Source organism: Gossypium raimondii, chromosome 4 (assembly GCF_025698545.1).
Source record: "Gossypium raimondii isolate GPD5lz chromosome 4, ASM2569854v1, whole genome shotgun sequence".
Classification (NCBI taxonomy): domain Eukaryota; kingdom Viridiplantae; phylum Streptophyta; class Magnoliopsida; order Malvales; family Malvaceae; genus Gossypium; species Gossypium raimondii.
The window spans coordinates 1,719,030-1,791,118 of NC_068568.1; the positions used below are offsets into that span (position 1 = coordinate 1,719,030).

Consider the following 72,089-nt stretch of genomic DNA (forward strand, 5'->3'; position numbering starts at 1 on the left):
TATTGGGGGTGTTGTGTTTCTGAAGTCCTCGTGTCGTGATTGGGGTAACGGTAAGTGCCTAAAAGATCCGAAAATGTGAAGCATACCCCACACCTATTATCTTATTCAACTCCTTTTTGTATTGATATTTTTATTAAATAAAAAATTAAAAACACAAACCATGTGATCCAATCCCTGTAATGCAAGACCTTTCAAGTATATTCACAGCACAAAAACTATTTTAGAATAAAGATAATTTTTATAATTTAATTAATACATTATGCACTAAATTATTCCTCATGACAAATATAGTGACAAAGAAACAATTTATTTTACAATATAGTATTACTTTTCACCCAAATATTATTTCATTAAAAAAAAAAACTCTAAAATCTTTAACCCTGACTACCTTTCTTCTTTTATAGAGATCAAAGAGGAGGGATACTTTGCTCGTTTCTAAAGAAATCCATTGGATCGACCTTGGTCTTTATTTGCACCAATCTTTTGAAGTTATTCTTGAAATATTTAAGACCCCAAACGCTAGCTTGCTCGTAACTTGTGTAACCAATAATGTTGTTAGTTCCAAGATCTAGATCCTTGTAATTGTAATATGCTTCTCTCGGAGATTTCGAAGCATAACTGGCCATATAACTGTAGAGTCTTCGGATCCAGTTTATGTACGTTCCCGCAGCTGCTTCATTTGTCCATTGGACAAAGTAACTGGATTCGAACAAGATGCCTGCTCTATGTGGGTAAGGTAATTCATTTCCCCGGATTTCATCCATTCTGCCTCCGAAAGCCTCTATCATCGTTATAGCAAAGTCAGCTTCCTCCTCAAGAAACATGTTCATGAACCCTTCGATTCCAGTTTCAGACATCGGTTCCCTGACGAAGTCCGTTTTGGCTTTGAGGCTTGATACTGGAAGAGCATTTCTATTAAGCAAAATATCCACGGGTTGAATTGGAAGTCCTCCAAAGTAAAGAATAGATTGAACCCAACTCATTTGGGTACAATTCTCTTTGGCAAGTCCTAGCTCTGGAAACTCGTGTTGGATCAATGGAATCAACTCATCAACCCCACCAAGAAACATTCCCCTAAAACTAGCTTGAACTGTTTTCTTCCCTACTTGACTGGAATTCACCTTCATTACCCAACAGTCGTAAATAAATCCTTGGGTAACTTGTGAGCAATGTATTGCCATCGATGGAAGATTTTGGTTGCATTTTGTTCCAGGTTCTTGTTAACTGTAAACACAGTTACAACCGGTGGAACAGGGACTAACTTTACTTTCCAAGCAAGAACAACCCCAAAGGTATTCCCTCCGCCTCCTCGGATAGCCCAAAACAAATCTTCACCCATGGATTTTCGACGAAGAACCCTTCCATTAGCATCAACCAATTTAGCATCAATTACATGATCAATAGCAAGACCATATTTACGGCCCAAGACGCCAAATCCACCCCCACTTAAATGCCCACCAATGCCTATAGTGTGGCAAATTCCAGCAGGAAAGCCGAGCGTCTGTGTCTTCGAAGCAATCCCATAATATAATTCACCTGTAGTTGCACCAGATTGAACCCAGGCAACTTCATTTTTTGCGTCAACATTAACATCTCGAAAGTTGACCAAATCAAGGATGACAAATGGAACTTGAGAAACATAAGAAACACCCTCAACATCATGACCACCACTTCGAATCCTAAGTTGGAAGCCATGGTTTTTGGAACAATAAATTGTTGATTGGACATGGGATGTTTTGCGTGGTGTAATAATGGCATAGGGTTTAGGGGTGGTTGGTGTAGAGAACCTAGAATTATGAATAGAAGCATTCAAAACCGATGAATAGGAGGGATTATTTTGGGTGTAAATAACTTTAGAAATAGTAGAAGAGTTTGATATACGAGAGAAAGGCAATGAAGGAAATCTCCATAAGGATGAGCTAAAGTTGCCCCATTCAATGACAATATCACAATAAGAAATGGAAGCACAGAAAGTTGAAGGAATTTCATGTTCTTAAGTTGGCTGTGAGTATGGAAATGTGTTACACTTATTTATAACTATGTTGGAGAAGTTTTATATTCATTATTCCATTTACTTTGTCAAAGTCTACTCCTAGCGAAAACAAAATGCTCTAAACAATACCAATTTACTTAATACCGTGTTTAGTGCATCGAAGTTTAATTTAAAAAGGCAGATACCAATTTTATACACAATTTTCGAATTTTTTTGGTGAATTATGATAATATGGTAAAACTCGAACAATCAACGCGACTAACATGACTTAAACCCAACTCACATCTAAGGCGGTGAACACCCTTAACAGTCAAACCATTTAAAAATATATATTAAATAAAATAAAATTATTACGATTTGCGATGAAATTCTTAAATTTTCTAATGAATTTTGAAGTTATTTATTATTTGTATTCAACTCTAATATATATTTTTAAATTCCACTAACCTAATTTTGATTAGAATATTTATCTTTAAAATTTTCTTTCTTGGTTTTAATATTACCCTTATTTTTAGGGTCATTGGATATTATTATCATTATTTTCGTCAAAATTGGGGGCCGCCACAGCTACTTAATTAGGTTTTAATAATAATAGACGTACGGAGAGGGGCGCACCCGAAGAGACCAGGGCCATTGTTATTTGAGTTTTATTTTAGTATTCTTTAATTATGAGTAGTTAAATTTTAATTTTCGTCTAAAATCCATAAAAGTATTGAATTATGAGATTTGGTAGATAGATAGGATCATCTCTTAATATCATATTTGGTATCGTTTCAAAGATAATCATTGTAATATATATTTTTTATAGTGCTAGTAGCCACATATTGATGATGTACTTTACCTTATTGAACTCAGGACTTGACGTTATACCAAGCGTTGAGTTGAGTTTCCATCATTGGCGACTCAAATATTATAGGCTTGAACCTCATCTCTCAATTTCCAAAATTTCAACATAGTTATGTTAACTATCTATATCACATGGTGAAACTTTATAATATTTATTTATGTCTTAAAAATTTAGAAGACCAACATCCTCACTATGTTCAATTACTCATTCTTTTAGCAAAAAAATGCTATCAAGAATATCATTTTACTATTGTCAAATTATAGTGATCACTTTATCTTTTCTTATCATATTTGACTAGTTTATTTATTTCTTAATGTTCAAGAAATTAATTTCACAATAACCAAATATATGAAACCATAAATCATGTATTCTTCACAAAGTAAGTTGCTGTTAATGTGCCATAAATCTCTTGGTGAAATCGGACAACATATTTGTTATTTGTCATAGTTTATTTTCAAAATCAGTAGATGACTTTAATTTTTTCATTCATAGTCAAATAACATTATTTTTCTCAACACACCTTATATATACAAGGGTGTAACATATATAGTCACACTAATATACCATCAATTGTCCAGTCAACTATAAAATCATACATTTATTCACCATGGGTATTATCAATTATTTTCTGACTATGATCAAAATCAGGTCCATCACCTAAAAATGGGTCAAATAGCAGTCATATTGTAATTTCATACTCATGATATTTTTTTATTCGTGACTTTGAAAGTGAATTTTGAAATTTACTACATCTCAAATTTTATAGAATCGTGAGACCATGGATTATATCCAAGCCATGTACAAAAACCATATGCACCATTATAAATATGCACAATATGATCTCGATTTTAAATATATGATTATCACGTTATATATTCTCACTAGAAAATTTCATATCGAATAATGATATTATTATATAAGCCAAATTTTCCACTATTCTACATTGATTAGAAAAATTAACCATACATATGCATATAACTTAATTCTTTTCTAGTCAAAATCACTTCTAGTCCAAACTTTATGATATAGAATAAAAATGTGCAATCATTTATAAAACTCGTTTAGCTTAAGGTTATTTAATAAAAACAACAACTAAAATCATTTATATTATATGATCATCTACAAACTTTCATTTTAACAATGAAAATGATGTCTCATCTATATTATCCAAATGTTGGTTACTAATATCATTATTTAAATAAATAAATAATATCATATCTCAAATTGAATATCATTAAAAAGAAAGAATATTTTTGTACTAAAAATTTCACTCAGAAATTGGATTGAATGAATTAAATTAATTCAACTCCAACCAAACAACTCTATATAATGTACCAATAAGTACACAAGTGCCTTTTGACAAGTCATAACTTTTCATGTATGGAAGTTTACAAAATAGACATGGTTATTTGGATTTCAAATCATCGAACAAACATGTGTTTTTGGCTTGAGGCACCAACTGAAACATTATTTCCTTGCATTGCTTAAAATTTCATTAACTTCTTTCTTTCTCTTTTTCATGATTGTAAAAATATATGCATGTCATGTATATTATATATTTATGTACCAATCAGAATCATACATCTAAAAAAGTCATGCATACAATGAACTAGCATTTGATTTTTTGCAAACACTTTGTCTTAATGTGACCTAACTTCTTGCAGTAGCCACATGTTTTGTCTCGATTCCTTGACTTTGATTCTTTCTTGCTTCTTGCAACCAAAACCGAGGCTTGCTCATTTGACTTGCTATCCGAATCAAACTCATTGTCAAGTCTGTCTTTGCTCAACAAGTTTCCTTTTGCTTCCTCGAACGAGAGTTTATCTCTACTATAAATCAATGTCTCCTTGAAAGACTTATACGAGGGGCAAATAGCACAATAATAGCATAGTCTGATCTTCATCATCTATATTAACCTCGACATTTTTAAGATCATTCAAGAGAGTAACAAATTGACTAATGTGACCATTAAGGTACTCACCTTCGGCTATACGAAACGTGTAAAGGTGTTGTTTCAACACCAATCGATCTGCTAGAAACTTGGTTATGTATAGGGTTTCTAACTTACTCCATTTATAAGGCTGCTATCGTTTTCTCTGTAAACATCTCCTGCAACATATTGTTTGTGAGGCACAACTGAATTGCTGACAAAGTCTTCTTATCAAGCTTATCCCATTCTAACTGATTCATATATGCGGGCTTTTTCCCTGTAATGACCTTTTTCAGGCCATACTGAACCAAAATAACTATCATCCATACTTGCCATAAACTGAAATTTGTGATGCCATCGAACTTCTCGATATTATATCTCATTGTCATCCCTGAACGAATTGATTGTGAAAAATGAACTAAGCTCTAATGCCAGTTTATTGTGGATCAATACGCAACAAAAAAGAGAAAAATAAAATTGGATACACAAATATTTACATGGAAAAATCCCTTTGGAGATGATAAAAAAATCACAGGCAAAATAGGCTTTACTTAATGAGCAAATAAACGAAGAGTACAAGATGGAGATAACCAAAACAGAAAACCCTGAATCCTAAAAAATAAAGTTCTCTGGCTAAAATAAGAAATTCCCTTAAACTCTTTCAAAAACTCTCTTAATCTTCTCTTAATCTTAATATGATGAAGATGTCGATTGTAGGGTTACTAAAGTCCTTATATAGGTTGAAATTAGTGTGAATATCTGACTAAAATATCTCTAAAATAATCTAAGTTTGACTGGAAAAGGTAGCAGAGTTTAACTGGGAAATGAAACCTGATTTATGTGGGAACACGTCGCCATGTCACAATGTCCTAAATCATCTCACCATGATGTCGTCCGTTGTCGTGACACTGTGTCATTGTGACGTCGGAAACCTCCTCGTTATGATGTCATCGTCTGTTGGGCATGTTGCGTTTTTGAAGTCCTCGTGTCGCGATAGGGGTAACAGTAAGTGCCTAAAAGGTCCGAAAATGCCAGGCATACCCCACACCTATTATCTTATTCAACTCCTTTTTCTTATTGAAATTTTTATTGAATAAAAAATTAAAATGACAAACCATGTGATCCAATCCCTGTAATGCAGGGACCTTTCAAGTATAATCACCGCACAAAAACTATTTTAGAATAAAGATAAATTTATAATTTAATTAATACATTATGCACTAAATTATTCATCATGACATATATAATGACAAAGAAACAATTTATTTTACAATATAGTATTACTTTTCACCCAAATATTATTTCATTAAAAAAAAAACTCTAAAATCTTCAACCCTGACGACCTTTCTTCTTTCATAGAGATCAAAGCGGAGGGATACTTTGCTCGTTTCTAAAGAAATTCATTGGATCAACCTTGGTCTTTACTTGCACCAATCTTTTGAAGTTATTCTTGAAATATTTAAGACCCCAAACGCTAGCTTGTTCGTAACTTGTGTAACCAATAATGTTGTTAGTTCCAAGATCTAGATCCTTGTAATTATAATATGCTTCTCTCGGAGACTTGGAAGCATAACTGGCCATATAACTGTAGAGTCTTCGGATCCAGTTTATGTACGTTCCCGCATCTGCTTCATTTGTCCATTGGACAATGTAAGTGGATTCGAACAAGATGCCTGCTCTATGTGGGTAAGGTAATTCATTTTCCCGGATTTCATCCATTCTGCCTCCGAAAGCCTCTATCATCGTTATAGCAAAGTCAGCTTCTTCCTCAAGAAACATGTTCATGAACCCTTCGATTCCAGTTTCAGACATCGGTTCCCTGACGAAGTCCGTTTTTTCTTTGACGCTAGATACTGGAAGAGCATGTCTATTAAGCAAAATATCCACGGGTTGAATTGGAAGTCCTCCAAAGTAAAGAATAGATTGAACCCAACTCATTTGGGTACAATTCTCTTTGGCAAGTCCTAGCTCTGGAAACTCGTTTTGGATCAATGGAATCAACTCATCAACCCCACCAAGTAACATGCCCCTAAAACTAGCTTGAACTGTTTTCTTCCCTACTTGACTGGAATTCACCTTCATTACCCAAACAGTCGTAAATAAATCCTTGGGTAACTTGTGAGCAATGTATTGCCATCGATGGAAGATTTTGGTTGCATTTTGTTCCAGGTTCTTGTTAACTGTAAACACAGTTACAACCGGTGGAACAGGGACTAACTTTACTTTCCAAGCAAGAACAACCCCAAAGGTATTCCCTCCACCTCCTCGGATAGCCCAAAACAAATCTTCACCCATGGATTTTCGACGAAGAACCCTTCCATTAGCATCAACCAATTTAGCATCAATTACATGATCAACAGCAAGACCATATTTACGGCCCAATACGCCAAATCCACCCCCACTTAAATGCCCACCAATGCCTATAGTGTGGCAAATTCCAGCAGGAAAGCCGAGCGTCTGTGTCTTCGAAGCAATCCCATAATATAATTCACCTGTAGTTGCACCAGATTGAACCCAGGCAACTTCATTTTTTGTGTCAACATTAACATCTCGAAAGTTGACCAAATCAAGGATGACAAATGGAACTTGAGCAACATAAGAAACACCCTCAACATCATGACCACCACTTCGAATCCTAAGTTGGAAGCCATGGTTTTTGGAACAATAAATTGTTGATTGGACATGGGATGTTTTGCGTGGTGTAATAATGGCATAGGGTTTAGGGGTGGTTGGTGTAGAGAACCTAGCATTATGAATAGAAGCATTCAAAACCGATGAATAGGAGGGATTATTTTGGGTGTAAATAACTTTAGAAATGGTAGAAGAGTTTGATATACGAAGAGAAAGGCAATGAAGGAAATCTCCATAAGAATGAGCTAAAGTTGCCCCATTCAATGACAATGTGACAATAAGAAATGGAAGCACAGAAAGTTGAAGGAACTTCATGTTCTTAAGTTGGTTGTGAGTATGGAAATGTGTTACACTTATTTATAACTATGTTGGAGAAGTTTTATATTCATTATTCCATTTACTTTGTCAAAGTCCACTCCTAGGGAAAACAAAATGCTCTAAACAATACCAATTTTCTTAACACCGTGTTTAGCATGGAAGTTTAATTTAAAAAAGCAGATAATTGAATTTCAAGTTTGACCTTTTGTATAAACAAATTAAGTTTGACCTCTTTTCTAGAAGGGCATTAGGAAAATCGAGAGTTTTTATGGACTTATTTAAACAAATTGTAATAATTTAAGGGTTTGTCCAAGTATATTCGGGTAGTTGGAATGTATAGCATGCAAGTATATAAAATCTATTAAAATTTCATAATTGCATGTTTCTTTATTTTGGATTTCACCAAATCGTTTCGAGTTTTATTATAAATAATGAGGAAACCTTTGGTTAGATGGAAGGTCGCACTCCACCAATTTTATATGATGATAATTAAAGATATGATAATAACGTAACATATAATAATTATTATTTTTCATAACTTAGGTTGAATTTCTTTTTTGATACACTATATTTTAATATGCATATGCTTCAACAAAGAATTTAAAGTTTTAGACATTATTTTTGTAAAACTCGAATAAGCAACACGACTAGCATGACTTAAACCCAAGCCACATCTGGGGTATTAATAATATTTATCTTTAAAATTTTCTTTCTTGGTTTTAATATTACCCTTATTTTTAGGGTTATTGGATATTATTATCATTATTTTCGTCAAAATTGGGGGCCGCCACAGCTACTTTATTAGGTTTTAATAATAATAGACGTTAAGGAGAGGGCCGCACCCGAAGAGACCATGGCCATTGTTATTTGAGTTTTATTTTATGGTTCGACTAAAATCGATAAAAAAAGATAGATAGGATCATCTCTTAATATCGTTTTTGGTATCGTTTCAAAGAGAGTCATTGTTTGATGTTTGAAATAATATATAGTTGGTAAAAACATTTTAATCCGTAATCGGGATGGTTTGATTGGTCCGCACTGGAGTCGGATTTTTATAGATCACAAAGTTGTTAAAAAATTAAATCGTACCAAGTTATGTAATCCAATAAAATTTACACATTAATAAACCATAAAATTCTATTAAAAGAACCTATATAAACCATATTAAAATAATCTTGTACATCTTTTTATTTTATTTTATTAAAGGGTTTGTTGAGTTTGAGAATTATCTTTGTGTTTAGGTATCTTTAGGATTAATATATATTTGTATATATTTAATAAAATAATAAATTGTAATATTAAGCAATTACCTTTAATGAAAAAAATATTATTAAGCAACTTGTATAGACTGAAGGTCTGCCCAAAATGTAGGAGGATTTATGTAAAAATATTGGCTCAAAAAATGAGTTTGGGAAAAAAAATAATACCCGTTTAGAAAATAGGTCGGGTCTCAAGTAATACTTTTTTTGCGTGAGCCCAACCCTGCCCGAATATGCAAAAAAAAAAAACAAAGAAAACGGTTGCTTTTTTTACTATTTTATTGTTGTTTTTTTTTTACTATTTTGTTGCTATTTTATTGCTTTTTCTTACTGTTCTTTTGCTATTTTCTTATTATTTTTTTCACAATTTTACTACTATTTCACTATTATATTGTTACTATTTTGTTGTTATTGTATAACTCTTGTTTTATTGTTAATTTTGTTACTATTTTAGAGTCATTTGCTTGTTAAATTGCAACTATATTAGTGTTATTTAAGTATACATATTCTTTTTAAATTTATTTTCAATGTGTTGGGAAACATTTATCTTAATTTTTTTTGTATTTTGGATGTATTATATATATTTTTAAAAATTTAATATGAGCAAGTCGGGTCGGGCTTAGATAAAATTTTAGGCCTATTTTTTGAACCCGTGCCTAACAAACGGGCCTAAAATTTTGATTGGACCCGACCCGACCCATGAACACCTCTATACGTATAATATTAAAATAAATAAAAAAATGTTTCTTCATCAAATAAAAAAGTATAACGCATATAATGTAACTCATGTACTCTTTTAGTTTAATGCATCTTTTTTGAGTAAACTACATCATTAGTCACTAAATTATGGTTAAGTTTTCGTTTTGGTCGTTTAATTAAAAAAGTTATAATTTGGTCACTAAATTATTTGAAAGTTTTCATTTAAGTCACTAAACTATTCAAAAGTTTTTATTTAAGTCACTATTTTTTTAAAAAGTTTTGCTAGTGAGCTTTAAACGACAATTTGACAATTAGTACAGTAGATCAGTACACATCAATGAGTAGAAGAACATACTTTAGATCTAAGTTGATCTGACAATCAGTGTCGGAGATCGAAGACAAAAGTTGTTTGAATTTTGGTTCGTAGATTTGTGATATCCAAAATTGTTTCATGAAAAAAAATGCACTGTAGAAGAGAAGGGGAATGAGAGCTTTCAATTGGTATAGGTAGTGCAAACGGAGAAAGCCATATAATATTGATTTAAACAATTTAGAGACATAAATGAAAACTTTTGAATAATTTAGTGACCAAAATAAAAATTTACCTATAGTTTAGTGACTAATGGTGTAATTTACCCTTATTTTTATTAAATATGATGAAATGTTATTAGTATAATGTTTAAAGTGTAAAATAATTATAATTATTTTATTTAAAGACATAGGGGTTAGGTAAGAGAATTAATACCCTTTTTTTCAATTGGTTAAATTGATATGTTAGTCCTTCCTCAAAATTATAATTTAATTTAAGTTTTTTAATATAAAATTTATGCTTTAGCCCTCTCAATTTTCTTAGTTTTATTTTGTGCCACTAACACAAAAGTTTGGCTTCGCAATTTAACATTTGTATTTTTAATATGATTATTTAAAATGGGTAAATTACACCATTAGTCACCAAATTATGAATAAGTCTTCGTTTTGGTCACTTGACTAAAAAAAGTTACAATTTGGTAGCTAAAGTTTTCGAAATTGTTTTTTGGTCATCCAATTGTTAAGAGTCACTTTTTAGTTGGTAATAACAATTTTAGTTCTTAGCTTTCATATTTTCTTTCAATTTGGCCCTATTTTTATATATAAATTATAAAAAAGCTCAAAATTATTAAAATAAAACAAAACCAAAAAAGTTAGATCATTAAAAGTTTCTTCAATGTTTCTCAAAACCAAATTAGTAATATCTTCAAGTCAAGTTCTATACCCTTGTAGAACACCTAGAACGATATTATAGAAGGTTGGGAAATTGGCTTTGATGCCATTTTTTAGCAAAAATATACAAAATATACCACAAAATTCCTTTTCCAGACTCAATTCAAATTTTAATCTTTTAAATTATTTTTAAAACCCAAATTGTAAAAAAAACTTATATTCTGATTTTTTTCTTTTCTTATAGCGAAAAAGCTATGTCAAAAAACAGAAGAGTTAAAATAGAGAACCAATAATTCCGGGTAATGTTTTTGTTTTTATAATATTTTTAAAGAATAGGCATTGGATATTCCTATACAAATAATACATAGAGAAAATTTGGAGGATTTAAAATAATTTTCCTTATTTTATCTATTTTAAATTTTTATCTACAGAATTTTTACTATATCAATTAGAAAAAGTGCTACATAAGAAAGAAAACAATTTAAAAAATTTAGTGATAAAATTGTAATAATTTTAATTAAATGACCAAAATGAAAACTTACACATAATTTAATGACTAATTATGTAATTTACCAAAATGAATTGAAGTTGCAGTCAATATACTCTACTTAATAATTTAGTGAGTGGTTGTGAACTTAACCATTGGAATATATGACTTGTATTAATTATTAATTAATTAATTAATTAGTCCTTTCTATTTGATAGAAACGTGAAACAAACCCCCTTTAGATAGTAAGTACGACAAAGACAATTACATAAAATTCAGATAAAAATAGTCAAAGGAAAATTACGATGGAGTCAACGGTTTTATTTATTTTTGAAAGAATTTAAATTGATATTTGCAGGTAAATTGAGCCGTGACGATTATTCTAGGCACTGGTGAAGAACAATGAATAACACATGATATATTTGCATAGTTCCTTTTTTTTGTTTGTTTGTCTGCGAGGTATTGTCTAGAAAAATAATTTATTATCTTAACACCTCATACAATAAATGATTATCAGCTCTAACACTCGCTAGATTATAATCTCGTTTTTGTACTTAATATCTATATCACTCTCGTCTAAGTAGGACAGAAAACAAGTAGCACACTTGATTTTTCACTTAATGCACTCATAGAACACGTTCTTCAATGATCAATTCATTAAATCATCTATACAAGTCTCCTCAATATGTAAGGAATTGAGATTAGTTGACTTAATAGATCAAATTACAACCAGTCTTCTCATTAAAACAACAAGATAATTAGCTTTAAGAGTATCTTCAATAAGTGCAGGATAAGTCTTGAACCTTTAGGATATAAGCTCGATGAGTCCAAACAGTGCAAAAAAAAAAAAAAAACCAAAAGGCTTTCTGATGAACATCAACGTCCACAACTTCTTTTGGGTAAGAAAACTAATCCCTTCTTTTTCGATTCCTTTAAAATTGTTTCTGGATTAATTGCCTTTGTTGGCACATTTGAAGGCAAGAATCCTATCTTTACTCATGGCTTGACTTCTAATTGTACTTAAATTGTGCTTGTCAAAAGTATGGTATCTTTATATGCTAGTGCAAACTTTCCATCAACCTTGCTCTTGTTGTTTAAAATAGTGGTCCATTTTTTAGCTCTATTAAGAAGTCTTGCTCCAAATATCTATCTCCTTCAAGAATACCAATATCAATCTTAAAATTGTAATCCCACTCTGAAGCTTCAATTGCATTTTAAGATTGCAAACAATTATCGAGTTCCTCCTTGAATCTCTGCTCCAAAGTTGTTATCCCCTTGCCCTTTAATAATACAAAAACACCACTTTCCAATTACTAGCTCCACTTCCTCTAGATTGAGATGTAAGCTTCAACTTCCTTGTTCTTTCTTCATTCCAACTTGAGGTTAATGGCTCTGTGAATATATTGTAGCATCCGCTTGATTTGTTCTAACGTACAAATTGAGTTTGAACATTCCTTCAGAAAAAATACCACCATATTCCTTGCCTTCCATGTTCCACATAGAATGCACATGAAAATTGAGGAAAAATCTATTGCTTCCTTGTACTCCATATCTTTCTCATTGAAAAATCCATTCCCTAATTGAGTTCAACAAGACATGTTGGATTCAATCAAAGAGATAAATTCCAAACTAGATAGCCCGCACAAAGTCACAATGGACAAAGAGGTGTAATTTTCTCTAATTTGTGAACATGATATTTAAGATGTTTCTTTCTGTTGTGACTATATGAATGTAGGTTATATTTGATGAGGTGCACTATGTGAATGATGTTGAAAGATGAGGTGCACATTTGTTTTCTTATTGTAAGAATATTTTTAACATTGTAACTTTTAACATTATTGTAAGAATATTTTGAATTATACTTCAGTTATCAATTTATATCATATATATTTCGTTGAATTTGAATTATCATTTAGATTTACTATTTTTTGTTGGATTTCATTTTACAGGAAGGGTTGTATATGGATGAAAATTTAATGTTACAACTAAAAAACGGTACTTATAGCAGCGTTTGTGATAAAAGCGTCGCTAAAGGTCATGTCTTTAGCGGCGTTTGTGATAAAAGTGCCGCTAAAGGTCATGTTCTTTAGCGGAGTTTGTGATAAAAGCAACGCTAAAGATCATGACCTTTAGCGGCGTTTGAGGGTAAAGCGCCGCTAAATGTCATGTTCTATAGCGGTACTTTTTTCACATAAACGCCGCTAAAAGCCTATTTTGCTACAGTGCCACCATGTTGACATATGAATTATTCAAGTTCATTATGTCTATTATTATGTATGATTTATCAATTTATTATGTCTCTCTTGCACTTCCTAAGCCTATCTCTCTTAGATACCTCGAAAGCCATTAATCATCCTCTAAGGAGTCTGTAGGCCCCCTCAAAGTCTTTTATCAGTTCCATTGGCATCCAAAACATTGGTCTCTAAAGTCTTTTCCACTTATTCATCAACTCACTTTGAAGTTTCCTCCATACAAGGAGTTCATAACCTCTTTTAGGCCTTCCGTTGCCCTTTCTAAGCTCCTAGGTCACACCCCAAACCTATGTAACTTTTATCCTTAAACTCTAAACCTTAAAACCCTAAAACCTAAACACGCCCCAAACCTTAAATAAAAAGTGGCTTAAGCTTGTTTGGCCACGAAATTTCCCCTGTATTTTTTCACCCGTCAAGCTTCAGTGTCACGACACCCTCATCAGTTGACTTCAGAGGTTGTTTGGGAGCTTCAATGTCGCGACCATGATCTTCTGGTGTCGTGACTTGGCACTCAAGCGACCTAGTTTACTCACTTTGGTGTATGAACTCGAGGTTGCAACATTGGTGACTTAGCATCGCTACCATGAAAATGGGTGTCACGACATCACTCCCTTAATGTCGTGACTTCGAAGATAGGCCACTTAATTGCACATTGCTAAAGTCCAACTCGTTGAGTGGTGATGGAGGCATTGGTGTCACGACCTTGGCCACAGTGGATGCTTTTTTTCATATTTTCTCCTCAACCATATTCCTGCACAAGCTCAATTTAACCATTTAACTGTTGGACTCTGGTGCCTTAAGTATAGTATTTTCGTCTATATACACTTGTAATTTTCTCAAACGGGGCACTTTTTGTTGCACTTTTGAAATGAATAATGCAAGAAATCACTCAGGAGAAGAAAAAACCATAAAAAATATTTCCAAGATACATCCTGCACACTATATATATCAACCTTACTATATTAATACATCATTCCAGTTATAAAATAAACTTAGTACAATTCTAGCCTAGCATTTAAAACAAACTCTAGAACAAATTTAGTACAACTCTAACCTAACAGTTGCAGCCTAACATTTAAAACAAACTTAGCTTTGTAATAGAATCACCACTATTGGAGTCACTAGGTTCCAAATTATCTCCAAACTAATACTCATTTCTTTTTAACATTATTGTTTTTCTCTTTCACATCACATATATATCATACTATATATATATCTTTCAACTATAAGCCTTCTCTCGTGAATTTCTTCCTATGAAGAAATTCTAAAGAGATATAAAAATATCAAGTAAATTGATACTTATTTATAATATAAGTGTGAGCAGTGAGAGTATTCTTGAGTTAATGTGAAATTTAGGATACTTTTATTTCTCTAAAAAATAAAATGATTTTTGAAATTTATTATTAACATATAAATACAGATAATGAAAAGTTTGAAAACTCTAATTTAATTAATAATGAACAATTAAATACAAAAAAAAGACTTAAAATTACATACAAGAAAAGAGAGATCACCACTTGTATATTGTTATATTAAATATATATGAGATTAGATATCCAAGATAATGGCAAGAAAGATCCCTATACTTTGTGGTTTGTTTTAATATGGTACCTACAATTTTAAAATGCCCAACACGTGCTTTATTCTTGTTAACCAACAAAAGTAAAGTTAAGTTAAGGAGTTGACAAGTATCTTGTAAAAGTATAGGAAATATTTAAAAAGGATAAATCCCAAAATTATACATGAACTATGGTTTAATGTACAATTTTATACCTAAAATCTTGATTTGGTCCAATTTTGTAAATTATTAATACAATTATTGATATAACATCATTTTATATTTATATATTGCATACATAAATAATTATATTTATCCAATATAAAAATAAATTGATGTATTTATTTTTAAAATTTGTATGATTAAATCAAAATTATGATTTCAAGTATACATTTGAATCGCAATTAGAGTTTCGTATGCGTATAATTGCATAAAATTAAAGTTCATATATACAATTACACATTAAATCAAAGTTAATGTATAATTTTGAGATTTATCCCAAAAAAACACATGACATTTTTTAAAACTACTTGCGAAACAAAAACAAATTGTAGTGCCAGTATACCAAATAATAACTCTTATTTTAATACCCTCCATTTTTATAACCGAGATAAACTAAACCCAAATTAAGAGAGTTACCTAATACACTCAAACCTAATCACTTCCACAATCACTAGTTGAAGACATACAATCAAACTGAAGAACATCAAGCAAAAAAAAGATGAAAGAGAACCCCAAATATCATCATGAGACAATGAGCAAACCTATTTTCAGCACCACAAATAGAAATACAAGACTAGTTTTGATTGGAGAAATTAAAAACTTTCATAACTTTTGTCTTAACTTGAATAACTTTTAATTGATTAATTTTTATAATGTCCATTGAGAATGATGATATTCCTAACCCACCAATAGCCCATTGAAACATAAGCAAGCTTTGCCCTTCTTGTTAGCAAATTGAAGAAGCCCAAACCAGAGTGGACCATCCCTTTGTGTCTTTTCTTGCAATGTTCATTTTCATTAGTTTGAACTCTAGTTTTAATGTTATGAGTGAAACATTGTCGTATGACTTCATCTAGATCATATATATATATATATATATATATATATATATATATATATATATACAACATTTAAAACAAATTTTATATGTATTTTATGTACTAAATCGTTTGTTGAAAATTTAACTAAATATTTTCAAAGTATTTTTAAAGACTTACAAAATATTCAAAAAAAAATATGTTTAAAATGTTTTTTTAATTTATCTAAATGTTTTTGGGTTAATATAAAAACATTCTACGATGTTTAAAATGTTTTAAAGGGATTTTGGCATGCAAGTCTTGAGACATACAATTACGTGTCTTGAGACATGAAAACTTCAAAACAACACTCTGCTTCAAGATCTATTTGTCTTGAGACATTGTATGGTATGTCTATAGACAACTGCATATTGTCTCGAGACAACGCCTGCCAATGGCTATATAACGAATATTTTTCAACCTTGTCCCAAGAAATCTTGCTAGGTCTCGAGACATGATGTGCAAGGATAGTTTTTAAGCTCGATATTAATGCTTCCAATGGCTAGATTTCATCTTTAACGATTATAAACGTCCACAAACTTGTTCATTGGTATAACACTTCAAGACTCGAGAGAGATATTCAAGTATCAAGATCAAGAGAAAAGTATTCAAATATTTATTTATTTTCATTTCTTTTGTAAATATTCTCTAGCAACTTATTGTTAGATCTTTTATCACTTTCATTCCATTTCTTGGAGAGCTTAATTTTGTAAATAAATACTTTGTAGAAGTCTCTTTGTTTTCTTTCATTCAAATCACCAATTGTAAATTGGGATGGTTTTAGTTGAGCCATAAAAACTAAGAAAGGTTCTAGTTTAGCCACAAAAGCTAGGGGGAAAGATTTTATCTAAGCCTTGTGAAAAAGTTGATGATTGTGAAGGTTATACTTTTTTCCTTGAAAGGTAACAATTCAAGTATAGTGAATTGAAAATTTTTCGGTTAAGATATACAAAAATAGTGAAAGTAGGTAATTGGGTTCGAACAGTTATAAATTGAATTGTCCAAACTTTTCTTCTCTTTTCTTATCATTTAGAAAAGTGTGCAAAGAATTTAAAAATACCAATTCACCCCCTTTTAGTATTTTCTTGAAATTTTCAAGACTAACAAATATATTTCAAACAAACACAATAATAATAATAATATGGATGATACATGTTGGGACCTTAGCTGTCCTTATATCTGAAGTTTCTCATGTTTGAACAGTTTATTGCATGGCATGTTTTGCATCCCTAGTTCAAACGGGACAGACCTTTAGACAACTCTCTGAACATGCGTTTAGGATAATTAAGTGCAGTATGAAGTTGTCGTTTTATACTTTGATCTTCATGGTGTGTTACACTGTTAGCAAATGATCCTCAAACCATGTTTTATTATATCTTGATTGTTGTTGGTCGAAAAATGGTAGAAGGAGGATGGATCAATAATTCCATGTCAAAGTGTTATCCTTATCCTTTTACTTGGAGACTAAGTTGGTTGTTTTACATAAATATGAATGAATTTTATGAGATAATTATTGAAGATAATTCAATAGATAACTTTAGCTTTTAACTAAGAGTTTTATCGTACCGAAAGTTACTTTGACAAGTTGTATTTCTTGGCCTATAAATAGGTTGCATTGCCGCACATGTTAGTGTGCTAGTGGGAGTGCTTTAGGCTGGCTATTTGTGTATCTTATACTTGGTATTTTTGCACTATTGTGTTAGGCTTTTGTTGGAGAGTAAACCTTGTTGTAAACGAGGTTGTTTTGGTGAGTGATTTGTAGCAATTGGGATTGCAATTACTTCTTTGTTTAAAAGTAGATTGAGCTTTAGCTAATAGATGATTCGGACGATTGCTAAATAAAATTATTCACTGAGAAAGCCTTTGCAAAATAGGATTGGTGAATCCAAAATGCATTAACAAATATTGTGTGTTGATTTCTCTCACTGTCTTACTCTCCGTTTATAAATTGTTGTTAAACTGCCTTATTTATACGTATGTTCGAACATCTATCCAGAGAGCAAACCGACTTATGCTCTTTCAATAACTATTTAAATTTACATTTTGTTCACTGAACTTCAAAAAATTACAAAATGGTATTTGAATTGTTAAAATCGACATTGTATGACATTTTTTATTCACAATTAACTTTGATTTAAAATTTTCATTTAAACTAGACTATTCGGTACTTAAATTTAAGTTGTCCAAATGTTATTTTCATAATTAATTAAATAAAACAGTCCTTATAATTATATATCTAACATGTGAATTAAACACGTTAGATTAATTATGTATTTTCTAAATCTGGGTAGCTGATTTTGAGCTTAGATAGATTCATGCTTAAATAATTTGGATTAGAGGTTTAAAATCTTCCAATAAAGTATTATCTGAAATTGGATTATTTTGAACTCGAATTATTTCGAATTTAGATCAATTTTTTGGTTAGATTCAAATTGGGTTTCGATCTATTTAAATTTAATAAATCAAATTCAAAGTATTAAAAAACGGATTGAGTCAGGCGATTAGATTAATTGGATTGGGAATAAGTCGATATATTGATCCAAAGCAAGGTAAAGTATCAATTGATCATCAAACTAGCTAAACCAAGCTAAGAATCTAGTCGAATCGGATTTTATAATTTATAATTTTTATAAATTTATAATAATTTAATTAATTAATATGTATGAATTGATCCAACCAAAAATCGATAGCTTAATTGGTTCGACTACCAATCCAACTTAAAAATTATTGATAAAATCATGATTGTTTGAATTGAATCAGGCCAAAAACCGACTAAGGTACCGGTTCGAAAAAAGGTATTGAACATGTTAACTTAAAAACCAGTCGAATTGAGAAAAAAAAACTCAATTAAACAGTGCGATTGAACCGGTTGAATATAAATCTTTAAAATATTTTTGTAAACTTTTTTAATTATTTATTTAATAAACTTAACAGACCAATCAAATAAATAAATCGATGATCTAACTAATTTAATTTAACCATAATTATGGTGAAAAATATAATCCGATCCCTAATCATCATTAATTCATCATAACCAAACCAAAGCCGTAGCATAAAAACCCCGCGCAATCTCCACCACGCGCTTTTCTTTTTCTTGTCTCTCACTTCCTTTCCAAGAAAACCTCTTTACAATAATTAAAAGCTGTTTCTCTTCTCACCAACTCACCAAACTCGGGCAAACTCAGTCGTTCTCAATTCTCGTTGACAGACAGCCAACTCTTCTTCATCTGCTTCTTCTTTTTTTGGTCTCAAAACACGTGAGATCTACTCCTTCCGCTTCAACTCACTCCCCGTCAACCCAGTCAACTTTCTCTTCTTCACTCACATTGTAAATATTTGTTGTTCCCCCCCCCCTTTTTCTTCCTCAAAATTTCCGTCTCATATTTCAACTCATTCGACTAAGGACTCACTGCTATTTGTGCAAGTAATTTCTTTAAGGAGTCGAGATCGGTTAGCTTGTGGTCTTCCAACTCTGTTCCGATCTCTCGTTTCAACCTACTCCAAGATCGGTTGAAATCGCGATCCATGAACTCGGTTTTTAGACTCAGTCCGAGTTCTGGGTAGATTGAGGATCGAGTCGAGTTGTGGTTGACTCTATGTAGAGCTATCCCTTCAGAATTAGGGTTTTTGGAAGATTTTTTTTTCGAAGTATGGCAGCTGTGCGAAGGTGGAGTGAGGGCATGGCCTCAGATAATGTTAAGGGTTTGGTTTTAGCGCTTTCTTCCAGTTTATTTATTGGAGCAAGTTTCATTGTTAAGAAAAAAGGCTTGAAGAAAGCTGGTGCTTCTGGTATCAGGGCAGGTACTTCAATTTATCAAAGTTTTACTAATATTTTCTCTTATTTTTGTTATCATTAGAATTGGGGGATTTTGTTTTATTGTAAAATATAATTTTCAGTCTTTCTGGATTACTGCAGGGTGTTGTGACGCATTGAATAGTAGTCTACTCAATTTAGGAAAGTCAATTTGAGTGAACTGTAACTGTTGGAAATCAATTTGCCTTGGGAATTTAATTAACAAGCACGGTCATTAAATCGATTTGAGCCTTTGGAAATCTAGTATGAGAACTGTTTGGGGAAAATGATCTGCTTGTTCAGATGATTGTTTGTTTTGTTGCTATGAAATAAAAAAAAAAAAATTCTGTTCATGTTATGACTGTTATCGCCCAAATTGTTATGTTGCATTGCTGTTAGCACCTTGTTTTTTTCGTTACCTCAGTTACCTAAAGAACTCTTTGAAATGCACTGCTATCATTTAGTGTTTTATCAAAATTTGACACTGGTATTGCTCTAGTGCGTAACACGGTGCCAATGATTGTTTTATTGGTTTTACTTTTTGCACAGGCAGTGGAGGTTATTCTTACTTGTTGGAGCCACTTTGGTGGGTAGGCATGATAACAAGTAAGTTTTATGGATTTTGCATTGATCATTAACTCAATATTTTATGGTTATATGATTCTGTAGAAACAACATTGCACTTATTGAAAAGATCATCTTTTTGTGTTTTGTTGGAATCTACATAGTTCTTTTAGTTTTGTTGCATGCATACATGTTAATGTTTAGGGGATAATCAAATTGTGCAATCTTGTTAAATTTACTGAATTGTCTGAGTTGCTTATGGTTCATGATTTTGGAAGTAAAAGTGGTTAAATTCTAATTCAAACTTGGCTATGCAACAGTGGTTGTTGGGGAAATTGCTAATTTTGCAGCTTATGCATTTGCACCTGCTATACTGGTTACTCCTCTTGGTGCCCTCAGTATAATTATCAGGTATGGAAATATATCACTCAAATTTCTGGTTTGGCCTTTTAGTGTTAATTGTTAGTTGTCATTTCTCTTGCAGTGCGGCCCTAGCACATATAATTTTACGGGAAAAATTACATACTTTTGGGATTCTTGGTTGTGTTTTATGTGTCGTGGGATCTACAGCAATCGTTTTGCATGCTCCCCCAGAACGTCAGATTGAATCTGTAACGGAAGTTTGGGATCTTGCTACAGAGCCAGGTTCCATTATGTTTGCTTTCAGCTCTGAACATTGTTTTATGCTCAAAATTGTTGAACTGCTAAGAAAGAAAATGATTGTAGTTTTCCTTGGATCTTCTTGCAGGGTTCCTATTTTACGCATTATTGGTCTTAACAGCTGTCTTTATACTTATATTCCACTTTGTTCCACAATATGGACAGTCACACATTATGGTTTACATTGGAGTTTGCTCTCTTGTGGGTTCCATTTCGGTATGCATCCCTGTCAGGCTGTTGGTTGCTTAGTTTTGTTTACCTTCTTATGTTTTTGCAGATTGTAATTTATCTAAGTGTTCTTTGACAGGTCATGAGTGTTAAAGCAGTTGGTATAGCCTTGAAGTTAACTTTTTCAGGAATGAATCAGCTTGTATATCCACAAACATGGGCCTTTACTTTAGTTGTGGTTACTTGTGTGGTTACTCAAATGAATTATTTAAACAAGGTAATGTTTACTTGTTGTCCCCCCTTTTGTTTCCCTCTTTATCTTGATGTCTTTCAAGTGACGCTTTAAAGAAAGGGAACTAGAAGGCAATGTGGGGAATGTGAAGAGAAATTACATTGAGATTTATCTTTTTACTTCAAATTCTATTTCCTCTCTAGTTTTGAACAATTTATAGAAACTATGCTTTTCATACTCTTATACTAGATTTTGTGTTGATCATGTGTGCTGAATTAAAACTTCTGTTTCACACTCATACTTTCTTTTTTGCCTTCAAAATTGCAGGCACTTGATACTTTCAACACAGCTGTTGTTTCTCCCATATACTATGTTATGTTCACGACACTGACCATTTTGGCGAGTGTAATCATGTTTAAGGTAATTTTCAGTCGTTTATGGTATCAGAATGGTTGAAAACTCCATTTATGCATATTCTAAAACATATCTTCCTTGATACCTCTCTATTGTCTTTCAACCCAAGCCCTTTTCCAACTTTATCATCTTATTGATCTGTCTACAACATGCAATGAATTACTTAATCCTATTTATACTCGTACATGTAGAAGCATGAATAGTTTATCATTCAAGAATTTATAACTGACAATCCCATGTTTCAATTCTCTTGTTCAATTGAGTATAGTTTTAATCCATGGTTGTCTGCCATAACCTGAAATTGAGCTTCTAGCTTGCTACTTCCACCATGTGGTGCTTCCCCTAACTTCTCTATTTCAAAAGTGAAGTTTTGACTGACTTAACAAAATGCTTACTAGTTAGCATTTTTATTATTGAAAGTAACTAATTCAAATTTAAATATATGTTATTATCAGGATTGGGACAGGCAAAACCCTACGCAGATTATAACAGAGATGTGTGGATTTGTGACTATCCTTTCAGGAACTTTTCTTCTTCACAAAACCAAGGACATGGTTGATGGTATGTTCTCATGAACCTTCTCAATCATGCATTGCGATTAATGACCTATTAGCATGTGGAGCATATTCTTTCAATTTGTTGTTGGCATTTTAAACATTTGATGAATCATCTTAAATCAGGTACAAGTTTGACATCTATGTCAATGCGACAATTAAAGCACGAAGAAGAGGATGACTTTGACGAAAGCATCCCTCTTAAGCGGCAGGATTCTTTGAGAATACCTTGATTGAAACAAAACTTTAGGTCATCCTACAAATCTCAGTAGAGCTTATGGGGAGAAGCCTTATTGATGTCAATGTGTATTTTACGACCAAACTTATTCAATCACACTCATATTTTGGAGGGAGTTATCCGAGGTGAGATTATCTATGGCTCTTTTTCCCTTTAGCTTCAAGATACAGACTATAGACTTCAGCTTTTGCCTCGTATAAACTATCCATAGTTCATACAGGAAAAATATATAGCCCAAAGTATCTTTTGCCTTGTATAAACTATATCCATAGTTCTCTCAACGTGTGAAGTGTGAAAAAGAGAAAAAAACAAAGAGGAATCAAATACATGCATATCTTTTGCAATTTTGATTTGGTAGATCCACTACGGTGCTTTCATTTATATACAATGAATCAGTGAAGTTATATGCCCCCTTAAAAACTCAAATCTATATATATTATAGAATATGGTCAGTACCAAACAACATCAAATCTAATACAAGGTTACATTGAGTGATATATAAATGTGTATTTCAAAGGGAATGGCATGAATTGAGCATGGAAAGTCATGTTGTCTTTCATTTGGCTATTTGCTTTAGGAGAGCAGACACTGAAGCACAATGAGTGGATTCATAGTTGCATTTCTCACAGCAAGATTGGAGCAGCTCAATTACTTTTTGGCACCTACAATGCACAAACATGGATCCTTTCATAACAAGTGGAAACATGTAATGGAAAACAAATATGTAGTAGTCCAACATCAAGCATAAACAAAATCTCTGACCCGAACTTGAAACTTTGAATCCGAATTTGATTCAATTCGATTTGATCTTAAAACACTAATTGAACTCGGAAATGATCGTGAACTCAAGTATAAAACTCGAAATGACACAATGGCCAGTATATAAATTTGAACTGAACTCAAAATCACTCGAACTTGAAATGAAAATTGACTTGAATTCGAAATTACCCGGAAAAAATTAAAACTAGAAATTACCGGTACAGTTTTCTTATTCACAGATAGGACCCAAGTTAAGCATCCATTTTTGAAAACAATTGCAGCATCAAAGGATGGATCAAATGGTACATGAATTCAATTTCTAAGCTAATCCGTAGTCTGTAAAAATAAATAATATCCATGATCCATCCATTTTTCAATGGAATTAATCAAAGATGATTTCAAGGTTCCTTTGACCAAAGTTCTAATTTAGAAAATTGTGAAGATACTGCAAATCCAATCATACCCATAAATCAATCAATTTACTGAATCACTTGGGAAAATCACAGAATAAAAATGTTACCTTTTAGGGAGGAAGTTGTTCTTCGAAAGACAAGTTTGAATATCGCAAGCTTCTTTCTTGCAAGGCTCTTTGCTTGGCTGTGCCATCTCTTTTGTTTTTAAGAAAAAATAAAGTCTCAGCTTTTTTGCTCTTTGTTTCTGGTTTTTCACCTAAGCTCGAGAATCTTGTAACGAAGAAGCGGCAGCTAAACCGGTTTCGAGTTTAACCCTTAAAAAAAAACCCATTTTCATGGATGTCGTTTAAAGCCCACACGTGGCCCAATCAAGTTCAAGACTTTTGCCCTGTCAAGGCAAAAGCTTTATAAGTCTATCAAAGCTAAAGCCTTTTTCTCGTCTTTCAAACGTCGTCACACTGGAAGCCCTTCCTTCTCTCTTTGATTATAGATTAAAAAGAAAACACAGATGGAAGATATTAAACCATTAATTGAAGCTTTGAAGACTAAATTAAAGCAAGCTTTGATTCTATGGGCAGAGGGTTTCAGAGAAGCTTGTTGTCTTCACAGAGTTATCGTTCTTTGTCGCAGGTTTCTAATTCTTTCTTTTTTGGTTAATTAATCACTTTATTTTGCTTTTTTGATGTAAACAAAATCTGGGTTTTTTTTTTTTTTGCAGGTCGAAGAAGCTTATGATTAGAACGGGACAGTGTTTTCTTTTAAATGGCTTCATATTCTTAGGAAGGTGAAGCTGAGAATTTTATTTTTTAATTTTCATAATTGATGATTAGCTAATGATTTATGTGTAATTTGGGTTAATTTTGTTGTATTTTTCAGTTTGTTTGTCCTAAATTCAGTAGTTATCCCAACACTACAATGGATATTGCCTGATCATTACTCACAAACCAGTTGTGAAGCAATGTCTGAATTCCACGGTGTCTTCAAATTTTATTCCTTCTTACGTGGCTTCCTCATACAACTATTCTATGTAAGTGTTTACCATATATACAATCCTAGAAACAGTTCCAATTTGATGGCAGTCATATATATATAGCATTCATATGAATTTGAGATGCTAATGTTTGGTTTAGTGGAATTGTGTTGATTTGTGCATATGATGCAAATCCTGCAAATTTCCCCTATCGATGCGGCTTAAGAAGTAGTTTATAATCATTATGTGCTTTTAGTAAAGTTTGATTGTCATACCGTAGCTATTCGAGTACTTAGCCGAGGAAGTTGATCGAAAGAAACGAATCCCAAAACGTCCTATAATCGTGACCGTACCCTGCAACAATACCATAAAACTAGTCATTGCTGCTTTCTCCCAGATCAACTTCGTGACTGCTGTTATCATCTCATTATCCCCGCCATTTGGCCGGGAACTGCGTGCTCTATGTTATTGATATAACTAACAGTACTCTTTATCACAAACCGTATCATGTCTTGCAGTTTTTGTCTTGTTATGAACACTTACTTGAACTGATTATTATTACATATTTGATTTTTTATCTGCAGGTATTTTGGTTCTATCCCTTATATGTATTCAGCTTTATTCTGAGCAATCTATGGTGCGTTCTTGTCCGTTCTGCTTTTATATTCTCCGATGCAACATTTTGTACCGGATTAGTACTACTTGTTGAACATAAACCTATTTTGTAAAAACATCCAGGTACAATGACATTGCTACACATGGTTTTGCTGCAATGGGGAGATCCGGGCCTTCTACAGTGAAATCCTTGAAACAAAACGATACGTTGACCTCAGACAGCAAAGTGCATGCAGCTAGGCCTGCTGGCCTCGGAGGGTACTGATGACCGTGGGCGCTTTTTCTTAAACAAACAATTAAACTTCGTATAGGTGTGTTAAGTCCGGTTTTCATTGTATGTTTTCCTACAGGATCATGATTGGAATAGGGGAGCAGGTGTATTCGTTGCTTCTTTTGACTTTCTTTTTCTTTGAGGTAAAATTATTGCCTATCTCGTATGGTTTTTTTTTTTTTTTTTAAACTTGTTTTTCCATGTATGAAGTCATCTATATATATTTTGAGATGATGACTTGCATCTTTTACGATATATGTAGGTTTATGCCACAGGATTTATACCTTACATTGGGAAGGCACTCAATTTTGTACTTCTTTCTTGGATGTACGCGTATTACTGTTTCGAGTACGTGGTAAAACAAGTATTTTCCGTCTCAAATCTTTTTGCTCTTAGTCTAAGCTAAGATAATGGTGAAATAACTTCTAATCTTTGTAGGTACAAATGGAACTTTACTGAATGGGGCCTGGAGAAAAGATTGGATTTTTTTGAAACTAATTGGGCGTTTTTTGCTGGTTTCGGTAATTGATTTCTCTTTGAGTTTGCTTGTTATGGAAGTGAAAAGAACCCGAGAAACTTTGTGTTTTTAATATCACGTTCGAGATCACTGATGTTCTAATGGGATTTTCAGGAAGTCCTTGTGTTCTAGCGATTTTCTTTTTCCCACCTCTCGTGGGATATGGGTTTATGGCTGTACTCTTCCCTCTGGTTCATCTCGGCCCCTTCTCTTGTTCTTTTGGTGATTATTGAATTTCGCTTTCCCGATCATTGGATTGTCTTTAACGTGCATGTCTTTCAGTTTGTTCTTACCGCAACAGGCACAGAAGCCGAGCAGGTTATTTCCACACAAAGAAGAAGATTTACCGGTGCACAATTGGGGAAGGTTCCAGTATTTTACGCAGCTGACACTTTATTGTAAGCTAACCATATTATTCATTTCCACTTCCTCCTCAACATGGTTGGTCTTAAAATCGATGACTTTTGTGTTTATTTCTTCTCTAGGATGCGGGTCTTGTCCCTCTTCCCATCGGAATCCCGAGAACGAACACAAGACAACAAAACACTATAACAGATTCTGGCCATGCTCTCCTACCTTCTTGACCTGTAAGTCCATTTCCACAAGCTCGACCGAAAAAAAAGACGTTTCCGAACTTTTTTATCTCATTTCTTTTGTATCTTTGTGTTGTGTACATAAAAATTTGCAGAAATGAAGTGTAAAAACATTATACTTAATTGATTTCTGCCCCTTTTATGAGATTACCAAAAATGTGGGTTTTATATAAACTTTTAAAGTTATCTTACTTGGAATCGGGTGTGAGACGGTTGTCGTATCTCTATATTCATATGTAGGACACAGAATGTTGGACACGATTACTTCAAGAAAATTTGAAGAGTCTGAGCTACATGATTTACCTGACATTATTTGAATGAAAGGAATGAAATTGTGTATGTTGATTTGAAGCAATTAGCTTGCATTTCAGATTATTATTAAATTATTTGAAAGTTTTCCTTATATCATCAGGATGTTAAAACCATTGTTGTATGATCTTTTCTGATCATACCGTCTACATCAATTGAAAGGTCTCGTTCCATTTGTCTTCTTTAAGGAGCACATTTAAGCGTCATGAATCTGCAAAGTAAACTCCAAACAATTTTTTTCCTTTTAATCTTCGACATTAATCGTCTAATTGACCTGCATGTAAGGTATGCTCTTCTAATCATAGATGGGTATGAATCTATAATATCGATCATCAAATTATCGCTTGGAGCTTGTCAGTCAGATTTAAAAATATATATAATAACTTAGTGACTTAAATAAAATATTTCGAATATTTTTTAAAATCAAATTATCGAAACGTAAATTTATTAAAAATATAATTATGTTGAGGTGTACATAATTTTAATTTGGATTATTTTATTCCAATATGGTACATTCCATACCTGAAAAAAGAAAGAGGCAGACACAGCCCCCCGCCACCAAAAGGAAAATAATGACATTTTAATTTCCTCATTTAGAAGGTTATGATCGTACTAATATAATGTTTAATTATTACCGATTTTTCTTTTTAATTATTTTGACATGTATATTTAAATTTTAGTTAAATTGTTTTCTAACGGAAAAGTCTATTTAATTTTAAAATCTGAATGTCGTACTTCATCTAAAAAATAAATTTATTACAAAAGTTTGAAGGTTAAAAATGAAAACGATCCAAAAAGAAATTAAAACTAAAATGACAAAAGAGATAAATGTTGAGGACTCGTTCAATTTTCTTTAAACCCAAAGCTAATCTAAAACTAGATGCATTGAACAAATAACGGAAGTTGAAATGATTTGGGCTTGTAATGATCCGATCTAAAAACCCTAAACCTCAAACTTGTACGAGTAAATCGAACCCAAATTCATTCAAACTTCAGGGTCCATTTACGAAATTTCCCGAACTGAGAGAGAAAGATTTACAACAAATTAAAAATACGTACAAACAAAGGATGTAATAACATTGTTTAAACACAAATAAATAAAAATATCTTACTATACAATACATACAACTCTGTCATTTTCCCAATTAAGTCCCTTTGGACTACACCTGAAATTGCTTACTACCAAACTCCTCAACATCAAACTCCAGCTATAAAGATTCATAAATCCAAAATAAAAAGGTCAAATTACGACTTTAACCTCTTTGGTATGCTCAAATTCGGGATTCGATTCATGAATTTTAATTTAGCATAATTTGATTCTTTCTCTTTTATAACATCATTAATTAGTTTAAACAATTAAAATAATGATCTACACGTGTCTTAAAACCACCTCTTCCAACTCATCACCTTGACATGGAAGTATGTTTTAAGAAAAATAATCATCTTAATTTTACCCAGAATAATTACTTAAACTAATGAATGACATTATAAAAAGTTTATATATGTTCCAAGTCTCTGAATTCTTCTTAAATTTGAAATTTGGTCCCTCTATTTTTCAAATTTCAAAATTTAAATCTAATTGTTCACTTATAATGAACCAATGGATTTAAAAAGTAGAGGAACTAAATTCCTTGAAATAAAAACATATGAAAATAGGGACTAAATTATGCCAAACGAAAGTATATGAACTAAATTTCAAAATTGAATAGGGTAGAAGAATGAAAACCATCAATTAACCAAATCAAAACAAAGAAAACTAAGAAGGGTATAGTAGCTAATTAGAACCTTAATTTCTCCCCATATTTATAAAAACTAAATGTATTTTCTTGAAGGGAAAAAATTTCAAAAGCATCTCAACTATGGGAATTAAAGTTTTTGCCTACTAACCACATCATTGAGAATTATTTGGGTTTTCATCTCCACTATTTGTACCTTGTTGTTGATGATGCTCCATGGGATTATTTTGGTCGGAATTAATGTTCGGACCGCCTCTAGAATAGGCGTTAAGAGCGGCCAACATTCCTAAATTAGATTCCGATAACCCTAACCCGAGGTGTTGAGACGGTTGATGTTGTTGTTGCAATAACATGGAACCTAATTGCAGAGGGCTGGCTCTACCACCTTGGGACTCTAGGTCCCCTTGAAGGTTAAATCTTGGTACAAAATGTAAGGGTGCTTGCAATGTGTTGCCACTCGCCGTTCCGAACGGCCACATCTGGGGTTCGGATGAACCCGCTCCAGATGCGGCTGTTAGAATTGAGGGACCAGTAGTAGTAACCGGAAGCATCCAAAACGTACTTCCAGTTGTACTGCTGGGAGCTGGTGCCACTGCCCACATGGCAGTGGCAGGTAAGATATTTGATGGCTTATGCAATTGAGGTAAGCCAGTTTTAAAAGCCTTAATGGAGGATCCATCACCGCCACTGTCACCGTCTCCGCTTCCACCGCCGTCACCGGTTTCTCCTTGTTGTTGGTTATCATCCTTGAACAAGTCCTCCCTAAAACGCTTCCTCATATAGTTCTCACTTGAATTCCCACCACCACCGCTACCACTGCCACCTGCAGGTAAAGTTTCAGCTATTTGACCTGCCCTTAACAGCTGTTGCTGTTGATGGTGGAAACCGAACAAAGCGCTATGAGCAAACCCTTCTTCATATGGGTGATGATGAGAAGCCAAAGCTAAAGCACCATGGAACGAGTGAGGAGCAGATTTCGACGGTGGAGCTGAAAGCGTAGACCCACTACTTCTCAACGAAACGTTAAGAGTCGAAAAATTGGCCGGTATAGTACCAGTTCCGGTGGCTGCAATGATCGCCGGCTCAGCCTGCTGTAAAAGCCATTCAATCGTTTCACCATCAGATTTATGACCCAACTCTCTAGTCAACTGAAAAACCCTAGCTGCACAAGCTGCAGGCATTCTTATACGCCGTCCCCGACCATCCACCTTCGTGTGACGGTCTTTAGTGGACCGTTTCGCCGGTGGGTTCGACGACGGTGGCAAGTTGGGTTGATTCTTCTTTGTAGAATCATCGATGTTAAGGGAAGCGCTAGATCTGGTAGCAATAGCTAGTGAAGCATCAACCGGCTGAGCAGGGTTAGTCTTAGTAGTGGAAGAGGAGGAAGAAGAAGAAGAAGAAGAAAGAGGCGGCGTTGCAGTGGTTATAACGGTGGCTGTTGAAGAAGTAGTAGGATGAAGAAGACGGCGGTGAAGGTGAGATATGGAGGTTATATTAAAAGGGCTATTGTTGTTGTTGCTAGTAGAAGAAGGAGCTGAAGATGTGGTGGTGGTGCCATCAAAAGAGACCAAATTGGTATTATTGTTGGTTTGCTTATTGTTCTGAGAATATGTAAGTTCCATTATGGTGGGGTGTTCTGAGAAAAAATAAAAATAAAAGGGGTTGGATTTTTATTTTAATAGTGGAAGTGTTTTGGGGTTTCAAAGCTGATCCATCATCAATTTTTTGGTTTCTCGAGAGAGATGTTTTTCTTTAGGACTAAAAAGAGTTTTGATTGTGGGGCTTGTTTTGTTTTGTGATTGACTGTTGTCTTTGAGCTCTTTGTGGGTGTGAGAGAGAGAGAGAGAGAGAGAGGGTGGCTTTAGATAAAAGCAAATGTGTGGGGGGGGCAGAAAGTTATAGCAAAAGTCTACTCATGGGGTCCTATAAAGGAATGTTAAAATAAGCCCTTTGATGATGAATTTACATAATGTGAAATTCCTATTTTATCCTTTGATTTCATTCAAGCTTTATTTTGTGAATAACATTATGTAAAAATTGTTAGTGGATTTTTTTTTATCTATTTGGATAAATTTTGAATCTTTGACTCATTAATATTTGGGGTTTGACTTATACAACTATTGCTTCAACATTATTAATTTTAATCTATAAAATAGATGAGGACACTTATTGCTATGCTAAAAAAATCGAGTTTTACAAGTTAGAACTTTGAAAATGACATCATTAGGAGGGACAATCGTGAATTCCAAAAGAACCATTCTCTATGTACCGTAAAAACGGGCATAAAAGATACCTTAGTTCCCCTCAAAAAAATTGAGTTTTAAACCCTAAAGACTTTAATTCAAAATGACCCAAATCTAAAATAATTCTATTAAATATTTTAAAATAACTTGAATCAAGAAAAAAAAACTACAATTCAATCTGATAATCCTGAAGTCATCAAAGCCTTGTTTGATAATTAGTTGGAAGATTCTGGTATTACAGTGCTTAGAAGGGTACGACGACTTTTGAAAGCTGAAGGTCAGTGGTGGTTGAGGTATATACCTAAAGAAGATAACACAATTGCTAATCACTTGGTGAAATTGAGTCTCACTTGGAAATCAAGTCTACAAATCCTTAATGTCATCCCTAATGAAGTCTCAGATATGTTTCAACAAGACAAAGCGAGGGGTGCTTTTTATTTTTTAACATGATATAGTAGTTCGTTTTCTTCAGAAAAAAAAAAGAAAATAACTTAAATTAGAATTGATCTAAACTTTAGATAATATGATTCCAAAATTTAATTTTAAGTCCCTCAAAGCTAATCCAGCTCATAGGTCTATGAAATCCTCTCTTCTTCAACAAGTCTTATCAAACTTGAGAGAAAATATGTTAATGGTGAATTAACAGAGTTTATAGGTTGATTTCACAATTTTGTATAAATTTTAATAATATATATTTAATAAAATTAATTTAATAAATACAAAACTATTACAGAATATGCAATCAGCAAGCTGGGAAGCATCTTAAGACAACTCATAGCCTTTAACCCAACCCACAATTCTTTTAATTAAGTAAACAAATGGCTACCCCTTCTTTTCATAACCTGGCGACTTATATTATAGTATAAAGAAGAGAAAGAGAATGTTTATCGTCTAAGATGTGGTCTGGGTTCGAGTTTTGTTAGTCACGATGATTGTTTGAACTTTACCTTATTATTATAAAAAGAGAAAGAGAATAATAGACTTTAAATATCAGATAAAAATCTTAATCGGTATTCATTTAAATTTCTAAAAATAAATTCCTTTTCTTGATTTCAAACTATATTCATTTACTTCATAAACAAGGTATGAATTTATATATTATCAATGCATCAGATAAAATTCCATAAAATTTCCTAAGATTTTAAACGCAAAAACTAAATCAATAATTTACCGGGCCACGACCACTGCCTACCCCTTGCATCTTCATATTTATATGATCACATATTCTTGTAACAAAAACATAATAAATTTGGACTTTCCTTTTCTAAAGTTATATTCTCTTGATTATTTAAATTTAAACTATATATATATATATATATATAATCTTTTGTCTTTGCTAAAGTACAATTTTGTCCTCTCATCTTTTGCCAAAATTTTAAAATCCCTTTTGGAGGTGGGGTGCCCAAATCAAATCATTCTACCTTTCCTTATTATTATATTTAAACAAAAAATAGCAAAAAAAAATATGGTTAAAGTATGCTTTAAGTTTAATTTTTTTGAAAATTTAGAATTTAATTTTTATATTTTTATTTTTATGATTTTAGTCCTTTTGAGATTTCAAAATTTAAATTCTAACTATTAACACTAATAATTTTTTATTACATAATTACAGAGTGATTTTTTACATTTTAAAATATCACATAAACGAACTTAATAAAAATATTAATAATTGAATTTAAATTTTGAAATCTAAAAATAAAAATATAGGGCTGAATTTTAAAATTTTAAAAGCGATAAACTTATGACATATTTTACCCATAAAATATTATTTAGTATTATTAGAATTCACAAACACTAATCAGCCAGCCAAAACCCACCTGGACCCACTTTCTTTGCTTTATGAAAGAAATGAAAAGAAAATAAACTCTTGAAATTAACAGATAATCATCTAATCTAATTCATTAATAAATTCAATTAATAACAAACACAAATCCCACCCATATCTTCAAAACTATTTAAATCACAACAAATATTATTAAAGTATTAACACGAGTTCAAACTGCGTTACATGTTTAGAATTACCCATAGTTTCTTTTTTCAATTTGTAAAAAGGAGGATAATATATTTTAACGTACTCAAATCTACGTTTCCTTATATTAACAATAATATTCATACCAATTAATTATTAATAATTAAAAATGTAAATAAAGATTATAATAGCATTAAATCAAGAATAGTGGGTGCCAGAGTGGCTAGGTTAAGCCAGTGGTCACCTTCATCATTCTCTCTTCCTTTGTTTTTGTTTGATTCTTTCTTTTTCTCTTTTACCTTTTTGTTTTAAAATAATATTATTTAAAAAATAATATTAAAATATTGTTGATAAAGACCTCTCTTTTACTCTCCCTTCCACATTCCAAAATCAAGTTGTGTCAGTCACAGTATTTGTCAGAACAAATTATTATTCACCCACATTTTGACTCCCCTGTTTACCATGATTAAGTAATGCTTTGAAGGATCCAATTAAATGATTCTTGGGTACTGCAGATATCTGGGATGTTGTTCTGTTTTGAATGTTGAATAGCGAGTTACATTAGATCGGAGATTTGAACAGATAGTTTTGAGGTTATTGTTGTCGTTTAAAAGGAGTTCACAAGTCAATTTTGATTAGAAGAATTCAATAACTCTCAATAAAAATGCATCATTGGCGTATCCAACACATTTTTTGAGAAGAGAACAAGATCGTTGATGCCTTAGTCAAGATGGTTCGTGATAGAAGACCGCTTTTGTTTAATCTTATTTGTATCACCCAAAAAGAAAAGGAGTCAATTAAAACATCTTAAAAGTTTTGGTTTAATCTAGAATTCGAATCATAACATGAGGACCTTTGGTTAAATTAACCATTATATAAAAATCAAATGATATTTAAGACATTTAATTCTCTTTTCCCTTCTTTCTTTCTGTTCCCAGTAACTTTCCACTTTTTACTTTTTACTGACTTTACAGTAAATTTAGTGTAAAACTTAAAATTGGAAGCAAATAAATAAGCTTTAGTTTCATTTTTTTTTCTTTTTTTACCCCCCAAAAGTAGTAAAAAAGTAAGTTTTACCAACAAAAAAAGAAGCATGCATCATGATTGTCACCATTGACAGAGCCCCTTTATGTACTTTCAGCAAACACATGTGGGAAACCTCTATAATTATAAACATGCAGGTGGCAACGACCAATTTGACCGCCTTCTTTTTAATGGACCCTAATTAATCAATTTCACAATTTTTTCATTTTTTTCAACAGTCTATTTTTCAATTTTCATTTTTTTTTGGAATTTTGAATTCCAAATTCTTGTGATTTATTTTTCTGATTTTAAATTTCTACAATTTTTTTATCAAAGAAGTTATTTAATTTTAAAATAAAAGATAATTGGGGTTTGAATTTTGATTTAATAAATTCATTCATTCATTTTTGAAACATAGATTCAAAATATGGTAATTAAGCTTTAATGAAATGAGTAGGTTTAAGTACGCTTAAGTGCATATTATCTTTTAATTTAAGAGTTTAGGAGTTTTCAACGGCACTTATTGAATATTGATCAATGGAAGCTTGAACATATACCTCGTAAAGATAGTTTCAAAGTAGATCGTATTACTAAAATTGAATTAAATTAATGTAATCTTCCTGTTTTTTTATCACAAAAGAAAAAAGAGTTGAAAATTAAAAATTTTATTTATAATTTTCATATCAATTAATGATACATTTGTAATTTTCGTTAAAATTTCGTAGTGCTTCCTCAAAAATGGTAAATTTATGGTTTGACTTTTTAAAATTTATAAATATATGGTAAAATTGTATTTATGACTTTCTAAAATGATGAAATTTTAATTTAATCATTTAAAAATTATAAAAATTTAAACTATTAAAATGATAAAATTAATTATACAATTTAATTTCGATCTCTCCAAAAAATAATTAATTTCACCACGATAATCATACCAACTTCGAAGCATGAGATAAGATTAAAAACACACACACACAATGTATTAAGGGTTGATATAAAATTATAAAATTTTAAAGACCAAAATCGTAAATTTTATATAAAATTATTGAAATTAAATTATTAAATTAGTATAAATTCAATAAAAGAAATTATAATTTTGAAAAATAAAGGATTTAGCAGCAAATAGACATGACATGGCATGTCACGTGCGCAATGTCAGTTCCTGGCACAGATTTGGTAAAAGTTTGGTTTGTTTGGCTATAAATATAATGAAGTTTGAGTGCCGTGGAAAGCTGAGGTGGGATGGGGAATTCAAATCCCTTAGGGTAAAAAGGGGGGGATTTTGCTTATCATACACGGCGTTCCATAGTGAATTGACCGGGCGGACGCATTTAAGAAGCGCGTGAGATGACAGTAACCAATTATGAGGGGAACAAAGGGTCTGTCTTTGTCTGAATCGTCCTTTTCCGGTGGGACCCACATGTTTACCTTATCCGGAAAACGGAGAAAAATAGAATTACACATTTCCACGTTGATTTGGAGGTGAAATCATTATTTCTATCATAAAATCTAGCTTATTTACTTCACGCGCCACTTCTACATTTCTTACCTTCATTCACTCAAAGGGTAAACTACAAAAATGATCACTTTTGTTTGCCTTAAATTACATATTAGTCACTTATGTTTAAAATGTTACCTTTTAGTCACTTATGTTATTGTTTTGTTACGAAGTGGTCACTCTACCGTTAAACTCCGTTACCTCCCTAACGACAGTCCTACATGGCAGTCTAAATGGGTTTTAAATGTCAACTTGGATGTCCTACGTGTGGTAGTCCAAATTAAATTTATTTAATTAAAAACCTAATACTTTAATTGATAAGACACTTTTTAATGTGAGGAGATAGAATTTTTTTTTAAAATGTTGTTGATTTAGAGGTGACGAACTACTTTACAAAATGTATTATCTATGTATTGGGGTTTTCGTGGAGAGTTTCGTATAATATTATGCATAATACTAACAATTCTCTTATGAGCTTGCAGGTATTTATCTTCATCAATTGCAGCGCCATCCGTTCTATGAATTGTTTAATGATTCTCTATAGAAGCCAAGAAAAAAAGCCTTTACATGGGGATAATACTTTTCATTGAGGGTTCTTTGGCTCCCGAGCAAATGTCACTTCAAAGACTTCTCACAAAGTATCTTATATGAGTAGTGGAAGCTGAGCGTATCAAAAGTGAGAAAGAGCGTGAGTATTTAATGTGATTTCTGACAAGGTTGTATATTCTAGGCAATTACATATAGGTAAGTTGACTGGCTCTTTAAATGGAGAATGAACTAAACTGAATATGCTAAAATTTATGGGTTGAATTTGGGTCTGAGAAAAAAAAACAAAAATAATCAAAAAATAATTTGAACTTGTTAACTAGTAAGGCGAACAAGGGAAGAAGATAAAGGAAGAATCAAAGAGAGGAGCATGAAGTTTTAGAAGAGATTATTATTTCTTGGAAAGAGTTTTTAGGAAAAGGGAGAAGGAGTGTCCTGTGTGAGCTGTTTGCACAACCCTTTTATAATGGGGAATGAGCTTAGCTACGTGTCCTAAGATTGTTGACATGAAAGTCTAACTTGATACATTTGGCATTGATGGTGATGTGAGGTCTTAGAATAAGACATGTTAGGGCACTTAATAATTTTATAACCTTCGCGAGCTTGTTGGAGAAGTTCACGGTATAAGTTTGGATAGTTAATTTGATGTGTATGTTGATGTTTTATGTATTGTCGGAGGATTTTTAATTTGCATACTAGGATGTTTGAGATTTGGAGTTTCATGTTTGGAAAATTGAAAAAATATTCTAAGTTCGTAGGATTAATGGCGGGGTAAAACAATTCATGTGCTTGAAAGGTGCTATAAATTACGGCTTATCGGTTAGGTTTCCAATAAAACTGTCATCACGATTACTTTTTGGTACACGTGTTGAACTCTAATTGGAGCAACTTTTATATAAGGGAAATAATGTACGCATGAGCACGTTGTCACTTACTTAATAAGTTTTGAAGTAGCTGAAGGGTTTTTGTTTGAACTTATAAATGGGGAGTAAGGGTTTGTGATTTAATCCATCGTTTGTTTCTGAGTTTTCTGAAATCTTGTTCATCTATGCTTCTGGTGCAATTTTCTTTGGTAGGTTTGAATTTCTTTCATTTCTTGTCATATCAGTGAAACATGGACCCTAGATTGTTTAGTGTTCCCACTGAAAGTGAGGAATTTGAATGTTTTGCATCAGTGGAGCAAATGTGGAAATTGCTCGAATGTAGGGGAATCACCTGCTTTGATAACTTTAGGTATAGATTCGAGGCTGTAAAGGGTAAACACCAATTGAGTGAGATGAATAATCAAAGAAGGGAAAACAACTGGTTTCTTTTGTCTTTATATGTGATAGAAACAAGATTCCATTTGCCTTTACACCATTTTTTTGGTTGAAATTTTGAGTTCATATGGAATGATTCTTGATCAATTAATGGGTTGGTGGACGTTAATGGCTTTTTCCCTAGATTATCAATTGCATGGAGAAGAACCTTTGTAAATGTGATTAGGAGAATATACATAGTGTCTCCTGCGAGTGAGAGTAATCAAAGGGGGTTTGTGATGTTCACCACTTGAAGAGGAGGAAAAGCTATCGTGGATAGTACTACCACCAATTTCGTTTGGCGAGGGATAAGTTTATTAAAATTGAGCAACCTTGTGGGGAGTTCCCTTTCCCTTTGGGTTGGGTTGGGTTAAACCTTCCACTAACAAATGCACTTGGGACCCTCGATTTTTGAATGCAACAGAAGAGGCTCACTTGAAAAGGCTGCAGCAAGACAACTAATTAGATATTAACAAGTTCACAGCCTGAGAAATGTTTGGCAGTTCTACTTGATGGAGAAAAGTCCTAATGGTTGGGATGATGTGGACTTCAATTCTCTTGGCGAAACTCAACTCGATGAGGTAAAGCCATGTAATGAGGCTTGGCTATACAGGGATAATAATGTGACAGCAGAGATTCTTTTGGGATTGTGCAAAAAACCCAGAAATTGGTTACCTGATTATGCTTTTGGTCCTGAATGTAAATGGGAATATCAAGTTTAGAAAGGAGAAAGCAGCGATGTTACTGCGACGGTTCCAAGAGCTAAAAAAGGGCAGAAAATTGCAAAGGTGACTAAATCTTCGTCAGCCACTGAGACCGTTTAAGGGGTTAAAATTGTTGATGTTACTCAAGAACCCTCTGAAAAAAGCAAAGGACCCAATTTGGAAGTTCGCACAAAGAGAAAAGGGGATATTCATCCTCTTCCTTTCATTGGTGAAGTTGCCTCAAGCGGAGATAGGATGGATATTGAATCTCCTGCAGGCTTTGATACACACTCTAGTGTTGGAGGTGTTATTTCGAACTTTCTAATTTGTTGTATTTACTTTTGCAAGTTTTTATATATTCTAGGCAAACCAACTATTATAATCAAGTGAAGCACTCGCATTAAAGATGAATAACCAAAGGAATCTAGGGCAAGATTCATCCATAACGTGTTTCATCGAGCTATGTTATTATTGATGGCGTTCTTCGTTAAAATTTTAATTGGTCTTGGAGTAGTAGCTCTAGTGTGTGTTACTTTTATTATCTTCTTGTTTGTTATAATTTGATAGTGATTTTTGTTTTTTTATCATGCAGAGGATTTATGCGAAGGTGAAGGTGAAGGTTTGCACGCTGGAGATAATGAAAGTACTTCGTTAATCCTGAGGTTCCTACTTCCACCATTTCTGAGATGCAAACCTTGCGAAGGTTTATGCGAAGGTTTGCACGCTTGCCTCAACTCCGCCTACATCTGAGATGTCTGTTTTTTTCTCCTACTTCCACCATTTCTGCCTCAACTGTCCCTGCCTTCAGACTCAACCATCAAAAATTCGGTTAATCAAAGTCTAAGTGCTTTGAGGAGTAAACTAATAAATCAGAAGTCTCCTATTCCTTCCAAGGAACAGCAACAGAAGAAAAAAACGAAATATTGTTGCTCAGAAGAAAGATTGTTATAATTCGATATGTTTAGAGTCCAATTTCTACTGGGATTGCTACCTCCATGTCGAGCATCAAGTTAAACAGAGCTTCCCTTGCTTGCAATAGTATAACATAGAATTTCTAAAAATCACTCACAACGTATTCAATAATTCTGTATTACTAACGATTATACCAAGCTATACTTTACCTATCCCAGTGTGGGATGTGGTTCTTAAGGCCCACAATATACCTGACAATTCATCCACCCATGCTCCTTTCGCATCACCAACTTTCTTCTTTAACCCTTGAAGGATTTTCTTGTTGGCTGCCCTTGCTTGTCCATTAGTTTGTGGCATTTTTACCAAAATTTGAGCCAATGATATATGTAAACTAGAGTAGAAGTCCTTAAATTTTTCTTGCAATTGTGTACCATTGTCGGTAATAATGAGGTTTGGGATGCCATAGCGATATATAACAGATTTCTAAATGAAGTTTTCTATCTGCTTTTATGTGATTGTTACTAGTGCTTTAGCTTCTATCCACTTAGTAAAGTACTCAATAACAACCATAAACTTTTTCTGAGCTATTGCCATTGGGAATGACCCCAAAATATCAATTCCCCAAGTTGAAAACGGCCATGGACTAGTAACTGATTGAAGTGGTTTCGATGGTTATTGTGGACCTGATGTCAGAGTCTTTGACATGGTTCACTCTTGAGAACCAATTTTGCGACATCCTTTTGAATAGTTGACTAATAGTATACTTAACATAAAACATTATGAGCCAATGTATGTGAACTTGGATTATGTCCGTGTTAGATCTGATGTTTTAAGTGTAGTATATTCATTTTGTATACGTGTACTTTTTGAACAAATTCGTTTAATAAAAATATTCATTTATTATATTAATACCCTTTGTATATTGTTCTCAATATTTTTGCACGCAAAACAAAATGGAAGCAAATATTGACTCACTGGTTATTTAACATTTAACTAAAACTAAGCGGTATTACATGGTTGGATCGTAATATGGAAAGATGGCTTGTATTAGTAGATGAACCTAAACATGTATTTAGTCTAATCAGAAATGAGCAGATCAATTAAAAGACTAATATATTGTTTATTTAGGCTAATTGGGGAAATACTTTGTCTTGAGTATCAGAGCGAATGACTTCTAAAAGATAGAGATATAGATGTGACTGATTGGACTAACAATACAACAGACATGACCAAAGTAGAATAGATCCTAAATTTGTTTGTGGATTGATTCACTTGTAATGTTCATAGTGTGTTATACCTTAATCTTGAGTGGATGATGGATTATGTATGCGTGACTCGTATACTTTGATGTAAGTAAAAATCTGAGTTCAAATAGATAAGGAATCGAAAGCAGTTACGTTAAGTATACGACTTTTATAATATGTAGCATCATTCACAGTAATAGAATTCATAACTCAAGGAATCAAATTTTGATACAATTAAATTAAACAAAAAATTATTCGTTCTAAACTTACAAACATAAAATCATTTTCCATTGTCTTTAGATTTTGTTAGATTATACCATTCTTGTCAAAGTTAGTGACTCACTTTCTCTTGCTCTCACAACATGTTCTGAAGAGGAGAACCCATCGTGCAATATGTACACACACATATATATATGGTCATAAATACCCTTGCGGCTAACATGGTTGGGTTATAGAGCGAGCAAAGCACGTGGTTGAAGTTGCAAATCGTCAACGTAGCAAGATCCTTCCATTAAACAACTAATTTTATTCAACCTTTTTCCTTTAGTAGAAATTATAAACGTTGTCTGTCCATACTATAACTTACACATATATAATTTAATAAAAAAAAAGTTTGAACATTGAAATGCAGAGTCCTTGTTTTGGTGTGTAGTAGTACCTGGTCTGCTCTTTAAGATAACAATAAGAATAGTATAAATTAATGGCTTCGAAACTAACCATCTTTCGAGCAAGCTGATGAGCCATGTCTCGTTCTCTCTCAGATTCTCTCTCGATCTATCGAATGAAAACAAGAGCTCAGCGCAACACACTACCAAATTGAGGCTAGCTGTTTGACCAAGTAAAAAAAGCACTTTAAGGTATTAAACGTCGAGTTTTTTAGTTCTCGCAATGACCCAAACAAGGAAACATTTACAGTATATGCAAGGATGTCGTAAGATATTATTTAGCCTTTTTCTCGCTAAAATATACTTTTTTTTAGAAGAAGAATGTCTGATTTTTCTTTGTTTGCTCGAGCCAGTAGAGTTGATTCATTCATCTATATACCCCCCCATCCCATGGAGGCTTACAAATTAACCCCTCTTCTTCATTCTTACACACACAATTAAGAGTATTGCTTTGAGAAGTGCAATCATGGACATATTCTATTGCGGTGTTGTAAAAAGAAATGGCGGAGATAGGGAGAGTTGTTCTTGCATCACAACATGCAGCAAAAAGGGAGTTTAGTTATAATGGCAATCCACTTCCAAGTGAATTAACTGTTACAGTGGGATCTCAACAGTTGACAGTTCGTTGCAGAGGTAACAGAGACGAGTATCGCATCCATGGCGAGGAGTGGTGCAGGTTTGTTCGACAAAATATGAGAGCTGTGGTCACTCTTTATGCCAGAGAAAAGGGTGAAGGCTTCTACATGGTGGTCTACAGAAAATGAAATGCCTGGGGAGCTTCATATTAATATATATTAACTAAGTTCTTATTTCTGCTTTATTTTCTTTTTAATTTCTCATTTTTTATACCATACTTAAAATCATACATAACTCTTCCTCCCTCGATTCCTCGACTCTTAAATAAGAAAATATTGTATTTTAGCTCACCCGAACTTTTTCTTTCATAACTTAGGGCTTCGTGACAATTTTGTTTTAGCCTATACAGTTATATAATTCGATGCATCTTTCATTGGACTCTTCCAAGGCTTAAACATGTTAAATGGGAATGAATCATAAACTATTAATATCAAATATTATAATTATTTATATTTAATAATATAATAAACTATTAAACTCTAAAGTCTAAATCCTAAATTATTAATATAATTTATTAATTTAATAATAATAAATTTAAATTTAAGTAATCAACAATATATCTAGACATGCAAGAGAGAATAAGAGGTGTGGAGGGGAAAATGTCCTCCCAGTAAAAGAGATGAGAAGAGAAACATAATTTCATCTGGGAGTAGATGAATAAGAAACAAAAGGTAGATGGAAGAAATGAAAAGTTCATTGAGGAGTGCAGAGCAAATAGGACGAACCAAGAGTAAAATCCCAGGAGTAGAAGGGAAGAATCCATCCATTTCGAGCATGATCGTCAGCATGAAGGCGTAGGTAATGAAAATATAAAGGATGAGGATGTTGATATGGATGGTAGAGATGATAGCTATGACGAGGAATATGATGATAGTTATAGCTGCTCTAGTCAAAATACCTTGGAGTAAAAAGTAGAAAAGTTAGAGAAATATTTACAAGATCTTCAAAAAATGGAATCCTTTGAATTAATGAAGAAGTATAAAAATGAGTCATTAGCTAAAAAAAGTATTGCCACATCATGTTTCCCCCACATTTAAATTTCATAAAAATAAAATGTCTTACTTTTCTTTGTTTTCTTGAGCCAGTAGAGTTGGTTCATTCACCTATATAATCTCCCCTTCCCCCCTTCCATGGAGGCTTACAAATTAACACCTCTTCTTCATTCATACACTCAATTAAGAGTATTGCTTTGTGATTCAATTTATGGTGTTGTAAGAAGAAATGGCAGAGATAGGGAGCGTTGTTCTTACATCACACCAAGTAGCAAAGTGGGAGTTTATATTATAATGGCAATCTACTTCAAGTGAATTGACTGTTACAGTGGGGTTTCAAGAATTGACATTTTGTTGCAAACGTCAAGGAAGCAAGTATCACATCCATGGCACTGAGTGGATCCGTTTTGCACAACAAAATAGTGGAAAAGCGATCACTCTTTATGCCAAAGGAGAAAATGGTGGAAAAAAATACGTTAGCAAACAAAATAATTAAATATAAATAAACATATATATAAAATCAAATAAAATAATTTATAATTAATTCGTTAAATACAAAAATCAAAATAAAAACCATAACAGAAGTTGAAATAAATAGGAAGGAAAAAGATTTTACGAAATGTTGAGGCCTGTGAAACACTATTTTCTTAAGATAGATTCGGCCGCTCCTACGGTACTTGGAGAAACGTTGGTTGAATGTCTCCCAGGATACAACAACAATGATCAAAGTAATAGCACCTCTACAACGATAAATGAACAAACGTTAACTTTTTCTATCATCGGAACATTTGAACAATTCGAAGAAGAAAGGAAGAGTTTTGAGAGCAACAGAAAACCAGTGTGAGAGAGTGAAAATGAGCAAAGAATTCAGAAGAAGTCTTAGCCTTTTATAGGTATTCAAAGTGGAGAAATTTTTGGAAATATTCATGTACAAGGGACAAAATCTGCATTAAAGGGGCAATTGAATCAAATTGATTAAAATAAAATCAAATTGATTAGAATCAAATAATTCACTATATAAATCCATTTATATCAAATTTTGTATATATATTTGCTAAGGAAATTCTTAATCTCCCTTAATTCGAAAATTCAAGATTTGAATTGATGTCCTTTCATTGATTCCTCTTAAAGATTTCATTTCAATTGGAATTTTGGTTATTTACCATGTCCTACTAGATGATGCACGCCAATGGGACCCTCCAATGCGCCCCAACCCCGTCGAGTTTGGACCTGCACCCGTTGCACGTGAGGCAAGATTCCAAGCTTAATCATTTAATCACTTTTTAAGAGGGTTCCCATATATACACACGTCTCACCCTTGATATTTAACCAATGTGAGATGTAAGCTTTTCTTTTCCTCAACAAATATTTCCAAATAGCTTACTTTCAACATCAATTTCTTATTCATCACTCAACCATTTTGAGCATATGATATACCGTTGTAAAGGTTTCATAAAGTAGAATACAAAACCATAATTTTATGATTCAACTCTCCACCTTTACCTATTAAGAATATGCCTCAAAGTTCCATAAAAATACAATTTTTTCAACAGAAAATGAGGAGTTCCCCAATATCCAAGTGAACTAGCGACTTTCATAAATGTCTACAATTTAAGCATTGCTTGGTGTACTGTGGAGCTTCATAATATATTAATTATATATGTGAATTAAGTGTGTTTTTTCGTGCTTTGTTTCTTTTCAATTTATGAGAAAAATGCAAAATCCTCTTTGCATTTCTATGTAGTTTATATATTGCATGGGAGTTTATGATAAATCAAGTACCCTCTGCGTTTTCTTTTTCTCTTTCTTGCTTTTCCCTTGCTACCTTAACCCTTAGGGCTCCATCGCTCTTTTGTTTGGAGTTGTATAATTTGATCTATCTTTCAATTAGGGGTGAACTTTTGATCGAATAGAGTGAAAAAAAATTTAAGTTAACCAAGTTCACGAGTCTTATTTTATTATCCTAACTTAATTTGATTTTATTTTCGAATCGAGTCGAGTGAAATGAAATTTGAGTGGAGTCAAATCGAGTGAAATTGTTCGAGTTAAATTAAAAAAATTAAACATGCCAAACAAAAATACTGTTACATTATGACTAATTCCATGTTAGAGCATATAAATTTGAAACCATATATATTTGAAAATTTTTCTAAGCAAAATAATAAAAAAATAAGATACTTGAGTATGATAAATTTGAATAATTAATTAGATCCAAAATTATTATTTTAGAAAATTTTAAAATTTTACAATTATTTAATAATCCAATTATTTAGTATTTACAATTATTTCTAAACTTAGATAAATTGTTGGAAATTAATATTTATAATTATTTAATATTTTTCACATATTTAATAATCCAAAATAAAAACAATCCGATAGATTTTTTCTATAAAAAGTTGTGAAAATTGATAAAGAGATAAAAGCTACTTATCACTTAAAAGAGATTTCAATTTATTTTATTTGTTTTAATATTATATTATACTATAAAAATTTTATGTTTAAAATTTGAGTTTTGTTTAAAATAAGGTGAAATATTTAAAATTTAATGATAAAATGTAAAATATAATTTTTTATAATTTAAAATCTATATTTATCAAACAATCTAATTATAACTTAATTTTTCAACATTTATATTTTTTAGTTTACCAAAAAATACCTTAAATAATTATGATGAATAAATATTATAAATTATGTAAAATATCTATGATATTATTTAAACCCCGACAAAGTTATTTCAACGGCTAAACGGATACCAACTCTATTGCGAAAGGACTAATATACTCTTTTTATTAAATGATTACTATTATTATTTTGATGGTGTATTTGTCTTTTCATTATTTTTGTATAATCTTTAAATAAAATATCTAAAATTAACATATCCAAGAATTGAAGACATGTTTAATAGATTTATAGATGAGTTTATTCGTTGTCATTACACCGATAATCATTATTGAGTAATTTTTTAAAAAATTCATATAAAATGTTTTCTCCCACCCACATCGTGTATCTATACTATTATTTAAACCCCGATTGAGTTGGTATCATGGATTAATCGAATATCAACTCGTTGGAAAAAGACTAAACATACCCTTTCTATTAAATGGTTACCATTGTTATTTTGATGACATTTTTTCATACTTTTATATAATTTTTAAATAAAATAACTAATATTAACATATTTAAGGATTTAACACATGGTTAATAAATTTATAAATTGATTTAAACAATTTTTTATTTTAATTTCATACATATTGTTGTTATTATTATTAGTTTTAAACCATATATTTTATATTTATTATATGTTATTTTTAAGCACATATTTATATTTTAAATATATGTATGTGATAAAATTTCTAACATGGCACAAAGCAAAGGCAGATTTAAAAACAAATACTAGAATCAAAATGACAAGTTAATATATATTAATAATAAGAAGAAGCATTTTGCATTTTCTCAGAAAACAAAGCAGAAAACAAAACTTAGTTAATATATATTAATAAGAAGTTTTGTAGACGCTTATGTTCTTCCCCCCCCGGCCCCCCATCACTTGTAGGTTGTGGAAGTTCTCACCCTGTTGTCTGGCATAAAGAGTAACCACTGCTTCCAAATTTGATTCAACAAAAGAGCTCCACTTCTTGCCATAGATGACATTCTTGCCTATATCCCTTTCGTGAGGTCTGCTACGAAATTCCAACTCTCCAGACTCAATTTTAACCGTAAAACGACTTGGAAGTGGAGTGTCAACCTTCCACCCACTTGTATGGTGTGATGCAAGAGTAACTATTCCTATCTCCGCCATTTCTTCAGCTCCCCAAATAGGATATGTCTTTGATTGCACTTCTCAAATAAAGTCTTTATTGTGTGTGATTGAATAAGGAGTGGGGTAAATATAGGTGAATGAACCACCTCTACTTGCTCGACCCAGCATTCTTGCATAGCGAGAAAAAGGCTAATTATCTTGCGGCATTCTTGCATATACTGCAAATGTTTCTAGTTTGTTTGTTTTGGTCATCGCTTGAAGGACGGCTGGATGTTCAACCTCAAAATACATTTTCACTTGGTCAAACAGCTAGCCTCATTTTGGTAGTGTTGCGCAAAGCTTTTTCTTAATCGACAGATAAAATCTCAGAGATAACGAGATATGGGAGGCTCACCAGCTTGCTCGAGAGATGATGAGTTTTCAAAGCCATTAATTATGACTATAATTCTGATCTTTAAGGTCAAGCAGTACACGCCAAAAAATGTGGAGTTCGAATTTCAATTTTCAACTCTTCATATATATAGTATCGACAGGCGAGACAACCTCTATAATTTCTACTAAAGGAAAAAAGGGTTGAATACTTTTCATTTTCAACCAACAAAATTAATTTGATGACTCACCTGCTTGCTCGTGAGACTGTGACCATCTCGACCACGTGCTTTTCTTGCTCTTTAATTAAGTCGACCATGTTAGCCGCAAAGAGTATTTTGGTCTTTGGGCTGCACGTCAGTATAATAATATATGACCATATGTATATGTACATATAGCACGATCACTTCTCCACTTTTGGGCATGTCGTGAGAGAATGAGAGAGTGAGTCAACTCACTTGAGAAGAATTGGTCCAACCCCCCGCCGCCAACATCTCTTAAAAGTTGAATGCAAACGACAGGTCTCAAATCGCTGTCAACAATATTATCTAAAGTCAAGTCCTACACCTTTCTTTCTTTTTTTTCTTTTAATCAAATCCAAAGTGAAAATCTTTACCAACCAATAAACGAATTTCATAGGTATTAACTTAACTGTAAGGAAATTTGGGGTTTTTTTTCTTCTAATCTGAATTAAAGGATATGATTAATTACGAAAATATCCAAGTGTAAAATTTTGTATGAGACTAACATGTTTTCTATAGTGCACACTAGTGTCATTATACCTATTGGCAGCACCACCCCTAATTATGAGCTAATGATTGGCCATTTTTAAAAAAAAATTAATTTTTTTTGTGCCATCATTTCCCTTCGCGATACTTGTATGTATTTTTTTACATATCCACTAAAAATAACGAATATTCTGAGAGAAAAAGAAAAAAGAAAAATATATTTTAATGGGTACCGCCATTCTCTTATACGACACTGAATGAATTTATATAAAAAAAGTTTGGTGCCACCGTTCTTGTTGGCGACACCGGTGTCAGTGAATTTAATTTTTTTTTGTGCTGCCAGAGTGTGTGTAGACTTGTCCATGGGCCTTCCTAAAAAATGAGAATGTTTGGATAAAAATATAGGTCCGAAAAATGAGTTTAGGAAAAAAAGTCAAGCCCGTTTAAAAAACGGATTGGGTCTTATAGGTAAGGTTTTTTGGCTTTTTGGCCCAGGCCTGACCCAACCCGAATTAGCAAAAAGACAAAATAAATTTGCTGTTTTTGTTGCTATTATCTTGTTGCTTTTTCATTGTTTTGCTAACATTTCAATATAATGTTACTACTATTTTATTGTTATTGTTTGGATATTATATAACTCTTATTTGATTGTTAATTTTGTTACTATTTTAGAGGCATTTGCTTGTTAAGTTACTACTTGTTAAGTTACATCCAACTTAAGTGTTATTTAAGTATAAATATTTTCTTTAATTTATTTCCAATTTGTTGGGAAAATTTTATTTTAATGTTTGTAGTATTTTTTATGTATTGTATTTAAAAGATTATATAAAAAATTTAATTCGGGTCGAACCTAGATTTTAGAAATTTTATCCAAGAATGGCTTGGGCAAAATTTAGGCCCATTTTTCGAGTTGGGCTGATCCCGAGCCTAAATTTTTTGCAAGGCCTGGCCCAGCCCATGGACAAGTCTAGTTGTGTGGCGGTTGTCGAAACTCTTTTTTTTTCTGAAGTTGAATTTTTATTTTTTTAAAAAATAAAAATGGAGCCGCCACTAATCCTTTTTATGAGGTGTGATCAGATCACCTCGCAATTTGGTCGTTTTAATAAAAGGTTTGATTTACTAAAACAATAATTTTGGTCTACAAAATCCCAAAAATGGGTTCGGGAGTTGGCTACGCACGAGGAAAGATTAGCACCCTCGTAATGCCCAAAATTGATACCTAGCTGATTAATTGATGTCTTAGTGTCGAGAATTAGAAATTTGAAAAGAGTTGAAAACACAGTCCATTTTTGTATTAAGGCACTACCTAACTAAAGTAATTTTCGCGAAAATGGTTTATGTCAAGTTAATCGAGAAAAAGGATCATGTCTCGTAAGTTAGGACACAATGTCTTAAGTCCTCGAAAACGAGAATAAACGCCAATTGATCGTTACTTAAATCTCGTTTTTATTTATTTTAAAGTAAATATTTGACTATATTAGTTTTAGAAAGAAGTCATATTCCGTAAGTTAGGAACACGACTTTTCTATAAATATTTCACAAGCGCTGCAAAAAGGCCGCTATAGACAACGCCGCTAAATTTTGCGGCGTTTATGTGAAAAAAACACTGCTATAGAACATGACCTTTAGCGGTGCTTTATCCACAAACGCCGCTAAAGAACATGACCTTTAGCGGCGCTTTACCCACAAACGCCGCTAAAGAACATGATCTTTAGCGGCGCTTTTATCACAAAAGCCGTTAAAGAACATGACCTTTAGCAGCGCTTTTATCACAAATGCTGCTAAAGAACATGACCTCTAGTGGCGCTTTTATCACAAACGCCGCTAAAAGTACCCTTTTTTAGTGGCGTTTATTAAAAAAGGCCATTAACTTTGACAGATTTGTAACATTCAATTTTCATCCATATACAACCCTTCCTGTAGCATGAAATCCAACCAAACACAATAGATCTAAATGATATTTCAAATTCAACGAAAGATATATAATATAAATTGATAACTGAAGTATAATTCAAAATATTCTTACAATAATGTTAAAATTTACAAGGTTAAAAATATTCTCTTTTACTATTATTGTATTAGTTAATGTTAAAAAACAAACTAATACAATAATGCTTTGATATGCATAACATACATAAGTAAATAGATATATAAACCTATTGGCACTAATTCAGCAATAATATTTGCTCTCTAGAACGACATTCCTGCCTTTTGGTCCAAGAGTGACTCCAACCAAATCAGCAAGCTTGTTCACACCAGCCTACAACAAAAGAACATGAAGTAAGCTAGAGCAAACATATAAAGGCTGTGAAGTTCAGTTGAATACTTAACCAGTTAGGCAACTTTTTAGCATTTGAAACAAAGACTCACTTGTAATTTCTTTATGGCTGACCCATCCTTATTGAAATGTAGCTCTTTTGCTGCAGAAATCTTGGGCAGACGAGATCTTCTAAGTACAACATTTCGTCTACTAAGAAATGAAGAAGAAGAAATGGATGCTAAAGATGACAACCTGTTGGAAGAAGATGAAAGCTTCTTACCAGACCATTAGGTGCAACGAATGAGCCAATTGATGACATGGCTGTGAAAGTGGATGCCATCTTACTCTTTTAATAAGCTGAAAAATATTCAAAACCATGGTTTTAGAATCAAGGTTATCTCAAATGTAAATTGATGAATAAGCAAATTTTTTTCAAATATTTTAATTTCTACAACTAAAACACAATAAAAAAACAAATGAAGGTAAAATTCACAAGTAAAACTAATAATTTTGAAGCATTTCAAGTTTTAACAAAGTTCAAATATAAACGAAGGGATTTTTCTAATATTTTCATTTCCTAAAATTCAAAAATAATAATTAAAATATAAAGCTAAAATATAACCATAAAAAATTTAAACAATTCGAGATGTTTTTTAAGAAAACTAGTTAGGGAAACATAGGAATAAATACCTTAAATTTGCTCAAATCTGAAGCAAACTTCTGAAAAAAAAAAGTAAATTAGTACCGAAAACTAATAAAAGATAAAAGTATAAAATCATGTTCTTTTTCCTATCACAAATATTCTAGCATGCAATTATATTACTATTATTATTTTTATTAAATGATTACTATTATTATTTTGATGGTGTATTTGTCTTTTCATATTTTTATATAACCTTTAAATAAAATATCTAAAATTAACATACCCAAGAATTGAAGACATGTTTAATAGATTTATAAATGAGTTTATTTTTATCATTACACCGATGATCATTATTGAGTAAATTTTTAAAAATTCACATAAAATGTTTTCTCCCACCCACATCGTGTATCTATACTATTATTTAAACCCAGTTGAGTTGGTATCATGGATTAATCGAATACCAACTCGGTTGGAAAAAGACTAAATATACCCTTTCTATTAAATGGTTACCATTGTTATTTTGATGGAATTTTTTCATACTTTTATATAATTTTTAAATAAAATAACTAAAATTAACATATCTAAGGAGTTAACACATGGTTAATAAATTTATAAATTGATTTAAACAATTTTTTATTTTAATTTTATACATATTGCATATGTATTGTTGTTATTATTATTAATTTCAAACTATACATTTTATATTTATTGTATGTTATTTTTAAGCACATATTTATATTTTAAATATGTAATTTTTACACATATACGTATGTGATAAAATTTCTAACATGGCACAAAGCAAACGCAACCAAATGCATGATTTAAAACAAATACTAGAATCAAAATGACAAGTTATATATAAAAATGCGATAAATTGATACATAATAATAACAAAATAAAGATTAAAATTATAATATAATATGAAAAATAATTTACGATCTACATTTTCAATTATTTATTGCATGGGATTATTCCATACTATTTAAGGGTAAGACCAATAATATATTTGTGGTTATATTTTTTACATATATAAATTTAGTTTTGAGAATATATTTTGTGAATTGAGAATAATAATAATAATAATAATAATAATAATAATAATAATAATAATAATAATAATAATAATAATACCGCTCATTTTTGCGTGATATTTTCCAAAAATATTTTCACCTAAAATCAGTATGTTATTATTTTTCTTTTTTATTACTTTACAATCGTTTTACTAACCTTATCGACATTTGTTAGAATAAATGAGTTTAATCATTGATGCAATACTCATTAATAAATAGATTCTAGTTACGACTGAACACTAATTTTATTTTATTTCAAGAAAAATAACTTGCAATTTAGAAAAGAAAAAAACAACAACAAAACCAACAAAGACCTTAAATTTTCCAGGCACTAAGCTCAACACCCAGCATTAAAACATGAAAAAAAATCAAACCCTCAAAGATTACAAATGATGGTAACAAAGATCATATACGATCAAACGTTAACATCAACCCAAATGCAAATGAACCTTAACCGCCAGCAAAAACACACAAATGAGCCCAAAATACAGCAACGAATGGATGAAAATGGAAGCACCACTGGTCTTAAAGTTGCCGAATTCGACGCACCTATGGTGACCCGGAACCTGAAACAGCAGCCCTGGCGTTAGCAGCACGAAAAGGACCAGCGCCACGAAAACGGGACCCCAATCCGACATCGTTTCTTAAGGTATGGTCGTTGCTGATGATATATATTATATAGCTTGGGCCGAGAGGTTTTGCGAAGGCAAACTGAATGGAGTTTTTGAATTAATGAATGGAGTCTCGAGAATGGGGTTTTTTATATGCAAATGGAAAAGTAGATAAAGTGAAAGAGAGTGTGGGGCGGCGTTTTGGAGATGAAGTCATTTGGATTCACTGACACTGTCACCGGAAGAACTTCACTCTCCTACTAATTATATCCCACAATTATTTATTCGAATTAGTTCTGGATTTTTTCAGATTTGTGAGTTGAGTCAATTACAATATAGATTAAATCAGTATATACATATAGTGAGATTGAATTGTTAATAGAAGGATTTGAATCTGAGTTCTTAAATATCGAGAAATTCTTCCTTAATCAATAAGTCAATGCCAACGATTTATTTTGATTTGTCATTTTGGAGTATTTTAGTTGTATCAATCCGGGTTTATATCGCTTTCGGCTTTCAACATTCTAAAGTTGAACAAATTTAAGTTATTGACTTTGTATGATTAAATCAAATTGAATCGAACTATATCAAAATTTACATATTTAATCTTATTATTAAATAAATCGGATCACAATCAAATTTTTGTGGCTGTTTTACCAAACTAACCAAAAATAAATTATATTTGCAAAAATAACCCAAGTTCAAAAACAATCACCAAAATAACCTAAAATGAACAATACCCACTCTTTTTTTGCACCAAGATTGGCTAATCATTGTGTCAGACTTAAAAAAATTATTTTTTTGGATTACGGCACGTCAATGGCGGAACCCATGTATTTTTAAATTGTATATCGATATGATATCGAAAAAAAAAAAAGAAAAAATTTTGGGTGCGGCTGTCAATGGCGGCACCCAACAAGAAAAATTTTTTGCTTTTTTGTGTCGAATCGATATAAATATCTGAAAAAATTAAAAAAATTTGGGTCTGGCTGTCAATGGCCATTGATTTCGACACGAAAAAAAAGAATTTTTTTAAATTTGTCTTGGGTGTCGGCCATTGACAAAGCCAAAGACCCAAAAATTTTTAAATTTTTTCAGATATTTATATTTGACTTCAAACGAAAAAAAAGTAAATTTTTTTCTTGTTGGGTGCCGCCATTGACAAAGCCAAGCACCCAAAAAATTCTTTTTCTTTTTTTTTTTCTTTTCATATATCAAGATTATATAATTTCTTTAAAAATACATGGGTTCCGCCATTGTGTGCCGTAACCCAAAAAATAATTTTTTTAAGTCTGACACAATGATTAGCCAATCATTGGTGCAAAAAAAGAGTGGGTACTGTTCATTTTGGGTTATTTTAGTGGTTGTTTTTGAACTTGGGTTATTTTTGCAAATATAATTTATTTTTAAGTTAGTTTGGTAGAACAGCAAATTTTTGTATATGAAATAATGCGAAAGAAACGTAAATTTCAATCTTTATAAAAATAATATATTTATATATTAATATTGTATTTATATGATTTGGTGATATCATTAGGTAAATGCAGCCTGCATGTGTAGAGAATATGTGATGTTGAAGCAAATTAAGTATTAATACATTAATTAAGAAAAGTGTATACTTAATTTAGTGATAAAATAAAATTAAAATATTTAAAATTCTAATTATTAAAATCGATTTTATCAGTTTAATCTAAATGTTTGTTAATATTGAACTATTTTCTCTAAGGTTTCACTATATTATCAAAGAATTAGTAGGATTAAAAGTTACAATAAAATTTAAAATTTTTAAATAATATAATAACATATTTAAATATAAATAAAATAAATTTGTAATTAATGAATAATTTAGATCATGTGAATAGGAATCGGAAGATACCTTATCTAACATCCGAGTTTCAATGAAGGCTGTATGTTCTCTGAAAATTCCACGAGTCAAAAGCTGCTACAAATTCTTTTAACAAATAATAATAATAAAGCTGCTAGAAATTTGGAGGTTTAATTATATTTTTCGTCCATCTTATTCTATGCTAAAATTTCAAACTTAATCTCAAAGGTAATAATTTAAGTTAGTGAATTTGTAAAATTCTTGACAGGTGAGTTAAGGTAGATGACATAGGCATTTGAGGCCGAATCTCCATTGAGACGGTTAGAGTTGTGTGACTCGAATCTCGTTTGATCCAGTCAGAAAAGTTCGATGTGCAACTCACTTATTAAAGAAATAAAACAAGGAGGCAAAATTGGGGACCTTGCCACACAAGTTGAGTCCATATAGGATTATGGGTCGTTTAATCCTTAAAAATTGTGCATAGTCGAAAACCTCTTGTATTCTTGTTTTTCAACATTAGAGAATTTCTACTTCTCTATCCATTATTTTTTCCTGATAAGGATTTTCTATGTAAAATCTGCGTATTTTTTTTATTGCTTTATAATCATTCCTAATATACCATTATCGACGTATAGTATAATAGAGTCTTTTCAAGATGGATAGTCGATAAAATCTGTTATAGATGAAGAAGAAATCAATAATGAAGATCGTGGGTGATAAATACAACTTTTCAAGGTGATGGAATTGATAAATGGATAACTAGTAAATTTTAATTTATAAATTTAGATGATACCATTTACTGAAAATTTTAATATTAAAATGATTAATTTCATGTATTTGTTTTAAAAGTCTTTAATGAGAAGTCCTGCGATTCTTTCAATGCTTATGCCTTAGCTTAAAAGGTTATGGATTGTTTACGTGGTAGAGTGGAGAGTGTTATTGTGATATTTGGACAAAGGATAAAAGTTAGTTTAATGGTAAAATTATATTCCAGTCCCTCTTAAAATTTAAAATTCAATTATGCCCTCTCCAAAAATAAAAATTTATAGTCTAATCCATTGAAAATTGTAAAATTTTACGTTAATACAATGATGAAATTATAATTTTAGCCCTCTCAAAAATTTATAATTCAAACTCGGCCCTCCTAAATGTAGTTGGGTGCTCCAATTACATCCAATTCAATGAGACCCACCAAATATAATAGTTATCTAAACCTACCACAAATATGTAATTATAAGCAATTACACTTAAATCTATTCCTAAATGTCTTTTCAAACGTGTCTTTAATAAATTTAATAGTTACCATTTTGTTAATATTGAAAATTGAAAAGTAAATTATTTAAAAATAACAAATTAAAGTACATAGACTAAACTTGCAACTTATGCTTAATGAAAGGATTAATAACATAATTTAATTCTTAACAAAAACGTTTGAAATATATATTTTACGAATCAATTAGATTTAGTTGAACTCAAATTGAATAGGACTATTTCATTAATCTACTTATTTAGACCTCATTTAATAATCAATTTAATATAGAGATTTCATGATTGGGCCATTGGATTGGCCGAATATAAAATGTAAAATAATCAAACTGGTCATTGTTGAGTCATTAATATATAAAAAATGTAGACGATAGAGAAATTTAAACTTAAGACTTCAAAATTCAAAATCTCAATCCTTGTCAAGTTCATTTATTTTTTAACCCTAAATTGATTCAGCAGGGTGGTCTTAGGTTTATTTCGTTATACCAAAGTGGCCACTGATATTCATCACAATTCACAGAATGTTCGAATTCCCAAAGAATATATATATTCTTAAAAGGTGGATTATATTATATATTAAGCAACAAGAGAGCATTACAAACAGTCGTAGAAATCATAGTGAGGAAAGGTGGATTATCTATATATGTATATCATTCTCTATTGGCAATCATCCATATTTATGGAAAGTCAAAGATATGAGTATCAAATAATGGAAAGTCAAAGATATGGGTATCAAATACTGGAAAGTTAAAGATATGGGTATCGAGATATTGGCATAAGAAATTTGAGATATTTGCAATATTTGGTCCCTAATTGTAAAGTGACTTTGCAAGTTGATCCCTGAACCTCAACTATAAATAGGCATAACCATCTCTCATTCTGTATCTCAAATTTGCCATTCTCTACTTAAGGCATTGTTCTCTCTCTCTCTCTCTCTCTCTCTTCTCTCTCTCTTTGTAAATTCTCACTTGTATTTTGGAGTGAAATATATTTAGTAGTGCCCGAGGACGTAGGCAAAATTTGCTGAACCTCGTTAAATTCTTGTGTTCTTTATTGTATTATTCTGCATGAATTGTGAGTATGATTGTAGTGATTTATTGTGCTATTAAATTACGATTGAGGGATATTTTGGCTAGAAAAGACTTGGTACTTAAGCGATCCTTGTGATCCACCTTTCTTTCCTGGGAATTGAACTTAATGTGATTTTTTAGTACAATAATTTTACTCTTTTACATGCTTCCGCACAATAATTGGTATCAGAGCTAGATTCATACTTGGGGAATACAATCGTTCACGGTACTATTCACGTACAATAGTTGGGATTAAGGAGAAAAATGGAAAAGGTATCGTCATTAGCAAATACTATTATGACCAATGCAAAATTTGAAGTAGAGAAATTTGATGGTACAAATAATTTTGGTATGTGGCAATGTGAGAACCTGGATGTCTTATGTCAGCAAGAGCTGGATATAGCCCTTGAAAAAAAACCTGACAAGATGGATGGCAAGGAGTGGGCTAAGATCAATAGACAGGCATGTGGAACAATTCGCCTATGTTTGGCCAAAGAGCAGAAGTACTCTGTCATGAGGGAGACATCAGCGAAGAAGTTGTGGGATACACTGGAAGAAAATTTTCTAACAAAAAGTCTTGAAAATAGGCTTTATATGAAAAAGAAACTTTATCGATTCACGTATGCACCTGGTATGTTGATGAATGACCATGTGAACTCATTCAATAAAATTTTAGCAGACTTGCTAAATTTGGTTGAAAAATTTGAAGATGAAGACAATGCATTACTGTTGTTGAATTCTCTTCCTGATGAATATGATCATCTTACCACCGCAGTACTTCATGGGAAGGATACGATCACATTTGATGCAGTCTGTAGTGCGTTGTATAGATCTGAGACTCAAAAGAAAGATAAAAAAGATCACAGAGATACAACTACAGAAGTCTTAACAGTAAGAGGTCGTTCGCACAGCAACAAATCTGGTAGAAGGAGTAAGTCTAAAGGGAGACCTGCCAAAGATGAATGTGTTTTTTGTTGTGAGAAAGAGCATTGGAAGAAGAATTGTCCTAAGTTACAAAATGGCAAGGCTATTTCTGATGCATGTGTAGCGGAGCATGATCAGGAGTTACAAAAGGGCAAGACTTTAGATTCGGGATGTACTTACCATATGTGTCCTAATAATGACTGGTTTTCTAGTCTTAAAGAACTGGAAGGTGGAGTTATTTTTATGGGCAATGATAGCGCTTGTAAGACAATAGGAGTAGGTACAGTCCAATTGAAGAATCACGACGGCTCAATTCAAGTCTTGATAGATGTTCGCTACATACCTAGCTTGAAGAAAAATCTCATCTCATTAGGGGTCCTAGAATCTAAAGGGCTTACAATCACTTTGAGAGATAGATTACTAAAGGTAGTGGCTGGGGTATTGACGGTGATAAAAGGCACAAGAAGGAATAACCTGTACATATTAAATGGAAGTACAGTTATTGGATCAACATCAACAGCTTCTGCGAAAGATGCAGATTCAGAGGCTACCAGGTTATGGCATATGCGATTGGGACATGCTGGTGAAAAAACTTTGCAGAGTTTGGTGAAACAAGGCTTGTTGAAAGGTGAAAATTCTTGCAAATTGGAATTCTGTGAACATTGTGTTTTAGGCATGCAGACGAGGATAAAATTTGGTTCAACAATTCACAATGCAAAAGGAATTCTGTACTACGTTCACAGTGATGTGTGGGGACCTACTAAAGTGGCTTATTAGGGAGGTATGCACTATTTTGTTACTTTTGTTGATGATTATTCAAGAAAAGTATGAGTGTATCTAATGAAAAGAAAAAAAATAAAGTTTTGGATGCATTTCTGAAATGGAAGAAGATGGTGGAGACCCAGACTGGTCGAAAGGTCAAACGACTTCGATCAGACAATGGTACTGAGTACAAGAATGACCCATTTCTACAAGTATGTCAAGATGAGGGCATTGTGCGGCACTTCACTGTTCGAGATACACCATAACAGAATTAGGTGGCAGAACGTATGAATCAGACTATACTGGAGAAAGTTTGATGTATGTTGTCCAATGCTGGATTGAGCAAGGAATTTTGGGCTGAGGCAGTTACATATGCATGCCATCTAATTAACCGGTTGCCTTCAGCTGCAATAAATGGAAAAACTCCTATGGAGAGGTGGGCTAGTAAACCTGCTACTGATTATGATTCTTTACATGTTTTTGGTTTCACTACATATTATCATGTAAAAGAATCTAAGTTAGACCCAAGAGCAAAAAAAAACATTATTCTTGGGTATAACTGGTGGAGTAAAAGGATATCGTCTCTGGTGTCCTGATACAAGGAAAATTGTTTTCAGTAGAGATGTGACTTTTGATAAATCAACCATGATGAAGAACAAGGATTCACAAAATGATAACAAAACCAGTGGCACTTTGCAGCAGGTGGAGCTTGAAAAGGTTAATGATGATCCAGCTAATATTGAAGGAACAAATGATGAAGAAGTTTCGACCCAAGAACTTCTACATCAACATGATTCAATTGCATATAGGAGGCCAAGAAGAGAGATTCGTATGCCTACTCGCTTTGATGATATGGTGGCCTATGCACTTCCAATTGCAGATGATGATGTTCCTTCTACTTACACAGAAGCAAGAAGTAACCCTGATGGTGTAAAGTAGAACCAAGCTATGAATGAAGAAATGCAGTCTCTTCATAAAAATAGGACTTGAGAGTTGGTGACGCTACCCAAAGGAAAGAAGGCAATTGGATGCAAATGGGTATATGCAAAGAAGGAAGGATTTTCTAGTAAAAATGAAGTTCGATACAAGGCTAGATTGGTAGCAAAGGGTTACGATCAGAAAGAAAGAATAGAGTACAATGAAGTGTTTTCTCCAGTTGTAAAGCATACGTCTATTCAGATTTTGCTAGCCTTGGTTGCGCAATATGATCTTGAACTAGTTCAGCTCGATGTGAATACCGTAATTTTACACGGTGATTTGGAAGAGGAAATCTATATGACTCAGCCAGATGGATTCAAGGTTGTTGATAAAGAAAATTGGGTTTGCAAACTGACAAAGTCGCTTTGTGGATTGAAACAATCTTCGAGGCAATGGTATAAGCGATTTGATCAGTTCATGAAAGGGCAAAGGTACACAAGAAGTAAATTTGATCATTGCGTATATTTTCAGAAGCTACAAGAAGGATTTTTCGTATACTTGCTCTTATATGTTGATGATATGTTGATAGTATCTAAGAGTAAAGTTGAAATTGAGAGATTGAAGACTCAACTCAACCTTGAGTTTGAAATGAAAGATCTAGGTGAAGCTAAGAAGATTCTTGGCATGGAAATATGTAGGGATAGAGCTCATGGCAGAGTTAGTTTGTCTCAGAAGCAATATTTGAAGAAGGTACTACAAAAGTTTGGTTAAATGAGCAGACAAAAGTTGTAAGTACCCCATTGGCTTCTCATTTCAATCTTTTTGCACAACTATCTCCTTCGACGAATACGGAACAAGAATGCATGTTACAAGTTCCGTATTCTAATGCAGTAGGTAGCTTGATATATGCAATGATGTGTACAAGACCCGACATTTCACAGGCAATTAGTATAGTGAGCAGGTATATGCATAATCCTGGAAAAGGACATTGGCAAGCTGTGAAATGGATTCTACGGTATATTCAGAAGACCACGAATATTGGATTACTGTTCAAGCAGGATACTACACTTGGTAAATGTGTTGTTGGGTACGTTGATTCTGATTATGCCGGTGATTTGGACAAACGAAGATCAACCACTGGTTATGTGTTTACATTTGTTGGAGGACCAATAAGTTGGAAGTCTACACTATAGTTTACATTCACTTTCAGAAGATTAAGACTGCAGATAATCTTGCAGAGATGATGACCAAGGTGGTAACAACAATCAAGTTCGAACATTGTTTGAACTTGATCAATATTCTACATGTTTAACAGTTGAAGAAGGCACTATCAAGTGTTGTTGACAAAGGCAGAGAGAATTGCGTGAAGATAAGATTATTCGAATCAAATCTTGAAGGTGGAGATTATTGGCAATCATCCATATTTACGGAAAGTCAAAGATATGGGTGTCGAAACCACCTTTTTAAATTTGAAAAATGGGTATCGATTTTGAAAATGGAAATGGGAGCCGCCACCGATCTTTTATTAAGGTGTGATCGGCTTACCATTAAAAATAAATTTTGGGTCTGCGAGTTTTGAGAAAATAGGTCCGGGAGTCGGTTACGTACGAGGAAGGGTTAGCACCCTCGTAACGCCCAAAATTGGTACCAAATAGATTGTTTAATGTCTTAATGTCAAAATTTTGAAAAGATTTTAAAATACGATCCTTTGAAGTTGAAGTTTGAATAAAATAAATTGAATAATAAGGCGCGCTTATTTCGACAAAATATATTGCCACACTCAGTGAGTTAGGGTGCAACAATTCAATCTTTGAAGTTTGATTTGTCCCTTAAGAAAATCCTGTATTTTAAGAAGGATACTTGATTCTTTAAGTCAATCGAGAAATTAGAATCCAGTAAGTTAGGGTTCAATCTCTCAAAATTCCTAAACATCAAATGCCTTTATTTTAAAATCGAGATAACAAAATGTCATATCCAGTAAGTTAGGATCCAACATTTTGAAAACTTAAAAGGTTTGTCTTAAAATTGTATGGTTTTAATAAAAAAACATATAGCCATCTAAATTCATCGAGAAAAATTAGAACCCAGTAAGTTAGGGCACAATTCTCTCGAGAATTATAAGTGCTAGGTTTTTATTGTGAAATAGAATGATTGTTGTGCTTTAATAAAATAATTTTTTTACAAATGAAACATGATTGAATAGCAATACATAAGGTAAAAGAAACAATTCGCAATCTAAATACCTATTGAGTAATAATAAACAAAGGATGAATTCAAGCAAAATGGCTACAACAATTTTTTATCATATTAGGCAAATACTAATCCTAATTGTCAAATATCAAAAGAATTAGATATAACAACATTTATTAATAACCACATTTTTAAGCTAAAATATTTACACACAAACTTAAAATGGACTTGAAACAAAATAAAACAACATTGAATAATTGTATTTAAAAATGAATTTGAAACACGTAATGGACCTTTATCAATTTAACATAGAGAGTATACACAAAAATATAATGCATACATATATATAAAAATGAGGTAGTTATATACAAAAGTGAATTTTAGAAGAAGTAAATTTCATATAAATAAAATCCATTTAAAGTACATATGTTAAACATGTTGAAGACACTTGAAATTGATAATAATATCTAATATCAAAACATTAACTTATATTTTAAAAAATTAATAATTTATGGGTACAAGAATGATAGTCTTATATACAAAAAAATATATATTATCACATAATTATTTGCTATAAAAATATTCAAAAGATAAATTTTAAAATAGAGATAAAACATTAAAATATATACAAAGATTTTATCCAATTTTCATAAAATATATGTATATTAATAAATGACGAATTAAATAATAATATATCAAAAATTAAAAAGATATATGGGATAAAAGACTAATGTATGAAAATTTAAATTACATTAATAACAATTTAAATAATAATATATTGTATTCTAAAAATTGTATTAATAATAAGTAAAAAAATATCAAACTTAAAGATTAAAATAATGTTGGAAATAACCATATCAAAATAATAATGAAATATATTTAACCATAAATAAATAAAGATTAAATTATAACTAGAATTAAAAAACGAACTAAATTATTAATCTAATTAAATCTAAGGGACCAAAACGGAAATTAAACGCAAAGGTTCGGGCATTCAAGTCCAAACAATGGAAACGACGTCGCTTAACAGAGGGCTTAAATGCAATCGAAGTTAAATGCACAGTATAAATTAAAAAAAGAAGAAAATCGAATCGAAACGGCACTGAATATAGAGGGGCCTATTGCGCAAATAGACCAACCAGACCCAAGACGCGCGGATCCTTCCCCGGGTCGAGTTACCGCGCGGGTCATACCTTCTAAACGGCACCGTTTTCATGGCCACTGTTCAGGCTCTGAACGACACCGTTTCTTGCGGCAAATAAAAGCTAAATTAAGCCTAAAAAATCAACAGATTTTGATCTCTTAAAAGAACTAAGAAACCCTAGTATTTTGCTCCGCCGTTCAACACATAGACCACTCAAAAGCCTCCGGATTCTCCACCCTACTCCGATTGCGACGGAGTGGAAGGAGACTCAGCTACCAGGTATGCTCGCTCTTCTCTTCCTCTTCTTTTTCCTTTAATTTTCTCTTCTTCGTATATAAAAAAAATAGAAAACAGTAAGAAGCGCAGAGGAAGAAAGAAATGGTGAATCACCTTTCAAAATTTCTTTGAATATTTGTTTTTGATTCTCTTTGTAATGATATTGTGCGTATTTTTGTGTTTTTGTGTGTTGATATCGTGTCCCCCTTTACAAAATGCCGAAAAAATGGCTTTTTATCGCCAAAAATAAAAAATAAAAAATAAAAAAGAAAATTACAAAAGAAAGTCCCTTTTTCTTCTTCTCTCTTTTTTTTCTATTATTTCTTCCGTTTTTTTCTCTGCTGGCCTATTGTTGTTGTTGTTTTGCTGTGTTGTTTTCGTCTTTTTTGCAGGTACGGAGGCCAGCTAGTGCGTACGAATGCCGACGTGGCGTGCGAGGCGGTGTGATGAGGCCACTGTTGCGGCGGCTAGAGGGCAGTGATGCTAAAGGCTAGGGTTTCGGGGTTTGGGGCATATTTTGGTCTAGGTTGGGTCGAATTAGGTTAAATGATTTGGGGTTATTGGGCTAGGCTTAGGCTAGTTGGGCTAGGTGTAATTGGGGTAATGGGTTAGGTTTATATTGTATTGGTTTTTGTAATACTAAACATTTAAAAGAACTGCTATTGGTTTTTATTTTATTTTGGTTTATTTGTGCTTTTGGGCCCGGGCAAATTGAGCCTATTACAATGGGTATCAAATAATGACAAGTCAAAGATATTGGTATCAAATATTGGAAAGTCAAATATATGAGTATCGAGATATTGGCATAAGAAATCTGAGATATTCGCAATATTTGGTCCCTAATTGTAAGGTGACTTTGCCAGTTGATCCCTGAACCTCAACTATAAATAGGCATAACCATCTCTCATTCTGTATCACATATTTGTCATTCTCTACTTAAGGCATTGTTCTCTCTCTCTCTCTCTCTCTCTCTCTCTCTCTCTCTCTTTGTAAATTCTCACTTGTAATTTAGAGTGAAATATATTTGGTAGTGTCCGAGGACGTAGGCAAAATTTGTTGAACTTCGTTAAATTCTTGTGTTCTTTATTGTATTATTCTGCATGAATTGTGAGTGTGATTGTAGTGATTTATTGTGCTATTAAATTACGATTGAGGGATATTCTGGCTAGGAAAGACTTGGTACTTAGGCGATCCTTGTGATCCACCTCTCTTTCCTGGGAATTGAACTTAGTGTGATTTTTTAGTACAATAATTTTACTATTTTACACGCTTGCGCACAACATCCTCCTATCTGTATTTGTATACGTTATGAAGCTTTAAGACTGCCTCACTCGAACTCTATGGAAGTCCTCACCGTCCTCTTTGGAATAAAGAGTGATCATAGCATTAATCCTTCGAACGAAACGGCTCCACTCAGTGCCGATGATGCAGTACATGTTGTCACCTTCACTCCGGCATTGAAAATGCTACCATTGGAACCCGTCTGTCACAGTTCAAATGCTTGTACCACCAGGAAGTGCATGGTCACGATAAAGAAACCTCCACCTTGCTTCATGGTGTGTTAAGAGATTAACTTCCCCGATCACCGACATTTCTTCGACTCTACAAATTGATCAATAGTTGATACAACTTTTAACATTGTAATCTGATTGCTCTTATATATAATACTGGCAAGTGCTCCGCTTATGGACCGCCGTTGGCTCTTTTTCAACATCACTTTGCCTTTGAGGGGAAAAAATAAAGAAGACAGAACAATGTAAGCAAATGTCACAGTGATCCATTAACCAAGTTTGAGATTCGTGCTTACCGAAATTCAATAAAACTTTTTAACATTGTTTTTTTTTATATTAATGTATATGATATTGATGAATATCATGAGCAGACACAAATATGTGAATAATTTTATTTGTATCAAACAATTTGTTCTTACCCCTGCCCTAGTTTTTAGACTCATTCTAATTTCCCAAATATTAAACTAGCAAAACTAATTGAAAGAAGTTAGACTAAATTCGTTTTTCGAGTACTTGCATCGAGTAAGAATTTTGGAATTATTGGAAAAATCCATTACTTTCACATTGTATACATTATTTAAGGAATATACCAAAAAAAATATTGAACCTAGCTGAGAATGGGTACCTATGAGTAAGGTCGGGGCAGAGTAGAGGCGGTGGCATGGATTCCAGTGAAAATTTTTTTATTTAAATTTTAAAAATAATAAAAGTTTTAACGTCAGAATTATATCATCCAAAAAGTAAATGGACACACCTTTCGAGAAATATCCTAAAGAATTGACTAGAAAAGCAAAATGCAAACAGAAATTGTCAATGCCATTCAAATTCAGAGCTTACTTTAATTGATTTTTGCTTGATCCAGCCAAGACAAGATCTAGCAATATTGTGTTTCATTCACTCCCTTTGATTTTTTCTTTTAAGATATTCCCTTTGTTTTTTTTTTTGTTTGAGTACAGTCTTTGACCTTTGGTCTCTTCTTTTTTTTTGGGCATACAATTGTTTTCGGATACCATGACTTAAGTATCGATACTTTCTTCTTGGTATCAATACCATGACATAAATATTGATACCTTTTTGCTTAGTGTCATTAGGATGTATGGCGGTAGTCAAAGAAAAAAAAAATATTGTCATTAGTCATAGTGACGACACTAAAAAAATTATTATTTTAAAAAAAATCAAGTGGTAGAAACCAAGTCATTTTTGTACAAAAATTTTCACTTGAATTATTTTCGTAATTAATCAATTCTTTTGAATCACTTTTGAAAAAAAAAACCTTTGGGGGTGTGATTGTTAATTAGTTGTTAAAATGTAACAACAGTGAGAAATTAAAACATTTTACATATCAATAGATGCTTACATAATGATTACATAGCTCTTCAAACAGGGAAAACAAAAAAACGTTATGCATTAAGCCATGCATCCTATATGAAACCCAGTAGGAGCAAAAGCAATGCGTGGAAACCTAGCTTTTGTTTTATTGCACATTTCGTTTTCCGAGAATGCACGCATGGCTGGACCTCCAAAAAGCAGACGGTATAAAATCACACTCTTCCTTGAAAAATGGAAAATAATTGACACCGAAAGCGAGTTACCCGCTGAGGCGCTGACCTGCCGAATAGCTCCACCAAAAGGTTACAGCGGTCAGAAATCAGAATTAGATTAGCTTAATTGCTTTCATTTCAACCCATTAACTTTGAATCTTTTTTTGGGTATCAGAGGGACAAGTCAAAGACAAACTCTTGAATCCATGGAGTAGCAGTCAAAGACAGTAGGTAGAGGTTTTGCCTCTGGAAAATTTTTAAACAAAATTTTTGACTTCATTCCTTTCGTGTAACCATATGAACAGTGATGTATTAAGCAAAATTATCGAAATAGTGCCATCAACTATATTTTTCAACGTATGCACCTTTTGAAGGAATAAAGCATGTCCAAAATTATTATTATTATTATTCGTTGTTTAATAATAAAATTAAGAGTAAATAAATGTTAAGGGATATCATGATATCATGTTTGTATTTTGATATTAGAAAATATTTAACTTAGCCGGTTAAGTCTTAACTCGGTTGGTATTGATATTGTTACCAGTATAGAAGGATGTGAGTTCGAGTGTTCTAAAATGTGTTTATCCTATATCCGATTAATATTATTAATCCTACCATAAATTAAATACTGTTATTAGTTAGATATTAGAATTTGTAAAAATTCAAATTTAAATTCATTAAAATTTCTTTTTTTAAGGCTAAGAGTCAATACAAAATGAAAAACAAATCAGTTGAGCCCTTGAAAAAGAACTGCACTCTATTGGGTCTTTAATGACAAAAAAAAAAAAATCAACTAAACTATTTTGTTAACAAAAACTATTAGTTGACCAATTTGATCATTAATAATGTTGATGTAGTTAACGACATCCATCAAGAGATGACACATGCACGTGGCAGGATGCTAATGTGGCATGCCGTTTCAAAATTTTTTTAAATATATAAAAATAAAAATTACACCTAAAAAGAATTTGTACAAATGGTAGTCAAAGTTTATTTGAACCTAGACAACAAAGTGTCTAAATTCATTCTAGATAAATTCGAGACTATAAAAAAAGAAATTATAAAAAATTATTAATAATTATTTAAAATTATAAAATTAAATTAAAAAATAAAAATATTAATATTAATAATTCATAAAAGTATAAAATTAATAAAATGCACCTCTAGAATAAACTTGAACTAATGGTTATCCTGATTCATTCTAGATGAGTGCAAACTCAGAGAAAAATTAAAAATTATAAAAATATACATTAATAATTGCAAAAAATAATTTTTATGTTTTTATGTCAATATTGCACATTTGAAATTGGATACTTAAAAATAATTTTAGATTTTTATTCTTTTTTAATTTTTAATCAAACTAAGTAACAAAACAAACACTTGAAGTAACAAAATGAATCAGCAGCATGAGCTTCAGCTGCAACTTCATGGCTCGGCAGCTTGGTCTGCTCCTTGTGCTGCATGGAAGCCAGCTTCAACAGTTTCTCTTGTTAATCGTGAGAAATGTCGACAGTGTGGAATTCATAAGCTACTCAAAACACCCAACATAAGGAAGCGTGGTTTTTAGCTTTTTGGCCCAAAGTATTGCTTAAAAAGTTGGTTGCTTTTATGTCCTTGCCTAGAAAACAACGCCAAAACTCGTGAATATATTATATATATGAAGTGGGGGGTCCGCGAAGCAGAATAGATAACATGCATGGATGTTTATGTTCCACCATCAGTTTCCCGAAGCGATGCCACTCTATTCTTTATTTATTACTCGATAAGTGAACCTGCATTGCATGTATTGTTGGCTGAGTGAAAGCCCCGGAATAACTGCTCCTAAAGCTACACCATTAGAGTTTTACCTTCCATGCTCTATAGGTAACTGGTGCAAGCTGCATATAGCTTGGTTCACAATTCATTTTGGTTGAATACATCTATGTCTCTGCCTAAAATGTCTTTCAAATCAATTACTTTGGTATTTTTCTTTACCAATATAGAATATTCAAGTAAACTGGTGTATATATATATTCTTCATAATCAGTTCACCTTATGTTCGAAATAATAAACTTTAGGGTGCAAGCATAGGAGATTAGGAGTGATGAAAGTGAGAGTATATATAATTAGATTTCATTGATAACTAAGCTTAAGGATTACAAAAGAAAAAGACATTTTTTAAAACAATGCAACAGCAGAGAGCAATGGTGCCTGGCTTGAAGAAAGGTGCACCAACCATGATAATATCATATACTTTCATTCCTACACCCTTACACAAATAAGCTCTCTAGTCCCTCATTATCACCTTCATTCTGTGGAAGTTCTCACCGTCTTGTTGAGCATAAAGAGTGAGCCTAGCATTGATCCTTGGTCCAACAAAGCCGCTCCACTCTGTGCAGCGGATGCAGTGCATGCCTCCTTCAATCAGGCAGCATTCAAACCGCCACCATTGATTCTCGTCTTCCGTAACCGTTAAAACAATCGGAACACGAGGAAGTGTACGGCTACGATCATGAAACTTCCACCTTTGCACATGGCGTGCTTCGAGAACAACTTCGTTGATGATCACCTCCATCACTTCAGCTCTGCTAAATGAAACCCGCTTTTTTTTTGTTCGTTACAACTCAGAAGAAGAACGTAATGTAATGTGATTTATAGTCCTCATGCAATCCGTATTTTCGGGGATTACTGACTCTGTTTCTTTCTTAATCACGTGCTTTGCTTGCTCTATAACTTGCAAGGACTGAATCATATTGAATTCCAAGGCCTAGTCATCGTTTGCAGGGTATACCCCCGTAAAAAGGGATAACATACCGTTGACTAGGTTTTCTTTATTACCATTTTGATTAATCCAAAGATATTGTCGTCGCATTTTGTTTAATCATGTGCTTTGCTTGCTATATAACTTGGAAGGAATGAGTTATATTCAGCCTCCCTTTGGATCCAAGGGACTGCTGCCCCCTCCCTAAATTATAATTTATAAAATTTTAAAATTAATAATGCACTTTTATCTTCTTAAAAAAATAAAAATTTGATTTAATTCTTTAAAAATTATAAAGATATAGACTATTACAATGACGAAATTATATTTTTTACTATCATAAAAATATATAATTTAATTTTGTCCAAAAATTAATTTTGACTTAGCCTTAGTTTCACATGACTTTCGGAAAATATCTTTTGTATTTTCTTATGTTTGTTTCATAGAAAATTAGTCCATAAGCTTGCCTCATTCAAAAAAATAAAATTATTTTAAAAAATAAAATTATAGGAACTAGTTTTAACAAATGAAAACGTAGAAAAACTACGTTAAAAGAAATGGAGGAGGAGAAGCGAAGAAAATAGAAAAAAAAAAAAAAAAAAGGAAAGTTAAAAAATTCATAAAATTATAAACTCACGTCACTATTATATAAAATAAAAATATATTATATTAATATGTCAATATTGCACATTTGAAATTGGATACTTAAAATAATTTTAGATTTTTATTCTTTTTCATATTTGAATTTTTATGTAAAAATTTTAACTTTTTTATAATTTTAATTTTTAGAATTTTTTAAAATTATTAATATTTGTTTATAATTATTAATATTTTTTCATAGTTTTGAACCCATTAAAATGAACCTAAACAAATGGTTGTCTAAATTTAAATAAACATGGACAACAGGTGTAATTTTATTAATTATTTTCATATTTTATATATCAAAAATTGTTGGTGTGGCATGTCACATGTCGTCTCTTGGTGGATGCCGTTAGCCATGCCAATGCCATTAACAATCAAATCTATTAACTAATGATTTTTATTAACGGAAGGACTTAGTTGATTTTTTTGTCATTAAAATTTCAATATAGAGTAAAATTTTTAATAATTCAATTGATTTTTTTCATATTTTTATTAAAGGTCTTTTGACCCTTAAATATTTATTAATATATATAATTGAAATTATAAATATTTTTATAATCAGTCTATTACCCAAATAAGTAACGTGGATTTAAAAAAATTAAATTATCTGTGAATGTTTGTTTCGAATTCATAATAGATAATATTTTTAAAATTTGATGCGAAAATATTCAAATCGAATATCCGAATTCACAATCTAAATTATTATCCCTAAAATCAGACATGATGTAATGACCGAAGAAAGCACCTACAGCCTTTTATTTGGATTGGATTCAAATTCCAATAGTAATTAAAATCAACTGGTTTAGGCCCAATTAATCATCAATTAGTCAAGAGATTTCATGATTGGGCCGTTTGCAAAGTGGTTAATTCAAGGCCGAGACAGCAAAACTGCACTGACAAATACCACGTTATGGAGAAGTTGGTTGGTTTATTGGAGTTTACTGCAGATGATCTTGGCTTTGTTTGTTGTCCCTGTTGGGTGTTTCAATGATTTAGTCGAAAAAGAGAGCAAGCATTACAAACCGTGGTAAAAACGACAGTGACGACATAGCCAAAACATGACAGGCCAATGCACCACGGAAAACCCCAACAAAAGCAAATTACACACAAATAGACACCAGATTAACTGTTCTGTTCGAGTTTGTCAGCGTCTCCATTGGTTGCTTTGGGAATATAAGCCATATCTCAACTCTGTCTGAACCGAACTAGCACCACTCTTCAGCCACCATGGAGTTGAATTAAACATCACTAATACTTAAGACATACAAAGCAGAAATATATATTTGTTCATTCCTACATGAATTTGTGGACGTTTGTGAAGCTTTAAGACCTCACTCGGATTCTATGGAAATCCTCACCGTCTTGTTTGGAATAAAGAGTGATCATAGCATTAATCCTTGTTTGAACAAAACGGCTCCACTCGGAGCCGTTGATGCAGTACATGTTGTCACCTTCACTCCGGCATTGAAAATGCCACCATTGGAACCCGTCTGTCACCGTTAAAATGCTTATACCACCGGGAAGTGCATGGCCACGATAAAGAAACCTCCACCTTGCTTGATGGTGCGTTACGAGATTAACTTCCCCGATCACCGTCATTTCTTCGGATCCACAAATGGATCGATAGATAATACAACTTTTCTCAGACTTTAGCCCTAGAAATAATGTAACCCGATTGCACTTATATAGGCAAGTTCTCATCATCATTTCTCTTACTTCACCTTTTTTTTATTTCATATCCGTTTTACTGTCTATGTTCAAAAATTATTTGTATCTCTCTTAAGAATATCGTTTTAAAAATTCAAACCACTTATATATAGACAAGTTCTCGGCATCATTTCTCAAACTTCACTTATTTATTTATTTATTTCATATCCGTTTTACTGTCTATATTCGAGATTTATATGGGTACCTCTATCAAAAATATCGTTTTAAAAATTCAAATCCATATTTACTCACTGAAAATAAAATATGCCCTATCAATACACCCAACATCCATCAATAACTTCACATTGTCTTTGTTTATTGAGGATGTTTGTTTAGTGGGGCGTTGGCTCTATTTCAACACTTCTTTATTCTAGGTGAAAGTACTTCTATTATACTATTAAATTCATCAATTTGATTTTTATACTATATTTAAAAGAATCACATAAAAATTATTTTTTTATTAGTTTAACTCTAAAGAAGAAATAAAGTTTACTAAGGGTGGGTTTGGATGGGGGGAGCGTTTAACTGCGGTTAGTGTAAAAACAGCGGTGGCGGTGAGATTAGATACTGCAGCGATACTATAGCGTGAGACAAAAAGTATGCTAAACGCACCACACCACACCCAATTGCCCATCCAAACTCACCCTAAATTAGTTTTGAATTTACTATGATCCATGACAGTAAATCTATCAACCAATTTTCTCGAACTTTTTTCCTATTGAAGCTTCCCAAAATTCAATAAAACTTTTGAAGACTTCAATAAATTTCATAAATAAATACTCTTCAATAAATTTCATAAATTTAATTTATTATTAAATAAATTTAAAATAAAATAAACTATTTCATACATTGTTATAGATATCTCATTTTATTAGGTTTTGACTCCACAACCTTAACCTCACGTACATCACCAAAGTTAAGAATCAATGAGCACATATTTAGAATATTTAGAGCTCTCCGAGTCTACCTTCTTAAGGATAAGTGTTATGCTGTCTTTTCTATTCATCAACACCCTGGGTCAAGAGAAAACTACCCACACCTCTAAATACCTCACTCGTTAACCTAGAGAGAGAATCTTTTTCTTCCAACTACAACTTCCTTCTTCATGCAGAAGAAGATAAAAGATGCAACTTCCTTCTTCATGCCTTACTCAAGAACCAAACCTAGCTCACCATAATCCCTTACTTATATAGCTCCTCACACGCCACCATATGAATCGTCCTCTCTATTTTCCTCCATTTCCCATCAACATACATTGAATAATAAGATTACCTTATACTATAAGCATATAACTATCCAGCTAATAACTATAAAAATATATATAAAAAACGAAAGCCAATATA

At 32.2% G+C, this 72,089-nt stretch overlaps 6 protein-coding genes and 1 pseudogene across 8 annotated transcripts; 2 read left to right on the plus strand and 5 right to left on the minus strand.

Annotated features, from left to right (window-relative positions):
• Window positions 1-389: 389 nt before the first annotated feature.
• LOC105784996 (tetrahydroberberine oxidase-like) lies at window positions 390-1,989 on the minus strand (annotated as a pseudogene).
• Window positions 1,990-5,945: 3,956 nt separating this feature from the next.
• Window positions 5,946-7,738, minus strand: LOC105780951 (tetrahydroberberine oxidase). The gene has a single exon (XM_012605491.2). It carries the CDS (start codon window positions 7,714-7,716, stop codon window positions 6,133-6,135), a length of 1,584 nt encoding a protein of 527 aa, XP_012460945.1. The 5' UTR covers window positions 7,717-7,738; the 3' UTR covers window positions 5,946-6,132.
• Window positions 7,739-19,335: 11,597 nt separating this feature from the next.
• Window positions 19,336-23,720, plus strand: LOC105779673 (probable magnesium transporter NIPA3). Of its 3 annotated transcripts, none has more exons than XR_008195027.1 (10): window positions 19,336-20,054; window positions 20,596-20,652; window positions 20,931-21,021; window positions 21,095-21,255; window positions 21,359-21,486; window positions 21,578-21,715; window positions 21,998-22,090; window positions 22,540-22,645; window positions 22,765-23,001; window positions 23,454-23,720. XR_008195027.1 is itself a non-coding variant. In XM_012603538.2 (9 exons), the coding sequence occupies exons 1-9, from the start codon at window positions 19,904-19,906 to the stop codon at window positions 22,869-22,871; spliced, it is 1,032 nt and encodes a 343-aa protein (XP_012458992.1). In that variant the 5' UTR covers window positions 19,336-19,903; the 3' UTR covers window positions 22,872-23,220. The 3 variants fall into 3 exon arrangements, 1 of the variants encoding a protein (XP_012458992.1); XR_008195028.1 differs by having other exon boundaries at window positions 23,462-23,720; XM_012603538.2 differs by lacking the exon at window positions 23,454-23,720 and having other exon boundaries at window positions 22,765-23,220.
• LOC105779675 (uncharacterized) lies at window positions 23,290-24,365 on the minus strand. Its single transcript, XM_012603540.2, has 2 exons — window positions 24,156-24,365; window positions 23,290-23,538 (listed from the first exon to the last, which is right to left on the minus strand). Exons 1-2 carry the CDS (start codon window positions 24,239-24,241, stop codon window positions 23,433-23,435), a joined length of 192 nt encoding a protein of 63 aa, XP_012458994.1. The 5' UTR covers window positions 24,242-24,365; the 3' UTR covers window positions 23,290-23,432.
• Window positions 24,366-24,389: 24 nt separating this feature from the next.
• On the plus strand, window positions 24,390-27,205 carry LOC105779674 (protein EI24 homolog). Its single transcript, XM_012603539.2, has 11 exons — window positions 24,390-24,678; window positions 24,767-24,832; window positions 24,925-25,075; window positions 25,603-25,655; window positions 25,757-25,891; window positions 25,984-26,047; window positions 26,167-26,252; window positions 26,343-26,425; window positions 26,536-26,612; window positions 26,704-26,819; window positions 26,907-27,205. The coding sequence occupies exons 1-11, from the start codon at window positions 24,557-24,559 to the stop codon at window positions 26,971-26,973; spliced, it is 1,020 nt and encodes a 339-aa protein (XP_012458993.1). The 5' UTR covers window positions 24,390-24,556; the 3' UTR covers window positions 26,974-27,205.
• Window positions 27,206-29,024: 1,819 nt separating this feature from the next.
• On the minus strand, window positions 29,025-30,928 carry LOC105779672 (transcription factor TCP8). The gene has a single exon (XM_012603537.2). It carries the CDS (start codon window positions 30,679-30,681, stop codon window positions 29,215-29,217), a length of 1,467 nt encoding a protein of 488 aa, XP_012458991.1. The 5' UTR covers window positions 30,682-30,928; the 3' UTR covers window positions 29,025-29,214.
• Window positions 30,929-51,935: 21,007 nt separating this feature from the next.
• Window positions 51,936-52,316, minus strand: LOC105780989 (uncharacterized). The gene has a single exon (XM_012605544.2). The coding sequence runs from the start codon at window positions 52,255-52,257 to the stop codon at window positions 52,048-52,050; it is 210 nt and encodes a 69-aa protein (XP_012460998.1). The 5' UTR covers window positions 52,258-52,316; the 3' UTR covers window positions 51,936-52,047.
• Between the last annotated feature and the right edge of the window lie 19,773 nt (window positions 52,317-72,089).

What these genes read in the sequence shown, in the direction of transcription:
- LOC105779672 (XM_012603537.2), bottom strand. Translation starts at nt 30,681, where the DNA reads ATGGAACTTACATATTCTCAGAACAATAAGCAAACCAACAATAATACC.
- LOC105780951 (XM_012605491.2), bottom strand. Translation starts at nt 7,716, where the DNA reads ATGAAGTTCCTTCAACTTTCTGTGCTTCCATTTCTTATTGTCACATTG.
- LOC105779674 (XM_012603539.2), top strand. Translation starts at nt 24,557, where the DNA reads ATGGAAGATATTAAACCATTAATTGAAGCTTTGAAGACTAAATTAAAG. An exon ending in TTTATTCTGAGCAATCTATG is followed by an intron (nt 25,656 to 25,756) that starts GTGCGTTCTTGT and finishes AAAAACATCCAG; the next exon opens with GTACAATGACATTGCTACAC. An exon ending in TGACTTTCTTTTTCTTTGAG is followed by an intron (nt 26,048 to 26,166) that starts GTAAAATTATTG and finishes CGATATATGTAG; the next exon opens with GTTTATGCCACAGGATTTAT.
- LOC105780989 (XM_012605544.2), bottom strand. Translation starts at nt 52,257, where the DNA reads ATGTCGGATTGGGGTCCCGTTTTCGTGGCGCTGGTCCTTTTCGTGCTG.
- LOC105779673 (XM_012603538.2), top strand. Translation starts at nt 19,904, where the DNA reads ATGGCAGCTGTGCGAAGGTGGAGTGAGGGCATGGCCTCAGATAATGTT. An exon ending in TGCTTCTGGTATCAGGGCAG is followed by an intron (nt 20,055 to 20,595) that starts GTACTTCAATTT and finishes CTTTTTGCACAG; the next exon opens with GCAGTGGAGGTTATTCTTAC. An exon ending in AAATGAATTATTTAAACAAG is followed by an intron (nt 21,716 to 21,997) that starts GTAATGTTTACT and finishes TCAAAATTGCAG; the next exon opens with GCACTTGATACTTTCAACAC.
- LOC105779675 (XM_012603540.2), bottom strand. Translation starts at nt 24,241, where the DNA reads ATGGCACAGCCAAGCAAAGAGCCTTGCAAGAAAGAAGCTTGCGATATT. An exon ending in AACAACTTCCTCCCTAAAAG is followed by an intron (nt 23,539 to 24,155) that starts GTAACATTTTTA and finishes TGTGCATTGTAG; the next exon opens with GTGCCAAAAAGTAATTGAGC.